Source organism: Melozone crissalis, unplaced genomic scaffold (assembly GCF_028551555.1).
Source record: "Melozone crissalis strain CALT ecotype California unplaced genomic scaffold, PUWL_Pcris_2 ptg000074l_1, whole genome shotgun sequence".
Classification (NCBI taxonomy): Eukaryota; Metazoa; Chordata; class Aves; order Passeriformes; family Passerellidae; genus Melozone; species Melozone crissalis.
This window is the reverse complement of record NW_026535851.1, coordinates 4,088,230-4,160,318: the sequence shown is the minus strand read 5'-3', so window position 1 is coordinate 4,160,318 and position 72,089 is coordinate 4,088,230. Positions and strand designations below refer to the sequence as shown.

The following is a 72,089-nucleotide window of genomic DNA, read 5'->3' as shown; positions in this document are numbered from 1 at the left end:
CACCAGCTCAACACAACTTGTAGCAACAGAAAGCTTGGCTTGAATCCCTAATCTCATTAATTCATTGGCTAATGCTACAGCAAACACCACCATTGTAAAAAGCAGTAACAAAACCAGCCGTGTCCAGGACAGTCATCCTATTGTAATAAAGAAACTTAGACTAACTAAACTGTTGGACCACACTGAGCCATGCAGAGGCACAACTGTATCAAGCAGAGTTTGGAGCAAAAGAGTACACACCATGAAGATTCTAAAAGAAATTGGGAACACCCTTGAGACTAAGAACTCTAGCTGAACTGTCCTTTCCCATCAGTGTATTCCCATTTTTACTATCAGTATTTGATTTTCACCTAGCCAGTAGAGTGCCTGTCTTCAGATACTCAGTAGATTAAAAAGAGACTGAACTTATCCTCACTGTAAGCTAGACAGTAAAATAAGATATTTGGTGCCCAAAGGCTGATTCAGATGATCTCAGCAGGTCTCTCATATGGTTCTCATCAATGGTGTAAGCTTACTCACTTCTTTAAAAAAACCCTCCACCATCTACATCACTGAAGTGTACCCCATACTCACACCTGAGTATCATAAAAAGACACTGACAGAAAGCTTACACAGTACCTGAGATATGTATAAAGTGGTATCTGTACAGCAACTCCCATTAAATCGATATAGGAAGAATGCCACCTCTTCCTGTGGGAACCAAAATATTCCAAATGGGGAAAACACAATTAAGATTTGTTGCTATTTTTCATACCTAAGAGAGAAGGAACAGATGCTTAAAGTTTGCTAATCTTTCAGTTTTTGAGAGGGTTTGTATGTCGCTCATCAAGCTGACCTAGACACATGAGAAAAAAGATGGTCAGGAAAAAGAAGAATAAAGATGTTAAAGAAAACAGTCTGCAAGAGACAGGAAGTATTGGTGTCTACAGAAGGCAATTTTTTCTAAGGCAGATTTCTAAGAGCCATCACTGTTTTTCCTTAGTGCTATAAGTTGTACCTATTTTAACTTATTTAGGTAACTGCACTACGACTGTCAAAGAGTGACACTAATACAATGGGAGTTCTTTAATGTTTTGGTCATTATGCACTTCTGTTTCACGTGAACCAAACAGACAAGAAAAGTGCTTTGAGTATAACAAGAAAATTCTTCCTTTCAAGTGAATTCAAGGTGTGTATATGTGAAGGAGATCAGGAATTGAGTCTGAGTAGAAAGACCAATTAAAGACATAATAACACTGTAAAGAAGACAGAAGGACAGGTCCCCAGTAGATACAGGAGCCAATTCTAGCTACTAATTCCAGTGCTAAGCCAAAGAACTGCTGCAAAACAAGTAGCTGACTTCATAGGTAGTAATAAAGACAGCTTTGGTCAGACATGCTATAAAGGGAAAGAATTTGCACAAGTAAGGAATCTTACCCCTAACAAGGATCGGTCTGTATTTGCTCCTTTAGAAGTCAGGAAAACTATTCTTGTTGAAACACACACTTCTGCTGAGTCAGGTGTTAAAGCACATCTAATGTTCCCCAATAAGGACATGAAAAACAAAGTGCTACATATCACAAACTGAAACTGTCCTTTATGTCCAGTCTTCAGGCTTTCCTATGCTAATATACAGCTTTGTGCTTAGTTATATATGCAACAAATGCACTTGGGATATCTTTCCACATCAAAATCATTGAACAACTGCACTGAGAAACAGGCAAATACATATGAACATAAGAAGCACTAGAGAAATCCTAGGAAAATCAGCTACCTGCAGATTCCCAGATGACATTACAATACTGAGAAAATATCAGAAGCAGTTTTGGAGCAGAAATCAAAGAAGCAAGTCTGAATTTCTGATCTGGTGTCAATGTTTTCTATGAATTAACTGACTGCCTCTCTGTAGTACAAACACAATTTGTTTATAATAAAAATTAAAAAAGAAAGCTATTCATGTCTCACGGTTACTGAGGGGGGAAGTGAGGATATAAATGATCTTTCTAGCAACTGCAACAAATTCAACGTAGTCTACAGAGGATTTTTGAAATTTTTTTTAAGATTGATATAAAGATTTTATGACCTTCTCCTTGCCTGGATGAATACACAGCCCAGTTTGCAAAAGGAGATTTTTTTTCCCTCAGATTGTTAACAAGAATCTATTTACTCTTCCATATGCTCTTATCTAGCTTTCAGCTATTAGAACAATGAAGAGTATTTGTCAAATCATTCATTTAAAAATGGCAACTTCTTATACTACCAAAATCAGAGAAAAACAACCATTAGCTAGTTCACACAAATCTGAACACCAGAAAGTCCTAAACACAGGCAAAATACTAAATTGTTTTGCATTTTTACTACCCCTGCATTCACTTTTTTTTGCTTTAATTTAAAGTGGATCTTGAGCCAGCAAAAATGATGATTCTTTCTCCACTGACTTTCTGTCAAAACCACTAACCAACCAAAACATATTTGGAAATTTCATTTCATAAAGTTTATTTTGCTATTCCAATTATATCAAGAAGACTTATATGGCATTACCTGAAAAAAAAAACCCAAAATACAGGGCAGCTGACAGGCATAATTTATATGACACATTCAATAGTAATAATGATTCTTTTACAAAACAAGTTTATCATATTTCATGTACTAGCTCATGTTTTTGGAATTTTACTGCATTTTCCCCCCATATGTCAGAGATTCTACATCACTGTTCTAAAAGATCAAATTTTCTCTCAGTCTCAACTTCTTGTTGATTCAAACATTCTGTTAGTGGTAAACAGGCTGGTAGAATAATTATAAGTTCAAAGTACCGCTGTGATAGTAGGAAAAGGTGTAAGGCTGATGTGAGAGCAATATCTTGGCAGTTTTGACTCTGAAAGTAGAGCAGATGCATGAAACGGGACCCAGAATAAATAACTGCAGTCATAACAGAGCAGAAATTCTGTAAAATCATAAGTATGTTGAAGAGGGAGAAAATACCTTGACTTACAAAAAAGCACAAGGTGAGACCTACTGAATGCACAGCATCCAAGATAAGAGAGGCTGTGAAGACAGAAAGGAATTTCCAATAAATTCTCAGCTTGAGGAACAATTTCAGCAAACAATTCACCAAATTTTTGTGAAAAAGTATTTCCCTGTCTCCCCAGAGAGTGTGTGGGCATGTGTCTAACCAAGTCTCCACATCTTCACACAGTGGACAGTAATGACTCCTGATTCCCATTTCCAGACTTGTGATACAGAATACTCCTGTGTGCTGATTAAAAGTGATGCAAATGAATAAGATGCAGTGCAAGATATCCTCGAAGATCTAGATAACATTTTTTCCAAAGAAATGGAAAGAGAAGTTCTCAAATACTGCCACAGGAGTGACTGACAAACATTTCTATAAAGTAATTCTACTACCGAATAAAACTACTTGAGAAAAGTTACAAGAAACCTACACAACAGTAGTAGCTACAGGACAAGAAATAAAAATGGTAACTCCCAACCAAGAAATAACTTGTGTCATTCACACCATATGCTTAGCTTGCACTTAAGCATCCATATTGCCAAAAAACAAAAAAAAAGGGGGGAGGGTTCTGTCTTTAGATATTATTGTTGCTGGCAGGAAGATTTGTGAAGGTATCTTCCAAAACAGCAGTACTAGAGAACTGATTGAAATGGAAAAGAACAAAAAATAAACCAATCCATAATAAATTGAGCAGGATTTATTCTCCAAAGAGAAGACTGAATCACTGCTGAGAGATTAGTTCCATTAATGAGGAGGTGAGGGAACACAGACAAGAATAAAAGCCATGGAGCAGTAAACACAGGGTTAAGACAGTTCAAATAGCTCTGACGTCCAAGGTAAAATTAATAGCTCCCAAGTCACTGTTCTTGTCAAACTGGGATAGCCAATGTCTGAATTTTCTCATAGTTACTTTCAAAGTCCAATTAAATCCCAAGGATTTTTTTTTCTCCAGGTAAAAAACACATCTTTCAGACAGGAGAGACAGAACAAGTAATCTTTCATACCTAAATCTGGTGTTTGCTGTAGTCATTCAATTGAGTGCACTTTTTTCCCGTATAGTTATTAAAAATGTCCCCTCTATATATTTTTTGTATCATCTTTAAACATGGATTTCTACTTCAGAGGTTACTTCCCTCTTGTTCCCTTTGGTAGGCTTTTATGCACTAACCACTGAAAAAGAAGACTATGAAGTAGAAAAGAATTCTGGTAAGTCAGTTCACTGTGCGAATAGTAACTAGAGCCATTAGTGTCATTCTCAGACTCACTGGCTACATGTTTATTCTTCACAACTTGCTTGCTTTTCAAAACCAAATGCTGGACTGTATTTTAAAACCAATCAATTGTCTGCTAGAAAACTCTGCTGGTGTGTCAGCCCTATCCATAACCCTGTATACATAAAGCCCTGTCTGGTTTGTTCCCAGATCTCTCTATTCAGCATGGAGCCTCCATAGGAGTTATACCCCTCAAGAACATAGCACGAAGAAAAGATACCAGGTTTAGAGCACAGGCAAGACTACAGTGAGATCAAGAACTACTAGCCAGGAGCTGGCAGGACAGAAAGGGGTAAAAGAGAAGAGGAAACAGGACTGAAATGGAGATGATTGGGGAATAGCACTATATGAGTGCACAGGTACATCATAAATAACATAAGGAAACTGCAGGAGGAGTTGACCAGCTGGAGTGGTTGAGCACTGCCAGGACATGCAGGGCAGAAGTTCCCTGAGCTCTTACTCATCAGTGCAAGATGCCATTTGTGTTGCCAAGCCCAGAGGCTTTGCAGTGCCTTGAGTCACTGTGTCAATCTGCCTCTGTCACCAGGAATCACACATGGAACTCAGGTGGGGTTGCTCCCTCATGGCACTGCAGCCCCTGTCAGCACTCTGCTGATATTGCAGCGGCAGACAGAACATCCTAACATCCCTTCACAACACACACATCCTCACACGCCACTTGGCTTCACAAATACTACTCTAATTACATTTCCTTGGAAAACAATTTGTAAGCTGGTGACACTCCCGTCTTCCTTTGAAGAAACCTATTTTGATGTATTTGAGCACTGAATTTGGCCTGTGCCCTTGCCTCAGGCTACGTTTTTCTTTAAAAAATTTCAGTAGCTACTTAACTAGGTCTGGTCCATGTCATAGCACAATCTGTCTACACTTTTCTTGTCTGCTTCACAGCTTAGTTTCTTAGAGAGCTAAACAAAAGCTGTCTTCCCTCCTATGACCTGATAGAAGTATTTACACTGCAGACTTATGCATGCTCAAGGAAGCAATGCTGGTATGTTCCTATTCTGAATTAATACAGACATTCAGCAATTTGTCCGCAAAAAGATTCTAAGAAAGAAAAACAGTAAAGAAATTACTTTATATGTCTCCTGAATAATGCACAGGAAAAAAGAATGCTATAAAGCATCTCTGTGAAATGAATTACCATAATTTTAAAGTCACTTTTCAGGAAAAACCTTTTCATTGACAAAAAGAGTATCAAGTTCTGTCTTGCCCTTGTTCTAGAATTCCCTTGCACCAAAAAATGGAACAAATGCATTACCTTGACAAAAATATATCCAGGATACACCATTTTCCAGCAATAAAGAGGCAGAATTTAGTTGCAATGCTTTTATAATTTACATGATGAAGAAATTGGAACCTCCACTAGGTTGGTAAAAGAGATAAAACTTGAAATATTTAAGTCAACATGAAGTCAAAAACAAAGTTTGCCTTTAGGCTCATCACAGCACAAGGGCTAAAGAGTTGAGGGCTTAGACAGAAACTGCACTGACAAAATTATTTTGTGCTTTCATCAGTCACTACATCAAGTCTTTCAGACAACAGAACAGAGGGTAATTGAAAAGGGAATAAAGCAGTAACCTCCCCCTCTCAATGGGCTACAAAAAAGAGCCAAAGATGACAAAATCTCACATGGAATAATTGAATATAGCAAAAATAATGAGCTGAAAATAAAAACGCACCTTATGTGAAGTGCCCCATAGTAGCATACTCCAAAGAATGAGATTAGTTCTTGTCTGCATTCTGCAATATTAAAAAGTCCTTCTGCAAGTGATGCTCATCAAAATAGAAGCCATCCTGAAGTAACACAAAGACTCCTCTTTATTATAAAAATATCATTGCTTCACCCTAAGAAATAATAAAGAAGCAGCTCTGTAGACACACGTTTCAGGATTCTGTGAGTGTGCAATCTGGCCACAAAGAAATGCATATATCTAAAGTTTACAAGATGCTTGGTACAATAACATAAACATATTGCAATTTCTTCTTTTTACACTGGAGAATAATGCAGTATTCTCCAGCAAATTTCCACTTATAACCAAATCATTACAATGAAAAAATGAAAATCCTCTTTGCACACACAGCAATGGACGGACTTCATCATCTTAGGGAACTTCTTCAACTAAAATTTTTCTATGATTCTATATAAATTTTTAATCAAAACCTCCTGATAGTTCTATTCCATTGATTCTAAAGAGATAAAAGGGGTTCTATTTTACTATTCCAAACACAATTATGTAATATAGTCTAAAATCAATAAATGCTTTGAAAAGAGACACTACCATCACACTCTCTTACCCCTGGAAGCCTCTTCTGTGTAGACACAGTTTTATGTTTGCATTAAAGTGGGCAAGGAAAACTTGACTTAAATACACCATTGCTAAATAAAGAATAAAACTACTCTGTCTCCTGGAATATGAGCACCTTTCCTTCTCAAGGGATTTTTTAAGATTTCCACTAAATTATATAATGTGGGAACTCAGCACATCCCTCTGGATGTTCAGAGTTGCTGAGAACCCTCTCGGGGGGCTCGGAGACCCTGGCATGTTGCCCAGAACACCTGGTGGCTTGATTTCAATCCTTCTAACAAAGTGCCACCTGTGTATGAGGACATGAGAGCCACACAAGTTTGAATGGTGTAAAAATGGAGCGTTCATAGGGTAAAAATGTAGATTTTAGGATTTTTGGTATAGGGGTAATGGGGACAAGATGGAGGAACCTGGGCATGTCTCGTCCTTCTTCTTTATTCTTCATGTTCTCAATTTTCTGCAGTGATGTTGGCACTTTTGGATTGGTTTAGAATAGAAGTACACTGTCTAACATAGGTGATAGGTATTGGGAATTAAAAGTAAATATGATATATGTAGTTTGTAGGGTATAAGAACAACACCACCTCGGGGGCGGTCAGAGTGCTTGTGGCTGCCTTGCTGAGCTGACCTTGGCTGGGCAGAGAGAAAATTTTGTAGATAAGAAATAATAAACAACCAGAAGACCAAAAAGCAGAGAGTCCAGAGCCATTCTTCAGAGTGCAGGCTGCCTCAGAACCATCCCACACATCTCGGGGCAGAGACTAGGAGCCAGACCCAAGAATATCAGTTGGTAACTGAGATACTTGAATTAAGATATTACCATTCTGTCTTCTTCTTAATTAATTCTGGTAAGATTTGAATTACTTTGTTTGAACAGCCATAATTTTCTTTTCATACGCTGCATTTGAAAATCATTCAGCACAGTTGCCTATGAACAATTTAAACCTAATCTCCAGTCTATTATTTTAAAGTTTGCCATTAAAAAAAAATCTTACCTCTAATCCTTATGATTCATTTACTGTCAAGTTGAGTTATATTACTCAAAAATATAATTTCTAGCTTTGATGAATTAGTGTCTAAAGGCTGAATTGGTGCATTTATATTCAAAAACAGTTCAGAAAAAATTTTCTAATCCAACAACAATAAACCTGTTGCTATTACACTATCCAAAATGTATAGCCTGCCTCTTAGCTTTATGAAGTTTTCCTCTAGTCCTGCTTTCTTACTTGCTCAATAATTCTTAGTTCTTACAGATACAAATAGAACAAAAAGCTGAAAATGAGAAGTGAACTCACTACAATTTCTTATGAGGGACTCCTTGCTGATGTTCATAAGTGGCTGCTGGGAAGTTACTGTAATACCAGTGTAGATTTCAACCAGTACACTATGTTCTATGCTGGCAAAGCAACCTGAACATCAAAATTAAAATGGGAGGTGGGGATTAAAGCCACACACAAGTACAAGAAAAATCAAAGAAAAAAGAAAAAGCTTTTTGTATTAATGTCATAGCATATGTCACAGTTGAGACAGCCACAATGCAGAGTATTCTCATACCATTTCAGAAAGCTAAAACCCATACAGAGTAACACCAGACCACTGAAGAAGGCTTCAAGTGTCAGCCCTTCTTGTTCTTCAGCCCAACCTTTTATACCCCTCCTTGTCCATGCATTGCACCTGTGTGCTCTCTGTTCCCTTTGGTGGTTGGTCAGTGCCCCTGGGCACTCCATGGCTCATTGCTGTCAATGCTGCTCACCTGCTTCTCACAGCTGCAGTCCACTGGGGATGAGACTCAGCCACAGCCCCGCTCCCAGTTACCACAAACTGTGTATACCTACATATTCAGCTAGTTATTAATAAATATTAATAATACATAGCAATACAATTCTACTTAATGGATTTGAGATGTGAGCAGGCTCTGTATTTTAAAAGTCTATAGGTCACATGCCTTCTGTTTGGATCTACATAAAGGCACTAATTCAAACCTCTATTTATAAAGACAGTTTATCTCCCAGCCTTTCCTTGTATTTACACTCAGTGAAAAGAATTATTTTCACAGATTAAATCTATTGCCAGTGAGAAGCAATGCTGCCTGTACTACTAGCAACTCTCCTGTTGCCCAGTTAGGCAGCAACAATAAATCACATAACACAGCTCTACTCATAATTACTAAGCTTTAGCAGGGAAAGTTCATAGCCAAGGTAAAATTTGGTGCAGCTGGGGGTTTCAGCTAAGCTGCTGTACTTTCTATCCGTCAAAGATCTGTCCTTACTCAGGGAAAAAGCTAGAAGAACAAACAATAGCTCATGGTAAAACTTGACATAAACCAGCAAGTAGTCCTTAAGACACAAAGCTTTATTTTAAACAGGCCTTCAAATTTCAGTACTAATGACCAGATTCTTGGCTTCTAAGGATTTGACTAACAGGGCTGCAAACATTGGAATAATCATCAGCTTTTGTGTTCCAGCACCTGCTCCTTGTAGACCAGATAAACAAAGGGTCTACCCCCCTTCACAAGTATGTTGGACAAGGGTTAAGTAGAAGAAGATGACCTTGGATATCATCACCTGCACTGCCAAAGTAAGAATTAATTACAATTGTACATCTGTTTTGAACTCAAGAAAAGTAGAGTGTTCTTAGGTCTCTAATTTAATGACTTGAACTCCAGCCCCTTTTTCATCATAATGGATGAAAATAAGAAATGGGATTCCCTTTGGCTTCATCTGGAGTGCTGCAAGCAAACCCTCCTTAGGCATTTTGTAAATCTGCAGTATGACCAGTCCTGTACTCTCCTGTAAATTAGCAGTAATTAAGCAGTTACACTGATACAAGAGGCTGACATGTGACTGAGGCTGTAACTCAGCACCTGCTATCACGAAGCCATTATTCAATAGTTACAGATTCAGGCAGAGAATATTACACCAGTGACTCACATCCTGCAGATTTATGCCTAATGACAAGGATCATACAGTTCTTTAAATAAAGACTACATTCATCATAAAATATCCACTTATTTGCTATAAGATGTAGTAATTCATTTATCAATAACAATTTAGTCCTTTTTCCTCCCCCCAGAAAAATTTGCATTCAAACACTCCATCACATCTTGAATTGGAATGGATAGTTGTTCTTCATGCACAATAAAAGAACTATGGTATTTTAAATGTATGGCTGAGCTGTCAGCCCTCTCTCCAGCCTTCCTGACAGAAAAGCACCTTGATAGACAAGCACAAAACTTTTCCTGAACACAATGTCACTCGAGCTACCTAAAAGGAAAAAATGTACGCATACAATATCAATAACCATGAGAAGGAAAGGAAATTTAACCTTTCTTGAGACAGCAGAAACAAAGAAAAAAGTTTCTTAAGCATTGCCCTCACCCCACTCCCAAAACCCAAGTTCAGGGACTTCTAACCCTAATGACAAAAGAATGCACAGTTCCCTTGCTATCTTCAAAATAGCCCAAGTGCATTCTTTCAAGTTTTCATGCTGGGAGAATGTACTTGCTAAAGCTTTTTCTTCAGGAGTAAAGAAGAAATAATGGACCAACAGATTCAGGAAGAGGCCAACAGAGAACCAGCCGGCTATAATCTATGTCCTTGCACATGATGACATGATGGTACATTTAGTTAAGGATTTAGATCAAGGCTGTCTTTATCCAAAAGAAAGGCAAAATTCCTATAGAATTCCTACTACAGAATGCCCAGACATTGTGAGGAATTGTAGCATTTATTTAATTTTAATTTTATGTTCTTCTAAATCACCTGCCTTTTATAAATGTTCTGCCTCAAATGGTCAGCATTATATTACAGCAATAATAAAGTGACTTATTGCTGACCTGTTATCTTTGAAGTTCCAGAAAGTCAAAAAGGGCTGAAAAATGGATTTTATGACATCCATTTCCCTTATGTGAGAACAGATCAGACTTCTCTGATTTATTGATTCTTTTTTCCAGCAAACTAATCATCATCTAACTTATCCATTCATATATCAGTTCATGACTGTTTCACATTACTACCCACATATGAGGAAAAAGTCTATTAAGAAATAATAAGAAAAATAATTTAAAATGTGTATCGCACAAACCACAAAACTGTTTAGCTGAAGAAAGGTGGAAATTGAGTAAGAACACAATAAATTAAGAAAAAAAAAAGGAATTATTTTAAATATGCAAAACTCAGAAAAACAGATTTAAACTCTAAATCAAAATGACAAATCTGAATTATTTCTACGTTGATGTAAACTTTAACTACAGAATCTTAGATATTTAAATGGCAACTCAATACAACACAACTTCAACCACAGCTTGTTGCTGTTGAGATTGAGCAGTTCATTTTACACAGCAGCATAAGGAACACCACACAGCTTGAGTTTACAACGGTTTTTCCAAGTGAGTAGTGACAATTTGTCAATCGTTTTGATAAGTAACTCTTCATAGGTTATATACAGTGCGTTTGAGAAAAGTTTACATTAGTAAAGTTCATATGGATTAAAAATCTAGAGTTATAGAAGCAACAGGCCTAGACTAAAACAATTTTTTTCAGTTTTCATTCATGCATTCATCTGATAAATTTTCCAAATGTTCATTACTTAGCTCAAAGAAATTCCTCCTTACTCTCATAAACTCCGTTTCACGGCTTCACTTGTGCCAACCATTACTTTGCTAGCTTTGCATATAACAGCAAAGTTCCCTGCATGATATTTTCCACAATTTTAGGTGCCTTGTTACCCAGATGGACCTTTTCAACAGCAGAATGTTAGTTTGCCCAAAGTTTTAATTACTCTGGTACTGTTAATTGAATCATTGAATCCCCAGGCATTCCACAAAGCCAGGCTCCATTTTCATCACCCTATTCTATCAATCTTTTTAATAATCTCTTCTATCTGGATTACTTTTTTCCATTTTGCCATTTCCTCTGTCGTCTTACTTTACCCTCACATCACTGTAATTTTTCACCCTATCATCAGTACTGGTAATACCACTGTCATTTATAAACATTACAGGAATAAAAATTACTCCTCACTCCTCCACTGAGACTGCTGCTTATTTTCCATTGTTAATTACCTTATGATATTAAAAAAAAAAATCTAATGAGGATGACAGTCATGATTAGGCCTCACCATATAAAGGAGTTGTCTAGAACTTTATCACAACTTAATTTGACACTTTATACCCAACTGAAATGGATAATTAGCTCATCATGCAGGGAAACATGGTCAGCTGTATTCAAGGGAAGTAAACACAAGGATAGCAAGCCTCAGCTGTCATCACAAACCATGAAACCTGACATTATACATTATGCTTTTCACTCTTCTAGTGCAGATTCCTTTTGTATACTATTACCCTTTTCCTACATTAATGAATTTCTGCATTAATTGTCTGATAGCAATATCATGCTGTTTGTGTCTTAAAACTAAAGTTCACATAGAGACACACACATCTCAAAGGAATATTAAGTTTGCTGATGACACTAAATTGGTAGGGACTGTTGACTGTCTCCAGGGAGGAGAGGCCCTGCAGAGAGACCTTGAAAAATTAGAGATGGACAATCAGCAAGTGTAGGAAGATTAAAAAGGGCAAATGTCAGATTCTGCACATGGGACAGGGCAACCCTGGTGGTGTGCATAGGCTGAGGAATGAGAGGCTGGAAAGCAGTGTCACAGAAAGGGACCTGGCAGTCCTGGCTCATGGCAAGTTTAACATGAGTCATTGTGCCCTGCCAGCCAGGAGGGACAAGCATGTCCGGGGGAGATCAGGCATAGCATCAACAGAAGGGCAAGAGAGTGGGGAATTGTCCCTCTCTGCTCTGCACTGGAGCAGCCTCACCTTAAGCACTGTGTGCAGTTTTGGGCTCCACAATCTAAAAAAAAAATATACTAAACTATTAGAGAGCCTACAAAGAAGGGCCACAAGGAGGGTGAAAGGTCTGGAGGGGAAGCCATATGAGGAACAGCTGAGGTCACTTGGCTTGTTCAGCCTGGAGGAGACTGAGGAGAAACAGAGGGGCAGACACTGATCTCTTCAGTTTGTGACCAGGGACAGGACCTGAGGGAACAGCCTGAAGCTGTGTCTGGGGAGTTTTAGGTCACATATCAGGAAAAGGTCCTTCGCCCAGAGAGTAGTTGGGCACTGGAACAGGCTCCCCAAGTAAGTAGGCACAACACAGCCTGTCAAAGTTCAAGATGCATTTGGACAATGTTCTCAAGCACATGGTGTGACTCTTGAGGTGTCCTGTGCAGAGCCAAGGGTTGGACTCAATGATGCTCATGGGTCCCTTCCAACACTGCATATTCTATGTTTCTATGGTGAGTTGCACTGGAGTCATTGTCCACTTCCTTTTCCAAAGCAATGTTCATGCTAATTTTATATGCAAAACTATGTTTTGACTTTTCTGTAAGAAAAAAAATATAGGGAAGAGAATAGCCTCTCCAGTAAGTAATATGCAATTAGCCCAAACACAGCCAATGTCTCTGCTAAAAGGTTGTAGTAATATACGTCAGATATTGCTTCATTGCATTTCATTAGAACATTGCATTTAATTAAAACATTACTTCCACTGCAGTATTTACTTATCTCAATATGTAGAAATAAACATAGGCCAAGCTGCTAGGACACATCATTGACAGAATGATTGCTTCAATCATTAGTTCACAGACCCCATAGCTTCCGGCTAGAAGTTCCTTCTCATTACACCTCTATGCTCATAACAATTCAGAAAACATTTACCCCTACACTTCCACAGGAAATATTAGTTTACACTACATGAACAAAATTTGTAGCAAGTAAGTTTATTACAACAGATTCAGACAGGAATTAGAAAATTGTCTTGCAACATTTCCCACAAAATAATATTCTGCAATGCAGAAGAGAAGGGCTCTTCACCTTTAGTTACTAGTCCATGGGGTTAAGTTGTTACCTTACCTGCTTTTTCTATTGGCCTGTCCACACAGCATAATCTACAGACAGAAAAGAAAATTTTCGTCTTCCCTCAAAGTCACACAAAGCACCTGTCAGCATTCAGCTATACAGTTAGTGTGCAGCAGCAGCCAACCAGGCTTCAGAAGCTCTTCTGGTAACCATTTGGACAGTCTTTGAGGTACTGTGATGGACATGCTGGCAATCCAGAAATTAATGCATTTGTGCTTTCTCTTTACATACAGCTTTACGTGTATTGACATCAACTACCCATTCCAGGACATGCAGGCTAAGACCACTGCAATGAACCTATCATCTGTCAGGTATTTTTTCACTCTGGCAAGCAACTGACAACACTTCATATAAATCCAGGTTTATTGTATAAAGTGCGCTGGCCGCTAAAGAAAAACCTGAACTGCAATTTAAATTTTTCTATACTTTGGAGTTGGACTCTTGACTACTCATCCTCAGTTGCTGCTTCATATCATGGTTGGTTTTCAACAGTTTTTCAGCTAGTATTTTATGAGGAACAGAGGGAGTTGGCAACACTAAGTGCTGAAGAAGCAGCAAGCCTAAGGACAGACCCTGTGCTTTGTCTGTAGGATGATATGACAGATCTTCAGCAACAGGATTTGAAAAGTGACCATCGGCCTACTACACAAAGGCAGGGATGGACAGGGCTTCATTCCAAGAAACAGGTTGTGGAAAACAATCTATCCTTTTATCTTGCCAACAAATAATCAGAGATTAAAGGGAAGGGGCAAAAAAAAGATTAATTCTTCTTTTGCTTACTTAATCTCCTTCAGTCTACTGACCAGCTTCTGTATATTCTTTATGAAGAACTTTGATCTGCTCCAGGTTAAAAGAGACTAAAGGCATATGAAGTAAATACAAATCAGATTATTTCATTCAGAACTAACCAAAGGAAGAGACAAAAAGCCTTAAAAGTTCTGACCATTACAAAAAACAGCTACAGTTTTCAATGATTTAGTGGATTTGATATCAAGGCACGCTGTGATGGACCCAGAAGCTAATGGAACTTGGAGAAAGAAAAGTTAATCCATTGTCTAGGTGGGACACAAGTCCGAGTTTTAGACTTCTTACAACTTCTTTTTTGCCTTTGAATAAGTAATTTCAGATTTTACTCAAGATTCACTGCAATATCTAAAAGCAAGAATTCAAACAGAAACTTTAAATGCTTTAGAGGACTAAAGAAAGCTGAGACTTCCCAGCCAGTATCCAAAATGACAGCATTTTATCTGCTATCTGTGAACAGAGGAGGACTGAATTTGTCTACTGTATAATTCAAATGTCAACTTAAGGTTTTTCCAGTACCACATGGTTTGGTGCAATTTGTTTAGAGTACTGTTACTCTCATCTTTTGGTTAGGTATGAGAAATTAATGACTGAGAAGTAAAAGACTCTGAATCTTATTCTGCATTCCCCAACTGTACTAAGACCCTCATCCACAATTATTATAGGGAATATATATGTCTATATCTCTGTATATTTTTAATAAAAGAAATTATTTCTTAAGGAAAAAAAGGCAACAAAGTAAGCATTTCAGGGAAGAAGAGATGTGACAGGTGCTACACATAAAATCATGAAGTTTTCCTTTCAAAGATCTAAATTCTATATTCATATATATGCAATTTGGGAAATGATGGCATTCAACAGAACACATCAATTTAGGCAATGACCTCTTTAAATAATGTTACAGATGTAAGATTGCTGCAGCTATTTGGAAGAATAGCCATTCAAAGTGTGCCTTTAGGACTTAGGAGATCTTGTTATAATTTCCTTTTAGTCAGAGGCTCTTTGTAAACAGATTCAGAAATTATTTAGTAAATCCAAATTAATGCAATAAAGACATTTAAAAGCAGCATCTCAGCTTCAGTGCTTCATTTTTTTAAGTGTTCTGTCATCTGAGCATTCTCCCATTTCACCAGCACTGGGAGGGAATAAATATATCAAAGAGTGAAAAGTGTTCATATCATTGTGAACACATTATTTTTATGTATAATAATAGGAACAGGCATTTCACGTAATTTGGAATCTTATACATGTTCCAATGCAGAGGAAATAGCAATTAGCGCCTTACTATGAAACACTGTAAACAGACAAATCACAATATGGTTCTCTATTAAAGAATTCCCAGTGCCAGATGCTGCTCCTGCCATTATTTATGCACAGCCATAACTCTAAAAACATAAGTCCATTGACTGATTTATGACTCCAACAAGTGTTTCCACAATCAAACCCAAACTATTTGATGGCAGGCAACAAGTGGATTACCACCCAGACAGGGCAAAATAATTTCTGAATAATTTCTGAGCTGAAGCACATTAATAAAATCCCCTTTAAAACATTTTCATTTTGATTTCCCAAGAGACTACAAAGTATCTATGCACCCAGGTTTTGATTTAACAGGATTTTTACTTAGAGTTGTAGTTTAGTTAATAAAGTTTTCTTTATTTCTAAGTGGGAGCCTGCTTTGCTTATTCCTGGTCACATCTCACAGCAGACACCAGGGGGAGTGTATTTTCATGGGGGCACTGGCGTTGCACCAGCGTCAAACCATGACACAGCTACATGCAATGACCTTGCTGCATTAAAAATTCCTGCCTTGCAACTAACCCTAATAAACCTTGCCTTCCAGTAAGATCAAACTGTGGTCAGCTCCAATTTCTGTCTGTTATCCAACCTCTCCTAGTGTGAACATCCCGAAACATTTAAAATTCCATCCTAGCTCACTAACCAAGTGAGGAATAGGTTATGCAAGGCCACAAAAACTGTAACTGAAAAGTAATTCAGTACTAACATTGCCAAATAATCACAAAGACTAACACAAAAGTTCTACCTTGTTTTATCTATGGACAAATACAAATAAACACACCAAATATACACTATTTTAGCTGCCTGCTGGTAAACCACAGTGAATAATAAACCACTATGCACAACATTTAACACGTACTCTGAAGCAACCGATGGCAAACTCCATCCAAGTATTTGGCATAATCTGACTGCTGTTCATCAAGCTGAACTGAGACTTAAAAATGTGAGAGAAAAGTCTGAATCCTCCTCCCATTCTTCAATGACATTCTGGGTCTTAGGGGATTCATATGTTTTGCGGTCATGTGATGGACGTGTCAAGACGAAGATATCACCTGCTACACACTTGAAGGGCTTATTGAAGAGGCGCCAGAAAAAAAACAAGTGTAGAAGGTCGGTATGCTGAAATAATGAAGTTAGGGAGGAGTATTCAACTGACCACTTGTATCTGTGAAGAGCAAGGAGGAGGGATTGAAGCAAGTTATGGCCCTGAAGTTACAATCAATAGCGCAAAGGAGCAAGTAGAGCTCAGCGGTTAGGGGGAAAGTATGCGCCTGAAGACAATAACCTAAGTTTTTAAACACTTCATTTTCTTTGCGTATTTATTAAAGTCAAGATGTGTTAGGTAGTCATTCAAACATGGAAATGAAATATGCAAGAAAACCTGAACAGCAGAGTAGGTGCACTCTGCTTTGACATGCCCCTGTCTTAGGGAACATCTTGCTGAGGAATACAGATTGCTTTTATTTAGTTCAAAACTTGATAAATCTGGTAAAGAGGTGATTCAATTCCCATTTCTTACACAAAGTAAAATTAAATTGAAAAAATCAGAGGTCAAATTTATGTATTAGTTTTATGTTCATGCTTCAAAGCATGATACAACCTGAAGCAGACAGTGCTTATCTGACATACTTTTAATGTGTCCAGGGGAGCACAGAAAAATACATTATTATATTGATTTTTCAAAATGTATTAAATACCTGCCCACTCTGAATAACTTAACTTCATGTGGCATTTTAGCTGCTGGAAAACAGTGTTCTGTTCTCTTCTCCCTTCATACTGCAATGGACTTCACAAAGACAACACAAAGGAAAACACTACTAACTTTCCATGAGTCTGGATCAAAGCTCACTAAATTTTCAGAGTCTTTTGCTACAAACTCCACAGCAATATCTTTAGAAAGCCAAGAAACACCAAGAAAGCCATTTTCCCAAGTCACTGATAGTCAATCACAACAGCACTAGAGAAACAAAGAAAACAGTAAATCAGACTCTGTGGCTGAGAAGAAACACCTGAGTTTGACATCACTTTAGCACAACTACTGATATCTCTTATTCTTTGCTTTCAGCAGCATGCAACATTTTAAAGAACCAGAACCTGAGCCAAGGATAATGACAAAATGCTGTCACACCAATACATTTTGGCAGAAGGTCTTCACACCTTTTCTTATCAACTTAGCCCACATTCTTGGCATCCTTTCTCACAGGCTTTTTTATATTACACTTCTCAACTTGTCCACTATTATTAAAAAGAATCATCTCAGCTACAAGCTCCAGTTGAAGGTCTCATTGAGATCTATTTGCTTTACACCACCATTGGACATGAATTCATTAATAGCAGAGATGAGAAAGCAACCTGTATGTGATCACCAGTTCTAATTGCATCTTGCAACACTTCCACATTCCAAGGCAAGATGACACCACTAATATGACTTAGCAACACTTTTACCTTGTGTGGAGCCCAAAATCACCCAGCTATGAGAAAGCAGCAAAGCAACGCTTTTTTTTTTTCTAAGCTACATGTATAGAGAAGAAAGTACTAATAAATTTAAAAAGCTGTAGTCTGCAGCCAAAAACAGAAGAGGAAAAAAACACCAACAAAACTGTTGTGTCTGTATGTGTTCTTTTGATAAAATGCATCTCTAAATTTGAAGATTTGATCAAATATCCTGCCAGCTTTACACAAGATTTGGCAAGTACACCACCTGAAAGCTGACAGGAGATAAAAAAAATATCAGCGTTATTTTGTATTTTACTCCTCTTCTGAGAAAACTCAGTTTGTATCTTCCTTGCTTGCAAACTACCAAAACCCATGAAGTCTCTTCAGGAGACTCTTCCTGGGAATCAAAACATTCTTTCTCAGAGTAGTAGAGTACTTTGGTGGTGGGGCAGGGAAGAAACTGGATGATAGGTGTGTTATTTTAAAGTTTTTTATTCCTACCTAAGTTCTTGCCAAAACTAGGTTTCAATTTGCTAGCAATTAGGACATTTAGGATATGTTTTCCTTCCCTTTCCTCCTCCCCAAGACACTATGTGGCTAGTTTTCTTCAAGCTTCCAAGTCCTCAGCTGAGTAGCTATGCTATGCCAAGTAAACTGTATTGGAATAAGATCCCAGTATTACCAGATGGAACGTGCCTGGGCTCGTCTGACCCTTGCTGCTGGGCCAAAGGCAGCAGCTGTGGTGTTTCACCTCAGAGACACCTTTGGCTGGCTGGATGTTGCAGCTAGGCACCGGAAAAAGTCCAGGCTTGCAGAAACTCAGTTTACCTCTGGTGGAAAGGCTTCAGGCGATGGTGAAGACAAAAAGGAGAGGATTCTGATGGAGTGTAATATCCAGAGTCAGCTAGGTTATATCCAGAGTCAGAGTTAGCTGGAGTCAGTCTTAATATCTTTGGTCTGTCACTTTCTCATTCCTGGCTGGCACATTTCCTGCTATTCATGTTTTCTTCTTCTTTTGAGACGACAGAATGTCTAATGATTTTTCGAATGGACACAAACATTCTTTGTAGGCACAAGGATGAGATCACTAGACTCTCACATTTGTGATCAAAGCACAATTTGAGGTGAAGTCCAAGAAAGTAAATTGATGTATTTACAGAACTCATTGTTTAATGATTTCAAATATGAAATAAACACTTGGTCAGTTGTGTTGAGAATGTGTAGGTCAGGTACCTAAAAATTTTATAGGTAGATTTAAAGTAAAAAGGAGCAAAGTCCCATTTGTGCAAATATGTAAACTTCATGATAGATACCAGCAAAATGAGACATGACTTTTTTATGAGAATGCATGCTTGTGACAAGGTAATCCACCTAGTAGACCAGGGGAAGCCAGTTGTGGTCTTTTTGTATTTCAGTTAAGTTTTGGTACTGTGTGGAGAGTTTTGTGCAGACGTGGCTTGAAGAAAAAGGCCATGATCATATACAGCTGGTTAAGCAGTAAAAAGCAGCTGTAAGCAGTAAGTTCTCAGCCTTTTTCCTTACGAGAAAAACAACAACACTGCGTCCTTGAGCAAATAACAAGAAAAACACGGTGAAAAACATGGTGTCCTTGAATGTAGTCAACAGCAGGATGAAAAACAAGTATTAGTCTCAACAAGAAAACCACAAGTATTTTGAGAAAGTAGCCACAAAAGGAGGGGTTGACATGTAATCTGTAACCAATGATGAGCTCAGCTTTTGCAATATGTATGAGCTTAATTAACACTACTATAGAAGTATGTAAGCTGGATCAATAAATTTGAGACCGATGATCATCAATAGGATGTGCTCGTCTCCCTTCACTTCCATCAGTACTGTCTCTCCTAGTGTCCTGCTGGACAAGATGTCCAGCACACAGCTGGATAAGCAAGAACATCATGTGTTGGGAGAGCAGCTGGTTCATGGGTCAGGCACAAGGGGTTGCAGCAAATGGGGTGACATCAGAGTGGTGCCTTGCCACTAGATGGGTTCCACGGGGCTCCACCTTAGGATCTGTGCTCTTCAACATCTTCAGAAATTATTGGGTGCAGGACTGGGAGGGATACGAAGTTCACAGATGATACAAAACTGGGAGGAGCTGTTGGCTCTGGCTGGGAGGCTCTGCAGAGAGGGCTGGGCAGTCACCAACCATATGAAGTTCAAGAGTAAGGGGAAGGTGCCACGTTATGCACCTGATGTGGGGCAACACTGAATGTACAGACAGACTGGGAATGAGAGGCTGGAGAGCAGTGCCATGGAAAGGAGCCCTGGGCAAGCTGATGGCAAGCTGAACATGAGCCAGCAGTGCCCTGGCAGCCAGGAGGGCCACCGGTGTCCTGTGGGGCATCAGGGATAGCATCACCAGCCGGGCAAGGGAGGGATTGTCCTGCTCTGCTCTGCCCTGGGGCAGCCTCGCCTCGAGTGCTGGGGGCACTTTTGGTGCTCCAGTGTAAGAAGAGCAGTACTGGAGAGTGTCCAGTGAGGGCATGGAGGGGTGAAGGGCACTGAGGGGAAGCAGGATGAGGAGTGGCTGAGGACACTTGGTCTGTTCAGCCTGGAGGAGACTGAGGGGAGACACCATTGCAGTCACAACTTCCTCCTGAGAGGAAGACGAGGGGCAGGCACTGATCTCTGCGGTGTGGTGAGCAGTGACAAGACTGAGGGAATGGCCTCAAGCTGTGTCACAGGGATTTAGGTTAAATATTAGAAAAAGGTTCCTCACCCAGAGGGTGGCTGGGCGCTGGAATAGGCTCCTCAGGGAAGTGGTCACAGCACCAAGTCTGCCAGGGTTCAGAAAGTGTTTGGAGGATGCTCTCAGGCAAACAGTGTGGTCATTGGGAATGGCCTGTGCAGGGCCAGGAGTTGAACTCGGTGATCCTTGTGGGTCTCTTCCAACTGAAGATTATTCCATGGTTCTATGTTTTATAGGATGCTTGCTGATTATAAATTCTGTTTCAGTAAATTAAAAGTTAGCATGTAAGCTTCACTTGTTTTTTAGCTGTGCCAAGATGGACATGTTATACAATTGCTTGTACTTGTATTATCAAATCCCATGATACATAATAGAAAGAATGTAAGAGCGATGAATCTTTGTTTCTCATGACATCTTAGAGTTATGGCCAAAAAAACAATTACATAATAGCTACTCACTTATCTTTTCTGATCTTCTTGGTAACAATTCAGTAAATTAGTTTTGTTTTGACTTTCTCTTCACTGCTAGACATGGAACAGAACTAATATGATTAAATCACATACAGTGTTGTAAACTGAGAAGAGTACTTTTCCGTTTCTAGGGTTTTTGTAATAAACACTAAAACCTGTGAAAGAAGAGACTTTTGTAAGAAACTCTGTAATGATTGAGTAGCTTGTTCCTCTTGCAGCCTTACCCAGTGTTTGCCTAAAGGCTAAGGCAATGTTTGCTTAAAGGCTAGGAACTATAATCTCTTACTTAAGTAGGTTTATCCTTTTGGTACATGTACATCCATTTATACTGGGCTATTAATGGCTATCTGGATTAGTGGCTAATCTGAAAATAGAAGGTGCGTGTTAGTATCAGCCATTATATTGCTGTGTTGTTAATGTGACTATTTTGTGTGCTGTAGAAGCTGAAGGTTGTGCACAGTTAGTTTGCTGTGGGAAAGTGCTAAACACCCTAGAAGGGAACCACATAGCCACTTTCCAGTGCTTTGTTTTCTGAGAGTTAGTCTGTCTAGATACCTATTTAGCAAATCCAGACTGTTTAGAAACTGTTTTGATGTAAATTAAATTCTAAAAGTATATATATAGTGCTCTGTATTTCTTCAGCTGGTAATAAGAGGTGACTCATTCTGTGTTATGGAAAAAACAGCAATCTTGCTAGGAGTGCTCAACCTAAAAAATTACTAAGCTCTGAGGTCAGAATATATCAAAGCAGATGACTTTGCTGGTGCTTAGTGTAATTTTGGAGGGACAGAACATACCTTCTGTAAACTCCTTCAAGATCTGTGATAAATAAAAGTCAAAATATTTTGTTTGTTTGCAGCTTATTTTGTGGAGTGCACTGATCTTAGATTGGGTGTTGGCAATGTAGTGCCTCTCTAAAGCAGGGAAGGCTTCCACCATGGAACTGATAAATGCGGAGGTCCCTGACTTTAAAAGCACAGACTTTTAAAAGCATCTGGCTTTATACCTAACTTCAGTTAGATAGCACTAGTTACTGACTAGTGCTCCCATAGGCCCATTTCTGCAAGCAGCAAATGCATGGTCTTTACTGGTTAACATATTTTTTTAAAACAGGTTATCAGTGTTGTTTATACCTATTGAGAGTGTTGGAGCATAAAATAGTTCAAAATGCTCGCATTTATTGCTATAGGAAAACAGTATCATCCATTTATTGCCTTTCATCTGTGAGGCACATAAATTCTCAGTGACCAAATTTGAAATAGAGTATTACAGTCTATAGTCTGTGAGGAAGATGGACTAGGGAAAAACAGTTTCATGAAGTTGAAGTTGAAGCTACATAAAGCAGTGTGGTTATCAGCTGGATATTTCTCATAACTGTGTAGTTGTTGTCTGTCTGGTCATTTAGAACTGCAGTCATTCTAATGATAAATCACAGTCCATGGAGTGTTTGATAAATGTCCATATTGAAGAAGTAAAACTTCATGTCTGTAAAAGACCAATGAGATGACACTGAATTCCAGAAGGATGAAGAGCACATACGAGACTGTCACCGGGCAGCATACTTTAGGAGTTAGGAAACAACATGAAACAACTGGACAATTCAAGTAGCCTGGGCTCTGGGAAAACACATGGGAATACTGTTTCCTTGAGTTCATGTAGATAGCTGATGTGTCATGTGCACAAACTGAAATGCACAAGTTTTGTCTGCATATAAGGAAACAGTTTTGACTGTAAGAGGAACCAGGCTCTGCCACATGTTGCCCAGAGAGGCGATAGCATCTCCCTCCTTGGAGATTTTCAGAAGATGCCTGGGTGTGGTCCTGGGCACCCAGTTCTAGGTGACCTAGGCAAAGTGATGAAGAGGATCCTCCCGATGTCAACAATTTTGTGGTTTTGTTATGGTTAAAAAGTAATGATCCAGTGCTCAAAGATGATGCTTGATCTCATGAGCCACCTTTTCCTTGCAACAGAGAAAATGTCATTAACTTTATGACAGTCTGTCAGGGTCCGTCCTAGCGGACAGATGACCTGATGGTTCGTAGGAATGATCTCAGAGTGCAAAACACCAACACGGTACAAGGGGGTTTGCAGTGATAATCAAAACAAATGCAGTTTTATTGAAATAACTACAGCAAAAAATGCGATAGAGGGATTAAGGGAGAGAAAAAGAGAGAGAAAGAGAGAGAGAGAGAGAGAGGGGATATAGCTACCAACGCAGAGACGAAGTCCTTTGGTGCAGTCCAGCCGAGGGTCCGCCTGCTACACTGGGGAGATCTCAAAGGCTCTAGCTAACTCAGAGGTTTTTATTACTGAAAATTGCGAGGGGGGGGGGGAAACAGATACAATAGGGAACAGATGTAACAGGTAGTCTATGTTCTCAGCAGTAAATGAGCTTGACAGATGTAACAGGTAGTTTATGTTCTCAGCAGTAAATGAGAGCCATTGTTTTCTTGCTCCAGTGGTCACAATCTGCAGGCAAACATCTCGCTTTGGTCAGCTTGCCTCCCCACACACCTCCCCCGGGCTGGGGGTTTCAGTCCCAGTCCTTGGAAGGAGCAGAGGGGCCTTTCAGGAGTTTCATGTCTCAGTCCTTGATGAAGAATCTTCTTACATCTCAGTCTGTCTGTCATGGTGGTTGTAAAACAGATGAGGGTCTTCTGTGGGAGACCACCTGAAACTCAGGAGAAGTCCAGCCAGGCCGAGAGGTGGGACAGCTTCCAAAGTTGCTATTGTTGCAAACGGGGCATGGTGCCCTCTTCTTAGCACACAGCAAACACTCCTGTGAAAACAATAGCTCAACACTGAGCTTTCAGGTCTCAGGGCCCGTGGTGTGTGACTTTTCTCCTTCAGAGCCAGATATAGACAGGGGGGGTCTTCTCTTCAGTGGTCTCCCAAGGACGATCGTGAGGCAGATGAGGGAAAATTAGGACAGACTCTCACACAGTCACACTGGAAAAGAGTCAAGGGATGCCAATTCCTTGAAGAAGCAACTGCTAGGATTCTCATATGCTATGTGGCCAATATGGTTACCATTTAGCAGCAGTTATTGGGATGCCGTTCTGATTTTGCTTCTCATCTCATTACTTCATGTTAACTTCTACGAAATAAGGATCATGCAGGAGTAGACATGGGTTTCTGCTTTGCTCTAGGGAGTATGAGTGATCTTCCATTTTATCAAATAGTGTAGCACCTTGGGTTTTGTTTCTGAATATTGTTTTAACTCTTACTTAGATTTTGCTGGCATGAGATCTGCAATTGGTGTTGCATCTTGTTGTGGAAGGGGCTAACAGAGGGCCTGTTAGCTAAAGGAGCGAGAAGAAGCCGAGAAGTAAGAAGAAGCTGATAAGGAGCTTTCTCCAAGGCTGTAACCAAGGAGATCGAGAGAAGAAAGATAAGAGCACTTTGCAGCTGGAGGAAGCATTTTTAGAAAGTTAGGTGAAGTCACTATAACCTTTCACCAATAGCATGGTATTGACTTATTGTGGCCAATAGTTAAGGTAGAAGAAGGGTAAACAATTGGAAAGTGTATAAAAGATCAGCCATGTTCACTAATAAAGTGTTGCCAACTGAGACTGCTTGTGGTCTCTGCTTTGTGTCGTGACCGCCTCGACTGCGACATCTTGTGATACAGGGAATAAGGTTTCTCAGTAGGGAATTCTTCATGGCTTCCATTAGCAGGGTAGAAATGTTCACTATACCTCTGAAAACAATAATTTTTATAATACACAGTGTTTGTGTGTTCCTTGTATTCTTTAGTTGTTAGCTATTGCAGATTATTTTACAAGTATTTTTACTAAGTTTCTCTAAATTTTTAATAATCTTAGCATCTTTTGATAGGGAAGATCTGCATAAATATTAAATAGCTCGATGATCAAAGGAAGGAAGAAGATGGAGTGAGCTTGCAGAAAAACTGATAGCTGTATCTCACTTGGTTAATATTAATGTAGTTGATATGCTCTTAATATTTGTCCGAATCTCAGCTGTGGTTTGTGGAATTTCTCAAAATTATATATGCTTGAGCTTTTTCTTCCTCTCCTCTCCTTTGTTTAACTCTTCATCAAAAATAGGAGATTCTGGTGTCTAGGGATTGAAAAAGAACTTTGCTTTGTTGGAACTCTTGGAACGGTTGCAGAATGGACCTGCTGGGCAGTATGGGACAACTGAAGAAGGCATTGGTCTCTCTGGAGAGGTACTGAGTTTTAAACAAAAAAAAACAAAAAACAAAACAAACAACAAAAAAGTTTCATTTGCTAGAAGTTTTCTCTAAATAGGAAAAAGATTGAAAATCAGTTCTTTGCCAAATTTCACCAATAATACTGTTCTTTTCTTCCAGTATCTAGTATTAAGGCTTCAGTTAATTGTTCATAATTAAATACTAGTTGTACTTGACTAAAGCAGAAAATAAACTGGTATTAATAAACATGCATACTATTTCACCCCCTTTTTATGCCTTTAGGGCTTTTAGAAAAGGTTACTCATTTTGATATATTAGTTTTAGTCATATAAGCACAGTTTTCTGAAACTCCTCAGGAATTCTTCCTAAAGACTTCAGCTGTTGTCAGCAGTTGCCTTTTATAGTAATTTTATTATATCATGTGGTACTTCATTACCAAAAGTAGCTGCTTTTATCATTTCAATATTAACAGCTGGTGTGCAACATATCTTGCAGTACCATTCTAGATGTAGATAACTTTCCTAAGTGCTTATTTGACTGTTGGTGTTTTGTTTTTCTGTAAGTAATTTTCTGGTCTGTAATAACTGCTTTGGAGGAAGTTCCCAGAGCCAGATTTATTTTCTCCTCCAAACCTTTACAACTTGCACTGAAGCTTGGATTTATAAAATTAATGAACACTTTAAACTTATGTTTTCAAAAAGGTTATTGAAAACTTATAATCAAGTTTCAAAGTAGTCCAAATATTTATTAGTGTATAACTTTTAAACAAAGACTGTATTGTTGACAAGTCTTCTAATTTTTCTTCCATTTTTGGGATTAAATGTTAACCACTTGAGTTTTGCCTGGTTTTCTTTGTTAGAGTAGCATTCGTGGTTATGAAGATGAAGCCCATGTTGCATCTGTGTATTGCACTGTTTGTGCCACTCACCTGTTGTTACCGGGCTTGCAAAGGTTGCAGGGTGAAGAGATAGATGAGAATCTTGACTCCATGATCAGAAGGCTGGATTTATTATTTTATGATATATATTACATTATGACTATGCTAATAGGAATAGAGAGAAAAGTTCAGAAGCTTGCTATGCTAAGAATAGAAAAGGAATGAATAAACAAAGGAGCTCTCTCTGATTCTCTCCCAGAGAGAGCTCAGTCTTTGATTGGCCCTTAATTGTACACAAGCAACATGGGCCAATCACAGGTGCACCTGTTACATTTTACAGCAGCAGATAACCATTGTTTACATTCTTTTTCTGGGGCCTCAGCTTCCCAGAAGGAAAAATCCTAAAGAAAGGATTTTTCACAAAAGATATCTGTGACAACCTGTGTGCAGACTGCTCCCAGCTTACTCATTCTACTAAGACTCTGGAGAAGCACAGGCATGTGCCTCTTGCTGATTAGCCTCATGAGAAGACGATGTGCTCCCAACACCAAGTGCATGCCATTGTGTTTGTTTGTTTAGAAGAAGGCTGTCAGGCGAGTCCTCTCATGTGTTGTGTCTGCAAAGAATATGGGAAGCATCAAGGTCATAAGGTACTGCTAGTAGTTAATTTGTAGTCATGCCAGGGGGTAGCTTGCATAATTATTTATCCAAATAAAGTACAAAAGCTTGTCAAGAAAGGAGGATAGATTCTTGATGTGTTCATCCCATTCTTTAGTTTTCCCTTTGTGTCAGACAGTTGCCATGGTAAAATAGAGGAAAAAAAAAATCTGAGAACTCAATGAGTTGCTAGTGTGAATATATATGTGTGAAGAAGGACAGTCCCTTTATCTGCTGCTTTTCTGAAGTTTTCATGACATTGGGTCATCATTTAGAAAGCTGTTTTCATAATGTAGACACTACATGCACATCACATCACTGGTGCAATCTAACTATTCTTCTTTTTTTCTAATAAATTATGATAAACAGGCAAGTTTTTGTTTACTTCTGTAATTGCTAGATGTATGAGCTAGTTTCAGCATAATCTGTAGGTCCTAACTGTTTTTTTAAATTGCAAGATGATTTTCAGTTCTTACTTGGCTATACTATATGTATGTGTAAAATATATGCCCATATACTTGCACATGTATATTAAATATGTAGTAAAATATAAAAGATTATTAAGGAAGATAATTATGATTGATGTTTAATATGTTGCTTTTAATTAATAGCATTCTGTCTTGGAACCAGAAGCAAACCAGATTCGTGCATCCATTTTAGACATGGCTCACTGTATCAGAACTTTCACAGAAGAAATCTGTTTATTCCAGAAAATTAGTTGGAATTGTTCAGCATATAGAAGGAGGAGAACAAATTGTTGAAGATGGAGTTGGAATGGTCCATACTGAACATGTATGCTTTTAAAAAAATTTTATTTCCCCCACATGCACAGATTATTGGCTTTTCTGTAATAACTGGATAAAGACTTTCTTTGAAAATTATGCGTAGGTTTTGAAGGGCAAGATTTTAGGGTCTTCTATCTAGCAAGTCAGTATTGAGGCTTAGGTCAGCAGATAGATGGGAACTTGGTGTTATCATGTTTTTAGGTTATATGGAAATGTGGAGGCAGTGGAAAAAGTTGTTTGACTCCTAGTGTACAGACTGTGTATGTTCTCAGGTAGCATAACACTACTGAGGCTTTTTTCCCTGGTCATTTTAAGTGAGGTGTTTATACATGCAAATGAGCTATGTGATTATAGGAGTAACTTCTAGAAGTGTTTTGGTGTTATTCAGGAAGTCTTATCAGCCCTAACTGGGACGTTAACTGTGATGTAGCCAGGCATATGCGAAAATAAATTAGAATCTGGAACAAAATTTAAATTTTGCTCCTGGAATCAACTGGTGTCCTTAAACTGTTGGATCACCTTTCTGCAACACTCTAGGTACCAGGAACTGCAGAGAATGCGCGCTCATGTGTCAGAGCCTATTTTTCTGATCTTCATGAAACCCTTTGTCATCAGGAAGAAATGGCTCTTAGCATTGTTGATGCTCATGTGAGAGAGAAGTTGATTTGGCTTAGGCAACAGCAAGAAGATATGACCATTCTCCTGTCACAGGTTTCAACAGCTTGCCTTCACTGTGAAAAGACTTTGCAACAAGTAGGTTGCAAGTGAGCTGTAGCATATGGCAAAATACATGGAAGTACAAATTAATTTTAGACTATAAAAAAAGAGATGTATGGTATTCTGCATTATTTTCTTATAAGATTAAATCAGTCATGGTCTAACATGAGATATAAGTATTCATTACAAGAGATGTTAGCCAAAGATAGTCCAAAATTGCAGAGTCCTCCAGTTACTGGAAACCCTGTGGCATGATTTTTCTGGAGTACTTTCTGATATTTGTGAGGTTAGTGGGAAGGCAAGACAAGACTGAAGCAAAAAAAACCCCTACAGAATGTATTGGAAAGATTTTACAGTTACACTTGTAACATTGGTAATTCTACATCTTAAATGTATGAAGAAAGTGGCTGTGTGTCAATTTCTCATTGGTCTCTTATTAATTCAGTGTAATGATAGGAAAAAGTAAATAGTATGTGTAGCAAATAGTAAACTGAATGTGAGAAGCTACTTCGTGAATGTGTTATTTGTACTTCTTTTTTCCAGATTTGTTTAGAGCTTTTGTTTGGTTGTGTAGTCAGGTTTAACTGTACAAATGTTCTGAATCCTGAGAGGGGGGATGCTAATATGTTCCTATTAAGTGTGTTGCCATATGTTGCAAAACAGTTGCTCTGTTCCATCTGTTTAAATGATATATGAAAAATATAAATGTTCTTTATATGTTACATTGATATTATTGCTTCTTATAATTTGTATTACTCCTAGGTGGCTCATAAAGAAGGTTTGTTAGTTTTTTTATAAACCTGCAGAACAACTTAACATCTATTAGTGCTAAGGAAAACTGTTAAGTATTACTGCGCCTGAGTGGGCCGCCATGGTGAGAGAGAGACGAGAATCTTGTTTCTTGATCAGAAGGCTGGATTTATTGATATATGATATATTATACATTATAACTATACTAAATAAGAATAAAGAGAGAGGTTTGCAGATGCTAGCTACAGCTAAGAATAGAAAAGAAAAGAATCTAAAACAAAGTTGTGTCCAGGGACTCAGTCCCCTAGCTTGCACTGGTGATTGGCCCTTAATTATAAATATAGAAAATGAGCCAATCAAGAAACCCCTGTTACATTCCACAGCATCTGATAATAATTGTTTACCTTGTCTTCTGAGGCCTCTGGCCTCCCAGAAAATGCAGAAATCTGAAAGAAAGGATTTCTGTGAAAAAATGTCTGCGACAGTTAAGATATTCATATTTGTGTTGCAATTTTAAATAAATCTATTTTGTAAATGTTAATTTCTTGAAGTAGTGTATTTCTATTTAAAAACCCTTCTTTCTAGCAGTGATATTTATATTATATTTGGGGTATTTTAAAGTAAATTACTAAAGGAAAGGCATGCTTTTGTTTTCTTTGTCTGTTTAGGACGACTGCAGAGAAGTGTTGGCCAAACAGGAAATTACAAGATTGCTAGAGACATTACAGAAACAGCAACAGCAGTTTACAGAACTTGCAGATCATGTACAGCTGGATGCTAGCATACCTGTCACTTTTACAAAGGTATTCTTAACCTCATGGAAGTACAGTTAACCACTTTATGAAGTCCCAAATCTAATGTAAAATAAAGCAGGAATAATTGATGTACATTATTATGCTGTATTTGTTGCAACAAGTTGAGGCAATTCAGTATCAGTTAGAGCCACATTGTCTTATCACATGATGAATGCAATCTGGTATTTGAGCAAAAAACCACGTGCTGCTGTAATAAGGGTGGGAAATGTTCTTTTGTCATTGACCGTATCAGTAACTTTGTTTGAACATGAGCTGTTTTCTTTTAAAGAAGTTGGATAGCATTTCGGAGTCCTAGGAACATCTTTCTTTGATTATTTCCTGGAGATTTCTCACCTATTTTAAATTGAATACTACTATTATAACTTTCAGTTTATAATGTCAAAAAAATATATTTCTTTCAGTTTATTAAACAGTAATTTGTTTTACAGTTGCTTGGTATTCACTCATGGCTTAGCTAATACATGATTAATCTTCTAAGTAGTTTTGGGTTTTATTGCTTCAATATAATTTCACTACCACTTTCATTAAAAGGGATTAAATTATTCAAAGTTTGATAATGTTACTTTTATTTGGTGTATTTATATGGTATTTATTATTTATAATGCTTTCCTCATAGGAAAGTAAGTAAGTTTGAAACTCAAGGAACAAGTACTTTGATGTATGGGGTTTTTTTGCTTCTGAATGGGTGAAAGAGGAAGAGGGTCTATTGTGGCTGAGACAAAAATGAGAATTTAACTGTAGCTGTTGAAACATTTACTGTAAGGAAATGAATGCTTCCATAGAGATTCTATGTCAGTTCTTGCAGACTTAGGAAATTAAATTTCTTCAAAATCATTCATTTTGTAACCTCAATATATTTGAATTTCCATGTTAATGCAGCATTTTCACGTCTGCCTGTCTCTTTCCTATTTAGCAGAGACCAAAGCTCGTAGGGCCAAGGAAACCTCTTCTGCAAACCCTCATTATTCCATGAATGAAGCAGTAATCACAATTCACAGATGAAGAATTGTGAGTCAGAGGGGCATTTTGAATGTTTGAAAGCTTTGGCTTTCAAAGCTGTTTGTCAGACTTGGAAAATTTTGGTTGTTAATTTCTGAGCATTTGGAAAGAGAATGATGGGAGCTAGCTAAGGTGTTACAGGAGGCCTAAAATAGGCTTGGGGGACCCAGAAGATTTGGTTTTATCTTGTAACAATTTGTATTTTTATGAAGTCTTCTGAAGGTTAATTTCTGAACTTCAAAGGTGCTAAAGCAAGTGTAATTTTTCAGAAAAACAGCAGCAGCCATGAAAAAATAAGGTGAAAGCAGCCTCTTACTTTTTGTTTCCTCACATCTGATAAAGCTTAATGTTCTCTTTCTTAGCAATGTGTTTTTAGATTACTGTTATGCTGATGGCCACTATTGTGACTTGCAGTGAGGTTTGTTGTACATATCTGGACCTGGCAACAGATATCAGGCAGAAATAAAATCTTCAGACAAAAAACTGTAAAACTGTTACTATATTACTGGAAAGGTCCCCCTCATGAGCTGGCATGCACTGAAGGCTGCATCCATTATAAAATGTAAAAAAGCATTTCAGACAGTACCAGATCAGAGGAACATTTAATATCAAATGAAAGTTATGGAGGTTTGAGGAGGGGAGGGAGAAGTCCTTTTCATTCTTGAAAATGAGTAAATTTTACCTATCTTTTGTTTCACTGATGACACAAGAAAACAGTCATAGTGCCATTTCCTCTTTCTAAACCAGCTAGGGAAATGCCAGATACAAAGCTCTGAAGGGAGGATTTGGAGAATTCTCCTTGCCCAGGATCGTGATCCTTATTTAAAGATAGTTTTCTGTTAAATGAGTGCAGTAGCTGTAGAACATTATATATAAGAAATGCATGTAGTCGTCATGAATATGCATATGTGCAAGCTGCACATATGTGCATGCTGCAGAGAGAGAAAACTATTAAGGAAGCAGTGCCTGAGATTGACAGATAAATTCTCATTATGATATTAAACTAACTATGGGCAACTAACCCTTACCAACATCAAGACTATCTGAGAAGGAAGTGTTCTCTCAGAGAGAAAGCACTTTAAGATACCATTAAGGAAACCTGTACAGAGAGCTTTTGTCTCATCAAATTTCTTGAAAGAGGTCAAGGATAAAAAAGTGAAGAGATCATAGTTGTGGATTTTTCTTCTGCACTGAGATTTAAGGAAACAAGTTTTACTTAAACAGGAGTCTAAGGTTACCTGTTTTTAAGTATGCCATCAAGTTTTGCACCTGCCAGAAATACAGACACAAAGGGGGTTTATTTGTCATTTTTTAAGCAACATTTTAGTTAAAGGTGCTGATACAAGTGACAATGAGAGACTTCTTTCATGTCAGTTTCTAGCTGTGATCGTGAATAGTCCGTTATTACTGACTCATATTGCAGATGCTACACACAGTTTTCTAAATAGCAACTTTGCTTGCAATGTTTTTTGAAGTGACAGAACTACTTGTGCAGAAAGTGGAAATTTGGCATCCATCACATTTTGATTCCTTCTGAGAGAATACAAACATGCTGAAAACAGCCTGTTTTCATTCCAAACCTTGGAGAAGGCAAACTGCAGCAGGATGGCTAAATTTGACAGTCTCACTCATCTCCTTCATTTCCCTGATGATTTAAGTGGTACTGCCTCTGCCCTCCAGCCATGGGAGCTGTCAGGTGACCAGTACATCTGGTGGTGCTGTGAGAGGACTGGCTCACTGTTAGCAAGCTCTGCCCATAGCCAGGGTACTGCCTTCTGCAAGAAACCTGTGAACTGAGCAGCTTTATCCAGAGCTGCTGCTTTTCCTTCTTCCTTTCAGGTGCAGAGAAGAATTGGGGAGATCCACTGCCAGAAACTCTGGATAAAATCAGAATTAAAGTTTGAGTGTGAAAAGAGTGCTGGAGACATGGCATCTTTAGACTCTTCAGACCCTTCTGCATACTTCTTTTTGTTTTTTCTTTCTCTGCACCTTGTCAAAAATCTGTCCACAAGTTCTTCTTTTCCAGAATGAGATAACCCATTCTGATAATCATGTTGTGTTGCAGTGTTGTCATTGAATTTCAGCTCTGACTCCAAATATCTAGAACTTGGACAAAAATTTATTAAAAAGCAGTTAAGTCTCAATGTTTTATTTTCCAAATCTCAAATAGTCTTTTGGTTGTGGAGCATATGCCTTTTGTAATAGTAGTACTGAACCTGCTGAGCTTATCCAAGTTCATCTCACAGATTCAAATAACGTAATTCATTTATTTCATACTGAAAAGGTAGTCTGTGGAGTTCTATGATAGGGACCATCTGGGCCCATTTAGGTTTCAAGCAGCAAGCAGACAATTTCATAGGTGAATAATGCATCAAGATCTGCTGATTGAAGAAACTTCACAGTTGGTTTAGGAAATTCACATGATCTGCAAGCTCTTAAGCACAGGGAAGTTATTTAGGACAGTTATCATCACTATGTACCTTCCTTATTTCTTATTTCTTATTTTCTTATTTCGTGTCCATCTTTGCCTAGTTTCAGAGAGCATATTTGATGAGATGAGCCTTTGATCTGGCTTTTACACTTATAGTCATGATGTTGCTGACTTTTGCATTGAGGTAATTGCACAATTATATTTAATTTTTTTTTTTTAGGAAGCAGTTTCTCAAGGTATTTTTATTCTCTTCCAGGATTGTGATAGCATAAGGTCATTGAATTGTATTGATTATTCTGAAAGTATGCTACTTCTCTGATGACAGAAGGGAGAAAACAGGTGCTTGTCATGATGACAATATATCCAGATACATAATGGATCCTCTGTGTATATCTATGTGTATATGGAAAGATAAATAGTTAGATATCTCACATCATGTGATGTAGATGTTTAAATGTCCTGCAACACTGTCAACCTGTTGGTCTTCTACCAAGAGATGATGTAGCATTTTTGCATTCAGTAGTATTTCTTCTGTGAGAAGAAATAAGAGGCTGTGTGGAGTAGGCACAGTGCTGTCTGGATTTTGCAAGAAAACAAATATACTGCTACATAGTTCTGGTGATTGAAACCCTGGTGTTTCATCAAGATAGCAGTTCTAAGTACTTCAAAATGTGTTTCAGAAATATATACTAATCTCAGCCTATGTGTTTATTTTAGAATTTATGCTTTGCCATTTGATCATGTTGTCAGTGTCATCTTCATCTCCTCAACAATAGCTTGGTGTAAACTACAAATAGGGAAGTTGATTCTCATTTCTTGTCTCCAAGCAAGACCTGGGGGATTTTGTTTGCTTTTCTCTACTATTTCAGATTACTGCTTAGTGCTAGTAATGTTGTTGTTGTTGCAAAGGATTGGAAGAGGCTTAGGGTGAAGAGGTAAAGCTATGGAACCTCCAGCAAGGAAGTAGTTCTCTAGGTGGAGGCATTAATAAAGTGGGGGAAAAAAAAGAGTTTCCTGGTCAGTGAACTCTAATTAATTGCCATAAAAAAATTCTTCACATGGTCTCAGCCAAGAATGATGAAAGAATTTGAAATTTTATCAAATACAGACATACTGTCATGAAACTGGCTTTCTAAAAGAGATGTTGTAACTCAGATCAAGTAAAAATTACAGGTTCACTACAGACATTATTGGATATTTTTATTTCTATTATTGGATATTTTTGTTTCTATTTATTTCTGTTATTGCTGGGAGTGCTTATGCATTGTACTTTTGGAGACCATCCATTTAGTCACTTTAGAAATGGTGACAGAATACATGTTTTAAACATAAGGGTTTTCTAGATTGAATTTCCAAAATTTGCTGTTGTTATTAATACATAATATTCTGTTTCTTCCAGGACAACAGGGCACATATTAGACCAAAAATGGAAATTTGGGTTGTTACTTTAGGATTAGATGGAGCTGGCAAAACAACTATTTTGTTTAAGTTAAAGCAAGATGAATTCATGCAGCCAATTCCAACCATAGGTTAGTAGCTACGACTTAAATGTAATGACTTTTCTGAATGTTTGATTTATCTACTAATTTTGGTTATTTTATGTTCATACAGAGCAGGACTGTAAAACTTATATATTTTTATTCCAGGTTTTAACGTTGAAACAGTAGAATACAGAAATTTAAAGTTTACTATATGGTATGTAGGAGGAAAGTACAAATTGAGGCCTTTGTGGAAACATTATTATCTCAATATGCAAGGTAATACTGATACAGCTCTTAAAATGTATTTTGTCTTCTCGCTTGTGTTTCAAAGCCAGACAGATTATTAATAGAAATAATTTATGACAGTAGAAAGTTGTTTATCTAATGCAAAGTACAGCTGTTAGATTCATGAGCTAATAAATTTTAATCCAGTTGGTCAGAATGTCTACTGGATGATAAAGGTACATTCTCCATAAATCCATCAGACAGTTCATGGAGCCAAACAAAATTAGAACCTCTGTTAAGTTGGTTCTAGCTGACAACAGACAAGGTACAGCGTCCCAAAGTCTACATAGTGAGAAGCAGTACTTGCCAGGTATGGAATATAAATAGCACTTGAAAATACTCAGCTTTTAGGAGCCTTTAGATAGCAGCTTAAAAAATTCTACCAAGTTCTGTAACTTCTGACTTGCTATTGCAGTGTAGTATCTGATTATAGACTAGATTATTGAGTCTGAAAGCATTGATGAAATTAAAAATTTGTGGTGTTTTTTTGTAAATCCTCCATAGGTTTTTCCCAGTTCAGACAGAAGTTCCTCTTGATTGATTCATTCACAATTATCTAAAATACTTAGGAATTACAAACGCCAGCTCATGTGCTCTGCTTTGTGCCTTATTTCAGCCTTAAATGCAAACTTTAACATTTTAAATTACTCATTTTTTCAAACTTTTAAAAGTTGTATTTTGGGATTGCTGTTGTCCTCTTAAAACATACTGTGTGAAATAGCATGGAATCATGCCTGCCTTGGAATTGCATGTTGGAAAGAAAGATAAGCAGTTACCCTGGTACATATCTGCAGTAGGTTATTTTTAGTTTTGGTGTTGGGGTTTTTCTCATCGCAAACCCCTTGATTTTAAATTCTGTCCTCTAGCTCTGCCCCCTTGACTCCCCAGTCTTTCTGGCATCTTAGTTACTCTCTAGTGGATAGTAAAATCTAATGCTGCTATGTCGGGTCCTTGGCCATCTTTTTTGGATTGTGTAGTCTGTAGTTGAAGCAAGCTGTGCTGATTTGGCTGAACCTGTGAATATTACAGTCCATTAAGGGAAACTGAGACAGCCATATGGGAGTTAATGGAGTATAAATGGATCAAGAAATGGTTTAAACTGAGATACTTAATCCTCGCATAGTAAATCTGGTTTTAGACCTAAGTAGTTAAAATATCATGGCCTTTATATTAGACTAGGGAAAAGAAATTAGAGATTCTTTCACTGTTTTAGGATGAATTCTAGACTTCTGTTTAAAATACAGAAATATTTAAGGAATTTCTCAGTCATCCTGGATTTAAAATTAAAGTTGTGTACTGAGGAACTTCACATAGAAAGCTTCTAGAAAAAGGAATGGTCTAAGTTAAAAGCTAATTTTGCAGTTTATATGTGAATGTGTGTAAAACATTTCTCTTCTTCTTTCATAGCGGTGGTGTTTGTTGTTGATAGCAGCCACAGAGATAGGGTCAGTGAAGCATACAGTGAACTTGCAAAATTATTAACAGAGAAGGAATTGCGGGATGCCTTGCTCTTGATCTTTGCTAATAAACAGGTACTTGTGATTTGGTTTTACTCTCTTTTCCTCAGCTTGTCTATCCAATTCCAACCTTCTGAACCCTCTGCTGTGGGTAGAGAGTGCTAATGTGAAAAGATAAAATGGAGATATTTTCCTTGTGTGTAATGTGTAATGCTGGTCGAGTAAGTGTTGGTGCTAAGCATGCTTAGTAGATTGATCAATCAGGGTTTTTTTTATGGTAGCAAGTAGTAAATGCTTAACTGTTTGATTTGTCTTTTGTGTTTGAAGAGTTGTTATGTGATCTGTAGCTTCAGTCTAAGCCAATGAAATGGCTTCAAATATAATACAGATGAATAATTGAGTTTTTGATTCTCTTGCAGGATGTAGCAGGTGCTCTTCCAGTGGAAGAAATCACAGAACTGTTGAGTCTCCACAAACTCTGCTGTGGCCGTAGCTGGTATATTCAGGGTTGTGATGCCCGAAGTGGTACAGGACTTTATGAAGGTTTGGACTGGCTTTCAAGGCAGCTAGTGGCTGCTGGTGTCCTGGATGTGGCTTAACTTGACATCAGCTGCAATTTGATGTTGTAGTTTATGGTTTTCTTTTATTTGCACGATTTAGGATGTTGGCACCAGGTCTGCTCCCTGAATAGGGGACTTCATTTAAGTTGGTGGTTACAAAAAAATATAACCTTTCATCCTAGATTGGATAATTGGTTCAGTAAACTTGTGTCATTATAGTGATTTTGAAAGTTGATACATCTACATTTAGTGGATAATGGAAGAGTGTTACAAGGATGCCTTGAAATTACTTTTTGAGATATTGTTAAAATTTAATTTTTCCCTGATAAAATATGCATTTGATTTCATGTAATAGATATAATGCGGTTACAGTAGTTAATTAGTATTATAAGAATTCTGAGTAGTTTAGAAACACTTTCCCATGAAGCTGTTCCACTATCCATCTCAAGTTTATTAGAATAGCCAGCTCTATTAGTTAGAGATAAGTGGTGCTACTCTTTAATATCAAAAGAATCCATTAATACAAAGGTGGCATTGAAACTTACATGCAGCTACACCATGTAAAGAAAATGTTTTCCTTATTATTTATTAACCTCCTTGTTTGTTACAGGAAGGCAGCATAACTGCACAAAGGAAATTCAGAATTGGAGAAAAGTATTGCAGAGCTAAGGGGCTTTGGTATTACTTAGCCACTCGTTTTATATCTTGGGGGCAGGGGTTAGTTGGGTTTTTCACACTGAATTATTTATGGACGTACTATGGTGATACTGAGGTGAAAGTGTTTTGTGCATACTTGGGGACATAATCTGCCTTTAGAGATTAAGTTTATTCCTGAAGAAGTCAAAATAAATTTTAAAAAAACAACTTCTTAAAGAAGTACAGTGGTGTAATGTCAGTCCAGCTATGTGCTTTTATGTAGAAGTCATGATTCCAGAATAAGGGAGTGGCCTTAAAATATTCAATAACACAATGTAAAACCAGTGAACACTAATTGTAAGTCTTTAGAAGGGTAGATGGTAAAATGTGGTATAAAACTTCCATAATTAGATTTTCAGTTTTTACTGTATCTTCTACATGAAATTGTCACCAATGCCTCTATTTTTGAAGATTACTCATTCACAAACCCATGAAATATGGGTGTAGTTCTGTTTAAATTTAGAGAAGGTTGCAATGACCCAGTGATATCTTTTTTTCTGCTGGACATGCAACTTTGTGAACAATTTTATCTGTCTGGTATGCACACCGGAATCTTCTTCCCTTTTCTCTAAGTCCATGGCCACTGCCAGTTGAAGCAGCTATGCCACGGACTCTCTTCCTGTTGGTAGAGAAGCTACAACGACTCTGAGCAGTAGATCAAAATTCTGTATCATAACTTTTCTTACTGGAGTAGAGGTGAATCAGGAGAACTAGGTAGTGCAAGTGAACAGTGTCTTTTCAGAGACATGGAGATATTTTTGCCATGCTGAAAAGTGTTTCTGTGTGAGAGCTCTGAACCTCGCCTAGTAAAGAAAGTGTATCCCATAGTCTGTGGCTTTGCTTTCATTGTATTATTAGGAATTTTATGTTGTTTTCCTGCTACATACCTTAGGTAAAGCCAAGAACGTGTAAACGAATAATTTAGTACATTTGCACTTTTCCTCTAGAGGAAGCAGTTAATGTAACTACTTCCTTATTACGACATTTGTAGTATTCTTCTTACTTAAATTTCAGGTAAATTATGTTAAATGCAGCTTCAGATTCAGCAAGTCTAATGACGTGAATAATACCTGAAGGAACACTAAGCTTTAAGGTAGTTTAATGTTTTTGAAGTGGTCTTCAATGCCTACACATGTACAGGTACTGAGACAGAGTATTTAGTCTTTATTTAGACAAGCTGATAAAATTGGAAACGTTTATAATGGAGTGAAAAGTGGGGGTTTTGCACATACCAAACTTAAAATTGTTCTTCCTTCCCAGCCTGTAACTTCTTGCACAGTACACAGTTGGTGGCTGTAATTTGAGCATCTGCTTAGCCTGTGCTGCAGAGCAACCCCTGACCTATTTAGGGCTGACTGTCCCTTCACAGCTCTTTTTGAAATATGAACAAGTTCTGCTAAGTATGGTAGATATCTTTTCCTGTAATATTTTTAACAGAAGACATGCATTCTTTAGAGGAATCTTGATTTAGTTTCATTTTAGCTGGCTTAGGCTTCAGTTACACATGCTGCTCAGTATAGTTCTAATTCAAAATGTTCAAGGTGACTAGTTGGTATTTTAAGTAACATTAAATTTGAGGGGAGAGGAAAAATTCTCACTCATGCATATTTTCAAGTACAAGTGATTGCTTGTGACACATGGAATGCTACCATGAAAGTGTTTTTAAATTGAATTTATGTAAGATGACTTGAAGTAAATGTGAAAGTGTTGCATATGTCTGTGAACTCTTCAGTGTAGAGTACACTAAGAGGTTTATTCATATTATACATTAATACAACATATAAATGGCTTTAGTTATAAATTTAAGCTTGTTTCATCAGTTTTACTGAACTTTAGTTTTTAGTGTACTGACTTATGGAATATGTAATTGGAATATTTCTTGAACTAGAACTCACTAAAGCATTGCTGACTGTTTAGAAAGACTGAATTAACTTTTCAAAGGATCTTGATGTAATTTCGAAATTGAGTAAATGCAACATCCAGTGACTGTGTTGTAGCTTTCTTTAAAGAACCTCATTTCAAAAATAGTATGTCTGTGCTAACTGAACAGTCATGTTTTATCACTGTTTCTGTATTCTATCTTCAAAATTACCGTGGACTATGAGGGTCTGGTTCTGAGTGTTGAGTAGATGTGGATCTTAGGTAAAGATTTCTTTAAAGAAAGAGCTCTTTTAGTAGAAGAAATTTGTGAACTGCTGCAATTTGCATTGCTCAGAAAATAATTTCTTTTCAATAAAATATGTAAAACCTTGAGAACTAATTTTAATAAACTTGCCTTTTTGTTTTGTTTTTTAAGGTCCTCTGAGAATAGAGGTGCACTACATTTAACTTCCTGTGGAATTTTTCTTACTGATTGTGTATCTCACTAAAGATAAACTTCCTGATAGTAGCAGCAACTTTTGTGGAAATATATTTGGTTATTATGCATCATATCTCGATTCATAAATGAAGTTACCATAACTGTAAACTCCCAAGTCTTTTATGAGTGCAGTGGTGTTAGGTGAACATAAACTGCCATGATCAATGTTGCTGTTTATAGAGTACATTTAACTAAGCAGCATAGTAACAGGACCCTGTTGAACCACATTCACTGCAGCTTGAGAAGTTGTCTCAGCTTTCAGTGTGAGCCTACTGTTTGTGAACAGAGAAAAATGCGTGAGTGATATTTGGAGGCTTGGGCAAAGTGATCACAAAAGGAGGTTTCCATTCTTGGAGAAGTAAGGATACGGGTCAGCAGCTCTGCCACCTTGGACTTTCAGAGGGCAAACTAGGGCCTCTTTAGGAAACTAATTGAGAGTCCTGTTGGAGGTAGTCCTTAAGAGCAATGGAAGAGTCCAGGAAAGCAGAAGGAAATCCTAGCAAGAGGTGCAGGAGCAGGGTCTACCCAGGTGCTGAAAGATGAGTTGGTGAGAAAGGAGGTCAGCCTGGCTCAACAGAGAGCTCCGGTTGGAACAGGCAGAGAGAAATTTTATAACCTCTGGAAGAAAGGACAGGTAACTCATCAGGACTACAAGGGTGCTATGAGGTTATGCAGGGAGAAAATCAGAAGGGCCAAAGCCCAGCTAGAACTTGACCTGAATACTGGTGAAAAAGACAACAAAAAATGTTTTTGCAAATACATCAGCAACAAAATGGCCACTTAGAATCTCCATCCTTTACTGTATGCAGAAGGAAACAGTAAAAAAGGGTAAAGCAAAAGCTTAATGCTTTCTTTGTTTCAGTTTTTAACAGTAAGCCCAGTTATCCTCAAAGTATCAAGTCCCCTGAAGTGGAAGACAGGGATGAGGAGCAAAATGAAGTACTCATAGTTCACAAAGCAATGGCTAGTAGTTGCTAGACCACTTAGCTGCAAGTCTGTGGGACCAGATGGGATCCACCAAGATTACTGAGGAAACTGGTTGGAAGAGCTTTACATAATTTTAAGGCACCAAGAGGACACCTCAAATCATTTACCAACAGTCCTGGTTGATGGGGGAGGTGACTACAAATTGGCTAATGTAATACCTATCTACAAGAAGGTTCAGAAGATGGATCTAGAGAACTACAGGTCAGCCTAACCTTGGTGCCAGAGATCATGGAGCAGCTCATTCTGGGTGCCATCAGGTGTAAAACAGCCAGGGTTTTGGGGCCCAGCCAGCACAGATTTGTGAAATGCAGGTCTTGCTTGACAAATCTGACCCCTTTCTATGGCAGTGTGACACACTTAGTGGATGAAAGAAGCCTGTGGATGTTGTCTGCTTGGACTTTACTAAAGCCCTTGACACTGTGTCCCACCGCATTCCCCTGGAGAAACCGGCTGCTCGTGGCTGCTCGTGGCCAGAGTGCAGTACTGGAACCAGCACTGTGTAATAGCTCTAGGTAATTGCTGATCTGGTCCTGGATGATACCAAGCTGGGTGGGTGTGCTGATCTGCTGGAGGGCAGGAAGGCTCTGCAGAGGGATCTGGGCAGGCTGGATCATGGCTGAGGCCAGTGGTGTGAGGTTCAACAAAGCCCAGTGCTGGGTCCTGCCCTTGGGTCACAACAACCCCAGGCAGCTCCACAGGCTGGGGCAGAGTGGCTGGAAAGGACCTGGGGGTGCTGGTGACAGCAGCTGAACATGAGCCAGGCTGTGCCCAGGTGGCCAAGAAGGCCAATGGCATCCTGGCCTGGATCAGCAATGGTGTGGCCAGCAGGGCCAGGGCAGGGATTGTCCCCCTGTGCTGGGCACTGGTGAGGCCATACCTCGAATCCTGTGCCAGGTTCTGGGCCTCCCAGTTCGGAAGGGACATCGAGGTGCTGGTGAAGGGTCTGGAGGACATGTCCTGTGAGGAGCAGCTGAGAAGCAAAGGAGGCTCAGGGGAGACCTTAGCAATCTCTACAACTGCTTAAAAGGAAGATGTAGCCAGGTGGGTGTTGGCCTCTTTTCCCAGCTAACTAATGACAGGACAAGAAGAAATGGCCTCAGCTTACCATTGAACATTAGGAAAAATTTCATCACTGAAACTGAGTCAGGTATTGGAATAGAGCACCCACTGAAGTGGTGGAGTCACCATTCCTGGAAGTGTTCAAAAAACATGTGGATATCATACCTGGGGACATGGTTTAATGGTAAAGTTGGTGATGTTGCTGGGTTAATGTTTGACTTACTGACCTTACCAGGCTTTTTCAGCCCTAATGATGCTTTGATTTTGTTCTATAACTCCATCAAAAACAGCTGATGCAAAGTTTAGTTCAGTTTAAAATAAACTAAGTATTTCAGTAGAAGCAGTAATGTTTGTAGGATGTTGGCTAAAAATTAAGCCAGAAAAAAAAGATTGACTAGGCTAAAATAAAGAGAAAGCAAACATTAAAAGAAAAAAAATCACTGGAAAAAATGAACAAATTGCAAAGGACTTTAGACATTGGCATTTTAAGAGTTGATAATTGCTCTTGGGGAGAGACGTGTACACAGCTATTTTTAAAGAATAGAGGTAGGTTACATTGTTTGCTTTTCATAGCCAACAGTACAGTAACTTAATCAAATTTTTGATACACGTACAAAGGATTGAGAAGTTTACTCAACTTAGTATTTTGGCCTTTCCCTTTGTCAAAGATTTCAGTACCATGATACAGTTTAATTAAATATGAAAGATGCAAATAAACATGAAAAAGTTACAAGCACTGGCCCGGGACATGGTGGGGGTTTTTATCTTTAATTTTGCATAGAAGAGATGCAAGAAAGACGGTAGGCTTTGTAAGAAACATGTAGATGTTTTTACTTCAAAATACAAATTTACCAGAAATGCAGAATTAGGGCACTTGAGGTACATTAAAAATAGTAGAACTGGTAATTGCTCTGTCCTGGTATTTGCCATATCTAGGAACTATGAAAAATATTTGTTCTTCCTAGGTCCCTCTCTGGGTCCCACATGCTCAGGTTTTTTCTGCTTAAGCTGGAACCTTCAATGCCTGCCTTACTTCACTGTTATATTAATGATGCTGATATCCTCATAGGGTTTGTCAGTTTTGGGATTGACTTTGACATTTGAGATTCTCTGAACAACTTCCATTCCTTTAGTCACCCGTCCAAACACACTGTGCTTGTTGTCGAGCCACGGCTGTTTGAAAGCACAGGAGAAAAAGAAAAGCATATTAAAATAGAAAGCAGCATGTAGGTTAGGTACCAAACCAAAAATAAAGTGTACATGGATGCATTTTGTGTGACCAGACTATGGAAGCAAAAACCCTGTAAACATTAGCATGCAAGGAAATACTAGAATGCAGCTTACACTGCTTTCTTAAAGTACTACAGAGGTCATGTTCTACGAGTGCAGTAGCACTGTTTAGTTCATTTTAAAGTGCATTCTCAGTTCACAGAAATGTTTCAGTCTCTCTGTTTCATGTTATTTTCACAGAGGAATTTCAAGTGTCAGTACAGAATACTACCCAATTCAATACTGAGACAGTATGCCCAATTTGAATATAGGCCCTCATACAACTTAATAAACCTCAGAACTATGGTAGTTTTTTTTTTTAATATATTACTTTGAAGTGCTATAAGAATGCAGTTTTTATAAGAGTCACTTTTAAGTTTCTATATCTTAGATTCACATATCAAAATTTTTATTGTCGTTTTTATTGGCTCTGAATCTATACACAGATCAAATGAAATTTTTAAACCTGAACACTGGCTTCCTGGTATACCTACAATCAGACACCATTAGAGAGACATCCTGGCACCATATCCAAACCCCAAACAATCTAAGCAATACCTAGATGTTACTGAGCTTGCAAGGGTTGCAGGGTGAAGAGAGAGGCGAGAATCTTGACCTCATGTTCAGAAGGCTTGATTTATTATTTTATGCTATATATTACATTATTACTACACTAATAGGAATAGAGAGAAAAGTTCTCAGAAGCTTGCTACGCTAAGAATAGAAAAGGAATCAATAATAAAGAAGCTCTCTCTCATTCTGTCCCAGAGAGAGCTCAGTCTCTGATTGGCCCTTAATTGTACACATGCAACATGGGCCAATCACAGGTGCACCTGTTGCATTCCACAGCAGCAGATAACCATTGTTTACATTCTTTTTCTGGGGCCTCAGCTTCCCAGAAGAGGGAAAAATCCCAAAGAAAGGATTTTTATGGAAAGATGTCGGTGACACCTAGATTTCCATCAAGTTTAAACCACTATTATTAACATAAGATACTCTAGTAATACATAATTGCAAACATGCCTAGGAATTTTATACCACCCTCACTCCATTTAAAGGCAAAAGGCCTCTTGATCACAAGTGATGGAAAAGTATTTCTATCTTGTAAGGGACAGTTTCAGTGAAGCCTATACACTACACATCACGTGCATCATTTATTTGTAAAGTAAGCACTAATGTGTTCCTTTTTTCATAAGAAAAAAGTTGATTTTTTACTATCTAGGTAGCCTCTCAGGCCTGAAATTGAGCTTTTAGTATTACTTACAGTTGGGACTACTGTTATAAAAAACTGGGATCCATTGGTATTTGGGCCTGCATTAGCCTTGCTGAGTGTATATGGTCTGTCATGTCGTAAAGTTGAATGAAACTTGTAGAAGTCCATCCGAAAATCCTTCATTTTTTGCCTCACAATTGTCATGAGAAAAGACTACCGAAGGGTTAAAACTGCTGAGCCAGTTGGGAAAGAAAGTCTCCTGCTTATCTAGTGTGTTCACAAGTGATGTTTGCAGAACACGCCATGCTGTACTCGAAGGGGGCATGCTGCCCTTTTCTGGACAATTGAACTGGACTTTCTTCCAAACTCCTGACCTGGCTGGACTGAGCTCTGGGGTGGCTCCCCCCCCGCTCCATGAGAAGACCCCTCTTGCCTGTCTTCAACCACCGTGACGGACCAACAGAGATGCGAATCCCCTCATCAAGGAACCAAGAACCCCTCTGGCACCCTATTGGCACCCCCATGGCACCCCCATGGCACCCCCCTGGCAACCTCCTTCCAGAGACTGGGACTGTACTCCCTCCCAACTCAGGGAGGGGGAAAAACCTAACGTACCTGTGAGCATTCGGCCATGAAAACAATGGAACTGTCTCACCTCCTCCTCCTGTTCTCTTCCCTCCATGGAAACCTAATTTCAGCCACCCTTCCCCCAACCAAGAACAGTATATATATTGGGGTTCGGTTCGACTGCCCTTTGAGTACTCCCCAAGACGTGTACCAGCGAGTTTCGGCGGCGGGACCCCGAAGACCTCACGTTTTGGTAGCTATACCCCATTCCCTGACCTTCTTTCCTCCCTTTTTTCCTTGTCTTACCCTTCTCTTCCCCGGATCCCCTAACCAAACGCATACTTAGTTGTGGTTATAATCAATAAAATTGCACCTTGTTGATTTGTTACTGCAAAACCCCTGTGCCTTTGTTGGTTATTTTTGCACCCAAAAATCATTCGTCACCCGTTCATTTCGGGCGGACCTTCACATAATTGGCGTCACGGACAGGATTCCAGTAGCCAGTGAGATTTTGCAGGTTTTGTGTAGTCTGTAACCTCTCGCAGACTGCACACGCCAAAGCCAAATCTCATGCTCGATTGAGCACACAGGCTTCGGAATTGACACAAAAGATTTTTCGGTGCAAAAGCAGGGGAAATTGTTACTGTCACTTCTGTTACTGATCTTACCGGCACGGACACTGACACTGATATTTCTCCTGATCCTGATATTGATGCTGTTACTGATATTGATATTGATATTGATACTTTTGTTGTTGTTGTTGTTATATTTGAGTTGAATCTGAAACTGTTACTGTTGTTTTTGAGCTGAATTTGAACCTGTTACTGTTTTTTACTGCTGTATTTTTTGTGTACCTGAACTGTCTAAAAAGGAAGGGGCAGACTTGAAGTAATTAAGCAGTGCCTTTTAGACAGATATTGTCCCTTCACCTACACAGGGAGCGAGGGGCGGCCCAGCGAAGGCTGAGTGGCTTTTTCCCTGTTCTAGGTTTCTGGTCCCCTCACAGAGAAAACATTTGTGTGTGTGTGTAAGTGTGTGTGTCTGGACTGTCTGGAAAGGAAGGGACAATCTGAAGCAATTAAAACAGTGCCTTCCAGACAGATTTGGTTTCTTCAGCTATCTAGGGAGACAGAGTGGAACAAAAGTCTGTATGATTGTGTAACTTGAGTTCGCAAATCAGCTCCCTGGTATAGTGCTAGTCCCTTCACACAAAATGAGTGAAAATCTCAATCCTAAAGCAAAAGCTGACTTTTACACGTTACTTGCTAAATACCATGCCAAACCGTCATCTGGCGGAGAAACTTGGGCAGAGAACAATTGGTTTAATTTGGAAAATGTCATTGATAGAATATGTTCTCTGCAACATGAATCAAAATTCAAAATGGGTAAAAATAAAAACATTCTTTGCTCAGTTCTTGGAGCATGTCTTACTGCAGCCATAGAAAACCGCTGTAAACGGAGAACTGAGGAAATGGTAATTATAGATTCCCTTCAAAATTTGGTTGAAATTTTGCACAAACAGTTAAATGAGGACAGAAATGAAATTTACATACTGCGAGCTGCTCTTAGAGAAGAACACACCAAAGCCATACACAAAATCAACTCCTCTACAGAGGAGGAAGAAAAAGTAACACCTTGCATTAAAAAGATTTATCCTAACAAAGAACTCGAGACAGCAAAACAAAACTATCCTTACAAAGAATCTGAAACAGCTAAAAATTGTGGGGAAAATTGTTGTCCTCATTTGAGACCTTTTATTAAAACCGAATATAATTACATTAATGATGAAGACATGGATCCCCACATAACAACCAAACAAACACCATTCAGCGCTACCGAATTAGCTAAATTGAAAAAGGAATTCGGTCGCCTCCCCCACGAATCAGAAACAGAATATGTGTTCCGTGTGTCCCTCACTGGCGGAGACCAGATTAAGTTAACTGAACAAGAAGCCAGTGGTTACTGGGGACACAGTGTTTTCCTAACAACAGGAGATAAGCGTGATGCCTGGTCTCTAACACAACGTGCAGCCTATTGGGCCGGGGGAATAAACCCCCTGGAAAGGGGTGATCCCTTAGCAATTGCCACTACCCCTGACCAAATCCTAGAAAGTGTACAAAAAGCTGCATGTTTGCAAATGATTCATGAGAAAAAATTAATTCCTGGTTTTGAATCCCCAATGCAATTGCCTGTGAAGCCTGAAATTATGACCCCTTTAATTCGTGGGCTTCCAGAAACATTGAAATCAACAGCAATCACTATTCAGAAAACAGTTATGGCTCTAAGCCCAATAGATAGATTAGAAAGACTTCTTAACAACTCCACTGATCAGTCTGAGTCCACTGACACTGCACCTTCACCCTATACACCAACACAGGCCCCCACAACACCATCTGACACATCTAGCAGCAATCGCAAGATTTGGACATGGGGTGAGGTAGCAGTTGATTTAATAAACTATTGTAGACAGTATGGGCCTGTAAAAACCCTGGAAGAAAAATCAGAAAAAACAAAAGGTGTCCGGTTTATGGGAACCCCTAGCACTGAAAACACAGAACCAGGAAAACAGATTTCCAACAGACAATGCTGGTGGATGCTGGGAATAAAGAAAGGGGTTCCCCGGGACATAATGGATGGTTTACCACTTGAAAAATTGCAGAAAATCATAACTAACTGGAATTTTAGAAGAACAAATACCCAGCCCAATGCCCCGATCCCCCTCCCTCACCAGAAATTAACAAATACTCCTACCAATACACAGTTCAGTACACACAATACATCACAGTCTTTCACACAGAACACAGGCAATGAGCCAAAGTTAACCCTTCCCCAGTTTCTCCCTCGGAACCTGGGCAGTGAGGCTGCATCTCAGCCTCTCCCACAGAACACAGCCAGTGAGCCAAAATTAATTCTTTCTCAGCTTCTTTCACAGAACTTGGACAGTGAAATCCTGGCTGCGTGTCTCCTGAAAAGCACCAGCAGTAAGCCGGAAGTAACTCTTTCGCAACTTCTTTCACAGAATCTAAGCAACATAACTGCCCACCCGCCCGTGCCCCAAAACACAAACACTGAATCTTCACCAACAGAGCTTTCGGGAAACTAATATCTCCACCGCTTACAGGTGAGCGAAGGGGTGGAGGTTGGGTTTACTTACGAATGCTCACAAAAAATAAATCAGGAGACATGTTAATTACAGCAATCACGGGTCCTAAAAAAGTTCTGGTAACCTAAATTGTTGATACAGGAGCCCAGATCTCCGCACTAACACATAGAGATGCCCAGAAGTGTGGAGTTCTTCCAACAAAAAGGCAATGCCACGTTCTTAATGATTTAGGAACCATAGAACCCATGAATGTTGCTTTAGTCAAAGTAACACTCCCTGGAGAAGAAAATCAATTGGTTGTCAAAATGGTAATTGGGGACATACCGAATAATCTGCTAGGGATGGATGTCCTCTCAGGAAGGCAGTGGGAAGACACTGAGGGTTTCCTGTGGTCTTTTGGCACTCCACCACTTAACATTAGACTGCTTCAGACCGCACCTGCACTGCCTTACAGTAAAACAATCAATGTGAAACAGTATCCCTTGCCTTCTGGAGCTAGAGAAGGCATCAAACCAGTTATTCAGGAATTGCGTGATCAAGGAATAATTATTAACACACACTCCCCATACAATTCACCCGTGTGGCTAGTCCGAAAGCCTAACGGGAAGTGGAGGCTTACGGTCGATTACCGTAGGCTGAATGCCAACACTGACCCTCTGACTGCAGCAGTGCCAAATTTAGCTGAACTGATAACATCAATACAAGAAAAGGATCACACAATCATGGCAACCATAGATGTCAAAGACATGTTCTTCATGATACCTATACAGCCAGAGGACATGGATCGCTTTGCATTCACATGGGAGGGACAACAGTACACATTCACCAGACTCCCTCAGGGATACAAACACTCTCCAACACTAGCACATCATGCTTTAGCAAAAGAATTAGAAAAAATACCTAAACCTGACACTGTAGTTGTGTACCAATACATTGATGACATTTTGGTAGGAGGAGAGGAAATTAAAGAGGTGGGGGATCTCCAGCAGAATATAATCTCTCATCTGGAGAGCCTTGATTTAAAGATTCCCTCAGAGAAAATACAAAAGCCTTCTCAGGAAGTAAAATTCCTGGGAATTTGGTGGCGATCTTGCAGCACATGCATCCCGCCTGACACTTTAACTTCTCTAGAGCAGATGAAAATGCCTGAAAACAAAAAAGACCTCCAGCAAGCCTTAGGACTGTTAGTATTCTGGAGGAAACACATTCCAGATTTCTCAATCATTGCTAGGCCCCTTTACAATTTACTGAGAAAAGGAATCAAAGGGGATTGGACTCCTTCTCAGGAGGAAGCATTACAATTACTGATTTTTTGAAGCCACTGCACATCAGGCATTGGGGCCCATTCACCCTAAAGACCCCTTCCAAGTGGAATGGGGATTTGCCTCCTCAGGGCTATCAATACACATCTGGCAGCGAGGTCCTGAGGGTCCAACAAGGCCTGTCAGCTTCTTTTCCCGTGGTTTTAAAGATGCTGAAAAAAGATACACTACCTGGGAAAAAGGATTGTTTGTTGTTAGCTTAGCTCTCATTGAAGTAGAGAAAATCACACGGCAGCAAGCTATCATCTTGAGAGGTCCCTTCAAGGTAATTAAAGCTGTCACAAACGGGACCCCTCCACCTGACGGCATAGCTCAAAAGTCATCAGTCAGGAAATGGTATGCTCAAATAGAGTATTACTGCAACAGCTTTTCTGTCACAGAAGGCGCTGCAAAATTCTTGGCAATACAAGACACTGAGAGCCTGGATAGTAGCCAAGACAAACCTGCTTCTGTAATAAAAATAGCACCACCATTCTCACCTGAAATAGCAGCAAACTGTTGGTTTACAGATGCTTCCTCAAAGCGGGAAGGAAAAAATTGGAAATATAAGGCGGCTGCCTTACATATTTCATCTGGTGAAAAGATTATTACAGAAGGGGAGGACAGCGCTCAGGTAGGAGAACTCATAGCCCTCTGGAGTGTTTTCCAGCGTGAGGCACAAAACACTTCTCCTGTTTACATCTATACTGATTCATATGTGGTATACAAAGGCTGCACTGAGTGGCTCCCTTTCTGGCAAAAGAATGGCTGGGAAGTTAACAGAATCCCAGTGTGGCAGAAAGATAAGTGGAAAGAAATCCTAGAAATCGCCAGTAAAGGAAACTTTCTGGTCGGTTGGGTAGCTTCTCATCAAACAGATGGGAATCAAGCAGGTGAATGGAACAACAAAGTTGATGAACTAGCAAGGCTTAGCCCCCTGAAAAAAGAAACTATTTCAGAGGATTGGAATCAACTGTTAGAATGGTTACATGTAAAAAGGCAGCACACAGGTGCCAAAGATCTGTACCAGGAAGCACACGCCCGCGGCTGGCCAGTCACCAGGGAAATGTGTAAAACATGCATATCGGCCTGCGAACAGTGCCGCAAGCGACTGGAAAGGCATCCTTTAGAGGATGACCCTCTGCATTTGAGGAAAGGTAAAGGCTTGTGGGATGCGTGGCAGGTAGATTATATTGGCCCTTTTAAGAAATCAGGAGGTAAACATTTTGTGTTAGTAGGAGTGGAAATTGTATCTGGGTTGGTACAAGCTGATGCTTTTAAAAGGGCCACAGGTGAAAATACAGTTAAAGCTTTGCAGGGGTGGTTTGGAACTTTTCCTAAGCCGCAAGAAATTCAGTCTGACAACGGGACTCACTTTACTGCCAAGGTGGTCCAGGATTGGGCCAAGGCCGAAGGCATAAAGTGGACCTTTCATACTCCTTACTACCCTCAGGCTAACGGGATCGTGGAAAGGACAAATGGCCTTTTGAAGCGGTTCCTTAAGCCCCAGAAAGCAAGCTGGGACTGTCGACTGTGGGAGGCTGTTAAAGGGGTAAATAGCAGGTGGGGAGTGAATGGCTGCCCCAAAGTCACCGCTTTTTACCCCACACCTCCAAGCATCATCCCTTCACTAGAAGGTCCCGACGATGCAAACAATCCATCACATTACCCTGGACAACCTGTCTTAGTGGACCTCCCCATGGTGGGCGAGGTACCACTTGTGCTGAAAACCCCTCTGAATAAATATGCATGGGTAGCCTCTGACGCTCTTGGAAAAGAGCACCGCATACACACACGCTGGATAATCCCCTCATTTTAAACTCCTTTCTGCCTCTCAGTGGCAGGATTTTTTGTTGTTCTTGCTTTTACAGGTGAACCCCGAGGGACATGAGAATCATCTGAAAACATTATAACCTTGCTAATACTTTTCTGCATTTTACCGCAATTTCATGGACAACCCCCTGGTGAGCAGCTGTGGCCTGAAGCCATTGTTCAGCACACCAGTGCCCTTGGAACCTATCCTAAGGGCCGTCACCCGAGCCTGGCAACCCTAGTGCAGCATGACTCCAAGGTGTACCACCCGAATGAGTGGAGGTGGGATCAGAATGAGTTGATGAGAACCCTGACGGGAACAGTTGGTGAGTCAATTGTGGTAACATGCAGAAAAGTGGAAGGAACCCTCCATGAAAAAGCCACCTCCATCATAATTGCTGGAAATTTTATGGAAGCCGGTGGAAAGAATCATCTGAACATCCCCTCAGCAAAATTGTGTCCCACAAAGAAATGGGGGTGTTCCAAAATAGAAAGTCCCCTTACCCTGTGTTGCCACCAGGAGCATGTTGGTAGTTATGTTTCTAGTACCAAAACCACCAATGTTGCAATTACAAAAGATTGTAATGATGAATCACTTGATTGCTGGTACAGTTTCTCTTTGATCAAACCCACTTATGTGACATGTCGTTGGGAGATTGACACAGCTAGTCCATTAGGACTAAGAGGCTTGGTTTACACATTCAAGACAAATACTGTATCAAAACCCACACTGAGTGCTGTAATTACACTCTCTCAGACCCTAAGTGTGAACCTTTTTTCCAACGTCACATCCCGATCGGCAGGGGCGGCAGGGAACTCCTTTGAGTGGCCCTGGTCTCATGCCTTTTTGCAATCCACCGGATCTATGGGAGATGTCACGGGTCTGAACTTGCTAACAGTAGTTACACATGAGGATATGTTGTACACCAGACAAGAATGGGAAAGACGCAAAACCTGGCAGGTTCAAGGAATAGTGGGTGAAAAAATTAGTGTTGGGTGTCGAATGGTTAATGGGTCTACTTACAGCAAAGCAAGGTCAATCAGTGTTTCCACAGATCAGGAAAACGAACAGCAGCAAATCTGCACGCACCCTAGCGTACGGGATTGTTGATACAGTTTCACATTAACCGGCACTACAGAGGTAATTTGTCTCTGGGCCAAGGATACTCAAGGCCTTTCTTTTAAATTTGTAATTAATGTTGAAACCACTGTTCCCACTGTCGCCACTGTTACCACTTCACCCATACCACCGGTCACACTCATCCCGATAATTTTCGAGATTGGACCTTATGTGATCAGGAAAACTGGCCAACAACAAATATTGTTCAATCCGGCATGGTCTCTCAAACAGGTAAAATTGCTAATGCAGAACAATGTTTCAGATATTCAACCAGCCTGTTCTCCATTCCTGCAAACCTCTTTTGAAGGCTGGACCACTTGGCTTCGGAAACAAAGCTCCTTTAAGAGAACACCAAGGGATGTGACCGGTGTTGTGGGTACAGGATTGGGAATTCTGAATAGCATTGATTCTGAAGTACTAATGAACAAATTGGCTGCTACAACTAGGGACCTGACCGGATTGCAGCAACCACTGAGGTCATCTCTGTCAGCCTTAGGGACGCACCAGTGGCTGCTGTCAAACATTTTGCCAAATTGGGAAAGAGTGAATGTGGATGATCACAAATTGGTAATTGATGCACTTAGTGCTACACAGAACAATGTTTCCTTAGCCCTCAGCTGTATCCAGGCACAATTGTGGATGCAATCAGTCTCTGCTGCAATTATAAGAGAGGGCGAGGAAGGCACCTTCCCCACAGAAATTCGGAAAATAATCTGGGACAGTGCCACTGAATTTGAAAGAGAATTCCAATCCTGGTGGAACCTGGTGAACTTTACCTATGATCCCATTTCAAACACAGCCACTGCTTTTGTTTTAACCATACGCAATGCCTCTGTACATTTGGTTTTCCCTGTTATTGCATTAGGATTAAACCATGACGGAGCTGTTCTCTGTCCTACTGAACATAGGGGATGGGCCCGTCAGGTTGATGACAAATGGCAAACTGTTAACCCGGAAACTTGTATTGTCCGAGAACAGCAAGGGTTTATCTGTGAAAGCAATGCAATTGTAGCTCAGGATATCTGTTTGGACACAGAGCACAACATCTGTCATTTCAAGATTCGTCCGCATGAGGATACCCAGACAGTTCTTATATACATAGGCAATGGCTGTGGATGCTTTAGAACGACATGTGATTCTGTCTTTGTAGAAGATGTTGTGGTAGATACAAAAAATCATTCAAACTTTTGTGCTTGTAACTTTACTAAGATAGTAGGATGTGATTTCTCTTATGAAGCTCCAGTTACTTCTCACCACCTACTGCAATCCAACTACACACTGATCCAGAAGCTGATGCCCACTCCTATCAGAATGAACCTCACCCTCGTGAGACAACTGCTGCTCCATCAAGACCTGGTTGACATCCTCGAGAAAATCAAGGAGAGCGGACAGAAGACTCTGGTGACTGTTCATCACAACGTGAGACAAATACACCGGGTTATGGAGAGGGTAAAGCAGGATGCTGAGCATAGGTGGTGGGATACTCTCTTTGGGTGGTCACCTACTGCCACAGGTGTTCTGAACAGTGTGTGCCATCCAATTGTTGTTCTTTTGATCCTAGTTACGCTTGGCTTTATCTTGTCAGCAGCCCTATTCATTTTGAATTGGAGAATGATGAAAAAGCTTAAGAGACTGTCAACTGTAGTCAATGCACACCGCTTAGCTGATGTACTCTATACAATGGATATCCCCAAAACACTTGATACGAAACAGTTATGAATCAAGCATATGTGCTTTAGAACAACTTCTTAAATATCAAGTATGATTTACAGAAAGTTACTTTAATTTTTAGAAAATAATTTTAAAAAGACAACGATTATATTATGATTTGTTTGTTGTTTTTGATTATTTGTGATTTGTCTTAATCATTTTGAAATTGTTAAACAAATGATATTGCTTTAATTGATTAATATTTTTTTTAATTGTTAAAATTAATCATAGTTTTTGAAATTGTTATAACAAATAACCACGTGTGAAATTGTTATGATGATCAATATTAATTATGTTTATGTTTATTGGTTCCCCTTTTTCCCCTCTTTCTTTTCCTTCTCTTCCCCTCTTATCCCCTCTCTCCTGTCATCCCTACTTTTCCAGGGTTATGCTACCGACGTGCAACGAGTTTCGAAGACACTCTAGAGCTCTGCTGATGAAGATTCCTCAAGACAATCGTGAGTCACGGGGTCATGTAGAAGTCCATCCGAAAATCCTTCATTTTTTGCCTCACAATTGTCATGAGAAAAGACTACCGAAGGGTTAAAACTGCTGAGCCAGTTGGGAAAGAAAGTCTCCTGCTTATCTAGTGTGTTCACAAGTGATGTTTGCAGAACATGCCATGCTGTACTCGAAGGGGGCATGCTGCCCTTTTCTGGACAATTGAACTGGACTTTCTTCCAAACTCCTGACCTGGCTGGACTGAGCTCTGGGGTGGCTCCCCCCCCGCTCCATGAGAAGACCCCTCTTGCCTGTCTTCAACCACCGTGACGGACCAACAGAGATGCGAATCCCCTCATCAAGGAACCAAGAACCCCTCTGGCACCCTATTGGCACCCCCATGGCACCCCCATGGCAACCTCCTTCCAGAGACTGGGACTGTACTCCCTCCCAACTCAGGGAGGGGGAAAAACCTAACGTACCTGTGAGCATTCAGCCATGAAAACAATGGAACTGTCTCACCCCCTCCTCCTGTTCTCTCCCCTCCATGGAAACCTAATTTCAGCCACCCTTCCCCCAACCAAGAACAGTATATATATTGGGGTTCGGTTCGACTGCCCTTTGAGTACTCCCCAAGACGTGTACCAGCGAGTTTCGGCTGCGGGACCCCGAAGACCTCACGTTTTGGTAGCTATACCCCATTCCCTGACCTTCTTTCCTCCCTTTTTTCCTTGTCTTACCCTTCTCTTCCCCGGATCCCCTAACCAAACGCATACTTAGTTGTGGTTATAATCAATAAAATTGCACCTTGTTGATTTGTTACTGCAAAACCCCTGTGCCTTTGTTGGTTATTTTTGCACCCAAAAATCATTCGTCACCCGTTCATTTCGGGCGGACCTTCACAAAACTCATCTTCAAATTCTCCTCCCCAAATACTTTCACCTCCCATTCCTGTACCAGTTGGGTCACCAGTCTGAATCATGAAACCCTGCACAAAAATTATAAGTTATCACATTACTGCATAGAATACTTAACCATATGTGTTATATGCTAGGTGACATTTTTTCAAACTTACTTTAAACATATCCACAAAATGTGTTAAAATGTTGTGTGTAAGGGAGAAAGCATTTAAGGCTTTTTAAGTGTCTAACAAGTACTTGAGAAAAAGCAAGGTTACTCACTATACCTGCCAATGAAGGACAGAAACCTGTCTTTCTCTACCTTTTGCAAATTCTTAGGCTCTGTCACTTGATTCTGGTGCGACAGAAACAAAAAGCCTTACAAGAAAGGTCTTCTGACATGAAGCAAAGTTTTAGTTCAAGCAGGATAGCAGGACTCATCTTTCAATTTTCAGTTTTCTGCTACCTTATCAGTTGCAGAACAGCTACTACAACTTTAGTAAGTGCTAAAGCTGTTTAGAACATCAGAGCTGTTCAGAATTATAAGGAACTCTAAATGTACTCCAACAATCCTGTGTGCAAAAGGAAAATGGAATTGTTAACAGAGGACTGACCAGCAGAGTACATTATGTAAATTAACAAAAAATTAACATGTTACAAGTTACCTTGATGATACGGTGAATTATGTGTCCATTGTAGTAACCATTCCTGCCGTGCACACAGAAGTTTTCCACTGTTTTGGGGCACCTAAAATCATGCAACAGAAAACACAATAATATTTGTCTGGTGACAGGGCCATAAAGATTTCAGCTGGGACTAAGACCCCCTTGTGCTGTGCAATGTTTCAGGACTCTGTAGGAAGGGATTTAGCCAACTAAGGAAAAAACAAATCTCCAACTCGTCAAACCTAAGCTTAAAAAGAGCTGAAAGCAAAAAGCTTGAGAATTACAAAGCTGTGTGATTACACAGAAAGGCAGCAGCCGTGTTGATAGCACAGGGATGTTTTAGCTGTTACTGAGCAGGGCTTATGCACTGTTGAGGCCTTTTCTGCTCCTAATCCCACTCTGCCAGTGAGGAGGCTGGGGCTGTAGGAGTTGAGAGGGGACCTAGCTGAGACAGCTGAACCCAGCTGACCACAGGGATGCTCCATTGCACATATGGCATTATGTTCAGCACATAAAAGCTGAGGGAAAAAGCAGGGGACATGCAGGGTAATGGTGATTTGCCTTCTCAAGTACCCACTCCATGTGAGGGAGACCTGTTTTCTTGGAGATAGTAGAACATCTGCCTGTCCAGGTTTCCTATTTTGCTTTGCTTGGGTGCATGCCTTTTGCTTTCCTGATTAAACTCTCTGTACCTCAACTCACAAGTGTTTTCACTCTTACTCTTCCAGTGCTCTCCCATTCCACCAAGGGAGATATGAGCAAGTGGTTCTGGGGGGCTTAGTTGCTGGCTGGGGTTAAACCATGAGAGCCAGAAACCAAATCTGTCTCCTGAAGGCCTAGTTCAAGGCACCACTGACTATAGGTTCCCGAGTTTTCTATCTGCACTCCCAATACGGAGAAAATGGCCAAGTTGAGTCCACAGCTGTAGAGTTACTCTAGTCTAACTGTGAAAAGGAGAATTAGCTTGGGTTTTAGTGACACTCCAAGCTATCTTGTGAAAAAGAGCACCAATGTCATAACTAATGGAACAGACTAGATTATAGTCTCAGTTCTTGCTGAGCAGTACAGAGTCATTCACAACTTTATTTCACAATGAAATGACCGAAGAATTCAAAGATGTACAGAGCCATATCCTATATGCTCTTCTTTAAAGTTTTAATCACACTAAAGAGATTTTAATTTAAAGCTCAGCTGGGAGAAAATACTACAGTAAGAAAGGACAAACCTAACAATGGACAAACCAACCCTAGTAATGCTCTACTTAAAACTGCATACAGAACATTGCAGTGAAGCACCTTGCAATACTGTGCATGCATGACACATTAACATGACAATTTAAAAAAAGAATTAATGTAGCTTGACCTGTCACTTGCTGGCAAAAGCTCTACAATTACTACAACCTATATGCTATAATTATGAATTCCAGAAACTAGAGCCAGATGCAAGGAAATACTGGTAAAGACTGCAGTAAAAGTCTAGTAGCCCTAGAGGGTAGAATTGAGGTTGACCTCCTGTGCTTAAGATCAAAGATGAATTTATTTTTGGAGAAGCATGGAGTACATCAACATAATTAAGGTTTCTATGTATAGCAATATATTATATAAATTTCCTGTTAAATAACAGAATACTTGCAATTTTTGCATCAAGAAGGAGAGAGAAGGACATACTGATTTTAGCAATTGTCATGCAAAAAGCTTTTCAATTCTTTGCCTGGTTTTGGATATACACAACACTAGTATTATATGCTGGTATACATATTATATAGCTTTTAAAGGAGCTGCACTAGCAAAGTGTAGTACACTGGCCACATTCAGAAGTTGCAACTACTATTCTTCTGGCTCGCACAGACCTGCTGCCAAATCTGCTGCTGCAGCCAACATCATCTTTCTTTTTCAAGATCTATGCAAACAGCACTGCCTTACAATACAGAGCTTACACAGAAGAGTATCATTATCTGTTCAAGAACAAAAGTTAAGAAAGGAAAACCCTCCCTGAATCAATAACTAAATAAACTCAAATACAATTCCAAAAACTTCTGTGCCCCAGACTATTTTTACCCTACTTTATTTTTGTTTGTTAAGAGTCACATTCCTCCCTTAGCATATTAAGAAACTGTCAGGAAACAAAAATAGTAGAAAAAGGGAAAGAAAATAATTATTTCTAGCATGAGATAAGTCTTGGACACTGCAACCACAAGGGACAGAAGAAAGCAACAAAACCAAAAAACCCAGAAAAAACGGCAACGACATACTCAACAGGAAAAAGCTTGATGTGAATATCTCCCATGCTTGTGTGGATGATGGCACTGTCTGACGCTCTTTTGGGACCTTCTGCCTGAGTGGCTGCCATGACCTCTTCTTTAGAAGGTTTCTCATTAAATACATCTCTGTCAGAATCTGCACTCTTTGTGTCTTCTGGTTCACGTTTAGTAAACTGAAGCACAAAAGAAAAGAAGGTTAACTGCTTTTTTCTTTTTTCCTCTTAAAATACACAGTGCCCTGCACCCAACACATCAGTGTCATTATTCAACCTGCTGAACACCCAATTCAATTTGAAATGTACAAAGACAATTCATAGACAGTCTATCCTTGGACTGCTGTGTTATGTTACCAGCATTTCCACAGTCACAAATTCCAGTAAAACTACATGCAAATCCAAATAACTTTTAATAATCTGTTATCTTTAAACTTTTCCCTTTACAACAAGAGTCTGCACTAGTTCAGCATCTTTTCTTTAAAATGAGGTGGAGAATACCAGGCTGTTTTGCTATACTAAAACGAAATTGGCAGGCTTTATGCCAAAAGGATTAGCTGTGCTTTGCAGTTGTGCTACAAAGTTAAAATAAATCCTCCTATTCCAATACTGCATTAATGTAAAACTACAGAGACCTAGCAAATTTAAGGCATAACAGACAGTCCAAACTCTAATCTCTATGGCTATGACCTCTCAAATGAGCTACTAACCACTCTGACATTGTTTGTTTGGTTCCATCTCACCTAAAAACCCAACTGTGAACAGGAAGATGACTCCTTTCTTGGTTGCTTATATGTCCTTAGTGTTACCAAGTCTTGATTCTCATCTGAAATTTTTTTCTATTATATTTTTTTATGCATACAGTTGCTTATTGTTTCTTTATAAAATCTGGTTAGTTTTTTAAGTGGTCTTACTTAGCTTCTTTTTCAACAAGAACAAAAGGAGATCATCTTCTTGGGGGAATAAAAATTTATGAAAAAATCACAGCTGTTTCTATTTAACGTACAGATAGTTCAAGATAAAAATTCTAAATATACTTGCAACATAAAGAGATTCCTTTGTAAAAGATGCATTTACAACTACAAAATGCACTAGAAAGGTGCAAAGAGAAAAACAAAAAATAATGTAGAGTAATCAATACAAGAATGGAGCTATTTAAATAGAAACCCCACACACCATGTAAAACCTGTTTTTTTTAAAAGCTGTGCAGATTACTATTAGATCTGTCTGAATATTCTGGAGAACAGGATTTTCAGATGCCTTCATCTCTATAGTGATCGCTGCACGATGTTTCTTTGCTACTCATTGGAACAAAGCCAGTTGCATCATTCTGATGTTCTCTTGTTTTCCCAAGATACGAATACACCTGAAATACAAGATGTAAAGAGGTGTAATGTTCAGCTGCTCACAGTCAGAAAATATCTTCTTTCTGAATGTTAGATTCAGAGCAAAATTTCAAAATCCTCTCAAAATAATTATTTACTAATAATTTTTATGATGTTTCTCTATTTAAATTTGGTACCTTAATTTACCAGTCAGCCTCCTTATGCAATAAAAATCCTAACTAAATGACCCACCTTTACTTTACATTTACATTATCCCATCCAGTTAGACAGAGATTAATTAATTACACATTTTTAATACATGTGCTTGCTATCTGTCTAAGCTGTAATTTCCAATGACTCCTTACAAAGAATGGGAGCCTTACAGTGTAATGTAAAGCTCTCAAATACAAAGAGATTAGACACCTCCACAGTAATATCAAGTTTTAAATACACTACATTTGACTGAATGAAGATTTTAAAACAGAAGTTTATCTCTCTGTGTGTCACTGGAACTCACCTGTTAGTCTCTACCTTAATGCCCAACATAGTTCCATAGAGAACAAAGTGTCCAGTTTCATCAAAAATTATATTAATTAATCTTACTGCATCCACTTTCTCCAGCTCACGCTTAACTGCCATATGCTGCCCAAACTCCATGTCAGGCAGTTGTTGTCTCATCTGCTGAAGTTCAGTAAACATCTACAAAAAAAACCCCAGCACTACTATAATAACATATTTTAAACTTTTTTTCCAGTAAAACACTGATTCACACGATTAGAAAATACTGAATTCAAGTGAGATTACTCCATTCAAATTTAACTGAAGGATTTAGATAAATACAAGGAATACTCTATTTTAATGATACAACAGGCATGTTTGTAGGACTAGGTTTAAGCACGTGAAAATGTGCAGTTGTCTATCAAATTCCTTAGAAGATGACAAATTTAATTCATTATCATGGTGTCACTTGCAATGGGCTTTGTCCACCATCTTCCACAATTGCTTTCTAGTTAGGTGAAATCTAGCAGCATGAAAACAGAAATAAAAAACAACAACTCTGTTTCACTATGTAGGTAACGTAACATAACATAACCAGTAAGAATTCATTTTGGAGCAAAGCAATCTAAGGGACAAGCAAGAGAACACCTCTTGGTGAGAGAAGGCCTTTTTTGCAAGAAAAATACGGGAAGGAAGCTTGCCTTTAGAAATAAATTATAGCTTAGGTGAATGTGCTGGCAAACAAATGCAAGTAAGTAGAGAAAACATTTCAAGAAGGAGAAACAAGACAAAACTCACACTCATAGATTCATCAAAGACTCTCATGAGCTTTCCCGTCAGAAAACGAAAAATTCTAACTTTTCTGTCAGACCCAAGAGTGGCCATTTTCTTGCCATCAGGTGAAAAACTTATACTGGATGGGTAAGCCTTGCATTTAGCAAATTCATATAGATCGGTATCCGTTTTATACTCCCAGTTCACATTCTTGGGAAATTTATATTCATGAGGAGTACCGGTCCAGTACTCGATCATTCCGGACTTGTCCGAAGACACAACTGCTTTGTAGACAGGGTTCAGGCATATCTGAGTAAGAGGGGACATATGGAGTTTATCGAAAACGTGAAGTGGCTGGTTATTTCCTCGTCCATCATATATGAATATTTTCCCTGTACTTTTCTCAGATGTTGCAACAGAAGATATAGCATCTCCAGGGCAATATACCCATTCACACTGGCCAGGGTGGTAGCTGCAACAAAGAGTAGAAAGGAAAAAAATTAAAAATAAAGTAGGAATTGTTTTAATCAGGTAAGAGTCAAATTATTCTGTAAACTTGAAATCAAACATCAGAAGCAAATTTTAAACTTTATTTACTAGTTCTGCTAATACATATCTTGCTAATATTGAGCACATTATAGGCAAGTTTTACCAAGAAATACCATTCAGCAGAAGACTACCAATTTCTGTTCCTTCCATATTGTTTTGTAAAGAGGCTGTGATAGTCCAAGTAGAAAGTGGGTAAAAAGGATTAATTTGGACAGAAATTCAGATTAAAAGCCCAAGTGGCATTAATATACAGTACTCAACTTATGTAAGTCAATACCATTCCTCCTCCATCTTTAAAGTGAGTAATGACTCAGTAGTATTGAAGACAACTGCACCTCTGCCATACACTTTTGCAAAAGTTCAAATAGATCTTGCCAGAAAAAAAACCACAAACCCACAAAATCTCCAAGAAGTGATACAAACAAAATTAAGACAATCCCCCTATATTCAATAAAGGTTGTGAGTGCATTTAAGAAGGAATTCATTTGCTACTTGCAAAAATCTGCAAATAAAATAAGTCAGAGATACAGTCAATAATATAAGTTACATCTGTTTTAAAGTCTGTAAGCAAAGTTTCTGAAAACTAGAACTCAAACTAAATTGCAAACATCAAAAAAATTATACAATCTCCAGAGGAAACACGTTTCGTATCCTTTTACAAATTGAACTAATGGATGCTGATGGACTGATGATATTCTGACATTATGACAAGACACCAGTAATTTGGATTTTCAATTTCTGTCTGTAAAGAGAAACAAATACTTTGTCTGAAATTCATTAGGAAGAACAGGATCAAATAAATATGAAGTCTCTGCAGAAATAGGCAACGTTTTCCAGATGACAGATGGAAGCATAAAGCAGAGAGCTAAAGATTTGCAGAGAGCCATGGTCTACAGATTAGTTATAGAACTTGAAAGCTCTGAAGATCAGGCGTGCTTTTTTGAATATAATTTTATTTTTTCTATAATTTTACCAATTTTGTAATAACAGTACAGGGCTACGTCAAAAATGACAGCAAAACCGAAAAGCTTAAGCTTAACTGGAATTTTTCCAGAATAGACAGAGACAATCAATTCCTACAGGTGAAGTACATTATCTGGATGATGACATTAAAACTGCAACAAACAAAGCAGATAGCATATGCTTTTATTACATGTTCTTTGTAAAGGCTTCATTCCCTGACTTTATACTTCTATTCAGTTTCAAAACTAACCAATACATCATGGTGTGGGGTTCGTTTTTCTCCGGTATTGTTATAATTCCAGTAACATCCATTCCTGTTTCTTCCAGATCCTTTAGGTACATACTGTGTAACTATATGACTAAAGAAAAAAACAATATTGCTTCTAGCAGAAAAAGGAAATTGTATCCCTATGACAACAAATGAGACAATACAGGCAGGCCAAATCCCTTCCCTAATGGAACTACTAACAGACTGTAATTTTTAAACTCAGTGCCAAACAACAGAAAGAAATTATTACTAGCTAAATATTTGAAGAAACCCCACATCTTTGTGCATAATATGTAACACTGAGGAAGCTCCTTTTCTACTCCTTTCTTCCAGTGCTACAGTTGTAATTTTTTCTATTCAGTCAGGCAGTCTCTAGCCATTGGATTAATTTCAGATGCAGGTTTACTCAACTTCATATGACTGAGGCATGGGGGAAAGGGAAGAACTCAAGAACCCCAAATTACTGACTTATCTCTTCGCAAAACAACCCCCACTGATAATCTCAAACGAACACTTCTGAGAAATAAGTAACTTACCCAAGTTTCAGCATGTTGATCATGTCAAAGTTGACTACATCAAACACCTTCATCGCTTTGTCATCTCCAACAGAACAGAACAATGCCCCCTCTGAACTAACAGCATGTCGTGGTTTGACCGGAAATGGGACATCTGGGATATGTTGTTTTGCTGTGGTTACCAATGGGTGGTCGGATTTTAAGATGAGCACCTGGTTTGACCAGTGGGGCATTTGGATCCGCCTCTTGAGACTACAAACCCAAGGAGTTAAAAGCAGGGCTCTTGTCCTTCAGAGGGCTCTTGGGATTTCCGGCGGGAAGGAATGTGGTCTCTCCCCCGGCCCAGTTGCTGGCTGGGCTGGGGGAGGGGAAAGCCACGTGGTCCATCTACGGTAGGCCCGGATTCGGTGGAAGGGTGGCTGAGCATTGAGCGACCTGTTTATCCCCCCACCCCCCCCCCCCCTTTGGAGACAGAGAGAATGCAGCCCGTGCTTGTACTGTTACCTTGAAACTTGATATCATGTGCTGGCAGCACGGCTGGAGGAGAAGGGCGGGGGGCAGTGGGCAGTCCGGCCGCCTGGGAGAGCTTTTAACCCTTGTGGATAGTGAAAGCTTCACAGAACATTACCTTTCCTAGAAAAGGGATAAGAGTGGAAGATGAAGGAAGAAATAGGCCAGTAAAGGGGTCTGGCAAAGAGAAAGAGAGATGTTGAAGGAATGGAGGAAGATGGAGTGGCAATCTTTGCTGGACTCTTTTTTTGTTGTATATCCATGGACTGTTTCCTGGTGATACAGAGGCTGCATTGCAGGGGGAAGCGGAGGCTCGGAGTCAAGAGAGTTTGGTTTTGAGACCCCTCGGCCCCAGGGGGTATAGAAGAAATGGGGGGGGACAAAGGTCCCAGAGATGAGACTGTGCTCTGCTTGGAACGAGACGAGGCATCCTTAAAAGGCCCTGAAGGCAGGCCCCTGCCCCATCCCATGCCTGGTGGTGAGAGCACCTTGGCATGGAAAGGAGATGTCACGAGATAGCAAGACTCCGGGCGGTTTCTGATTGTGACAAGAAGTCCGTGGCACAAGGAAGGACTCCGTCTACTCTTCATGAGCTGAAGATTTGATTTTTTCTAAAGGGTGGTGCCAGAGCGAGTGTGGATAATTTTGGGAAATGTAAATGTATTGGAGGAGGAGGGGGAAGTGGTTCTGTGCAGTTTTCATTTTCCTTGTGTTTTCTTTTCCTTTTCCTTTGTGGTTTAGTTTTTGTAGTTTAGTTAATAAAGTTTTTTTTCCTTTTTTCCTTAAGCAGGAGCCTGCTTTGCTAATTTCCGGGTACCACCTCACAGCAGATGCCAGGGAGAGGGAATTTTCATGGGGGCACTGGCATTGTGCTAGTGTCTAAACCATGACACCAGGGTAAAAACAGAGAGACAGCAATCTTTTTTGGTCTGTTCCAATCGTATAATCTCGGATCACAATTTTCATCTAATTCAGTGTAGGACCATTTTTGTCGTTTTGATTCACTTTCTTTTTTCCAATTATGTAACAGGGTGATGTTTGGAGTAAGGGTAGAAAGTTTTCCCATAGTACAGGGACCTCCCTGGAGTTGGGAGGGGATCCCTGCCCATACTCTGTCACCACAGATGAGAAACATTCCCTTGGGTAACACTTTGGGATGGAGTGAGAAAGAGTAAAAATCTGTTTTGAATTAGGTGAAGTGTCTAGGAGAAGTGAAAAGTCTGTGAAGCCAAAGCTGAAGGGAAAACTGCAGAGCAGAGATAGAGAGGAGACAAAAAAAAAAAAAACCTGAAGCAACCACAAAGTTGATCTGCCCCCGACCTAGGAATTCTTTTGATAAAGAAGAACTAGCGATAAATGTCACACGGAATGAATATGTATGAATCTATTGTGAAAATGTATGCATATGTATTTAGAAGGAGAGATAAAAAGAGACCTGAAATCCTCAGAAGTACGCATGCCTTTTGAAGAGTGTGTCCAGCGCAGCCGTAAATAAACATACCACATACCGAGCTTTACAACTTTTATAAAGTTGTGAAGTTTCTTCTTTTCTCCGCAAAGCATTCTGGCGAGCCAGCCAGGAGGAAGAGAGATACCTTTCGTCTCCGTCTCTGTCCCCGCAGGGGCAGGGGGGAACCGATGGACTCCTAGGCGTGCCCCAAGATTTTCCTAGAAGAGGCTCCGCTCGTCTCAGCTTGCCTCCTGCGAGGACAGACAAAGACCTGCTGGCCTGCGGAGGAGAATACAGTATGTACTGAGGGGCCCCCGAGATAAAGGAGAGCAAGAGAGTAATTCACTCAGAGACGTCTAGGTTCAGCTGATAGAGCAGCTGTATTAGAGACAGGGTTCATCGTTCATGATAAGGCAGACCGCTAGTGACTCTAAGAGTGAGTTGGATGAACCCGTGTATGTGTATATCGGGTTCATTGTTCTGATAGGGCAGAACTGCTGAACCCACGTGTGTTTTGTCTGTGTGTGTGTGTGTGTGTGTGTGTCTGTAGTGTCCAGACACTGTGTTGCTGTATAGTTAATGCATTGTGTAGTCAGTGCACTGTGTTTGTAATCGTGCAAGTATATAAGTGTATGGTGTATAAAAGAGAGTAAATCTATAGTGCTCTACAGTGCGGGGGGGCGGCGGGGGGGGGGGGGGGGGGGGGGGGAGTTTCCTACCTGCGACTGGAGGGGCTGAGTAAGCACCAGCTGGGGCAAGCTGTGAGAGCGGAGAGCGCCCAACAGAGAAAATAGAGTAAGCAGTAGAAAAGCATAAGTGAAGACGTTTATTGAGTAAAAGTAGTAAATTGTAGTGTAGATTGTGCACACTTTCACTGTAGCTAGACGAACCCAAGGAGTTCCTCGGCCCCAGTAGTTTAGACTTGACCCTTGAGAGTTTGTGAATCCTGTGAATTATTAGATAGATAGAAGAAACGAACGAGTTTATTTAGAGAGGCTCTACCAGACTTCAGCTAGTACTCTAGTAAGTCTAGACTTGAGAACAGCTTGCCGTAGAAGATTTAGAGTTCCCTGTAATAAACAGAATAGCCTGCCTTTGCAGGAAATTTCAAGTAGCCTTTAGTGCATCAAGAACCTGGCACACTGTTTAAATATTATTGCAGTGCAGAGTTTGTTAAAAACGCTAGTGCTACTGTTCTAATAAGTGTCAAGGCACGTGCCCCGAGTGTAGATTAGAAGTTTCTGATCAAGCTGATTCAGAAAATAAGATCTTAAAGCTTGTGTGTAGAAAATCACATCTGATTCCTGCCACCTGGAGTGTGTGGGAAGAAGACTGAGAAACTACTGTAAAAGTCTGTGAAAAGAAGTTTAAGTAGAAGCAAGAAAGAAATAATGAGAACTAACCAGAGCAAAGAAGTTCCTCGGGCTAGCTCCTTAAAGTGCATCCTAGCCCACTAGAAAGAAGTCACCAGCAGGGGGGGCTCTGAGAATAAAAAAGATCTAATCCAATATTGCACATGCTATTGGCCCTTATACAAGTTAGAAGACAGAGCAAAGTGGCGACCCACTGTAACCCTAGATTATAATACCTTACTGCAGTTAATGTTGTTCTTAAGACGAGAAAGTAAATAAGATTAAGTTCCGTATGCTAATATGTTTTTTGCTTTAAGAAATCACCAAGAATAGCAAAGGGACTGTGAGATTAAATCACCCTCAGACCCACTAGTCTTAGCCCTTGAAAAAGATAACAAAGCAAAGAGACGGCAAATTAAACGCTGTTGTTCAGCATGCAGTATAAGACAACAGTGTACGAGATCAGATAAAGCCTATCATTCTGAAGAGCAAGAACGAGATACATTTGAGTGAATGAAAGCTCCTCCTCGAAGGAAGGAAGTTGAGACTGAAACTGAAGAGAACTTCCCCAAAAATAGAAATTAGCAGAGTATCAAGAGTAGATAGCAACAGGGGTAGAAAGAGCTATTCCAAAAACCATAAACTAGTCTGCCTTATATTCCCTTAAGCAGACGCCTTCTGAGACTCCATCTGAATTTCTAGAGTGTTTAAGAAATACTATGCGTCGTCATACATCATTAGATCCAGAGTCTGAGATAGAGATAAATCAACTAGTTAATTCATTTTTAGAGCAGTCTGCTAGAGATATCAAGCGTAAACTTCAGAAAATTCAAGGACCGGATGGGAGGAATCTTGAAGTCTTGCTAGAAGAAGCCTAAAAGGTATTTAGTAACCAAGAAGAAAGATATAAACAAAGAATGAAAAAGTTAGTGGCAGTAGTACAAGAAAAAAGGCAGAGAAAATACAACCAGAGACCACCGAGACAAAGACCACCTCAGCTGAGCAAGAACCAGTGCGCAATCTGAAAAAGAATTGGTCACTAGAAAGACCAATGCCCAGAACAGAGAAGGAGTGACCAACAAATAGCTGCACACGTACAAAACAACTGAAGAGGACTGGGGGATTCTGCCCCAGCAGATCCACTGGTTATAACAATGAAGCCAGAAGAAGAAAAGAAAAGAGTAGAATTCTTAGTTGATACGAGAGTTACATATTCAGTTTTAAATAAAGCTTTAGTACCTGTAAAAAATGATTATGTTGTAGTGCAGAGGGAAACCGGCCAGTCTGAAAGGGCATATTTTTGTAAACCTTTGAAGTATAAATTGAGAAAACAATAAAGTATTCATAAATTCTTGTACATGTCCAATTCACCAAAAGCACTTTTAGGCAGAGATTTATTAGAGCAATTACAAGCAATCATTGCATTCAAAAATAGAGAAATTACTCTAGAAGTGAATGATCAAAAGTACATTGAAGTATTAAGTTTAACCCTAACAGCTATTAGAATTAAAGAAAAAATTGATGAAGAAATACTAAGTCAAGTATTTCCCGGGGTGTGGGCCTCTGATGTACCAAGGAGGGCGAAAAATGCCCCCCCCATAGTAATTAAGCTCAAAGAGAGAACGCAACCAGTGAAAATCAAGCAGTACCCCCTAAAGAAAGAAGATAGAGAAAGAATCAACCCAATAATTAAAAATTTTCTGCAGTTAGAGTTACTGAAAGAATGCCAATCTAATTTCAATACTCCCATTTTACCTGTTCAGAAATCTGATAAGTCACACCAGATAGTACAAGATTTGAGAGCTGTCAATAAAATAACAGAAGATTTGTATCCAGTAGTAGCCAATCCATACACTTTATTAACTTATCTAACACCTGAGCTAACCTAGTTTACTGTTTTAGATCTAAAAGATGCCTTCTTTTGCCTCCCCATCCACGAAGTCAGCCAGAAAATTTTTGCATTCTAATAAAAAAGCCCTAAAAGTGAGCGCAAAACCCAGCTCACATAGACCAGATTACCTCAGAGCTAGAAAAATTCCTCCACTCTGTTCAGAGAGCAACTTGCAAAAGATCTGGAGTCCCGAAAAGCTCCACAAGAAAAAAGAAGGCTTTTGCAGTATGTAGATGATCTTCTAGTGGCCACTCATGTTGCCCGATTGATAAATGACACAAAACTCGGATAAGTTTTGTGGGTGCTTTATTACGGGCCCGGGGGAACTGGGGGACTCACGTCCCAAAAACCCAAGCCCCCGATTTCACATATGGGTGCTTCCCTCTTATACATGCGATTCACAACAAAGTCTCCAAGAAACAGTTCCCTTGTGATACATTCCTTAGGCAAGATCATAAATCTTCTGCTTATCTTATTCTAAGAGCATTGTATGCTGCCTTCAGACAGGTTAGCATTCTTACTCTCCTGCACTAGTTTAATTATTTACTAAATTCCTAAGACTACCTGCTAGGTTACACACAAACCCAACACACACACTATCAACGGCTACAAAACTGCAAAACTGCTTTTAACTAACCAATTCACACACAACTCATAACTAAACTATAATTACACATTTTGCTAAATTTCATTTCTTTTCCAACACTCAGACGAAAGAAGCATGTGTAGCCTAGACAGTAAGCCTTTTGAATTTCCTAAGACTCCAAAGATACAGAGTATCAAAGAAAAAAGCACAGGTAGTGAAACAGAGAGTAATCTACCTGAAGTACAAAGTGAGTGCTAAGCAACAGACTTTAAAGCAGGCTCGCAAGGAGGCCATATGCCAAACCCCAAAACCCCAGACAATAAAAGAACTCCAAACCTTCTTAAGCATAGCAAAATAGTGCCAGCTGTAAGTTTGTAATTATAGACTGCTTGTCAGACCCCTCTATGCTCTTATTGCCGATGGAAGCAGAAATCTCCAGTAGACAAAAGAAGCCACACGAACCTTTCACCAGCTAAAGAATGCTCTCATGTCAACTCCAGCTTTAAGACTTCCAGATGTAAGTAAACCATTCTTCCTATTTTCCCATGAAAGACAGAAAATTGCCCTGAGAATACTAGCTCGAGACTTGAGTCCATACCAAAGAGCAGTTGCTTACTTCTCTAAGCAACTAGATACAACAGCCAAAAGCTAGCCAAGTTGCCTCAGAGCTGTAGCAGCAGTTGTGCTAAATATTCAAGAGGCACGCAAGTTTACCCTAAGACAAAAAATGACTGCGCTAATGTCCCACAAAGTGTCCGCAGTACTAGAAGTAAAAAGTAGCCACTAGCTTTCACCAGAGAAGTTTCTAAAATACCAAGCCATCATAGTAGAGCAAAATGATGTTGAGATAGTGGTGACTAATATTGTCAACCCAGCTTCCTTTCTCAGTAGAAATCAAAGAAAAGCAGTACACCATGATTGCCTAGAGACCATTGAAGCTACCTACTCCAGCCACCCAGACTTGAAGGACACTCCTCTAGACGATGCAGAGACCTAGTTCACTGACAAGAACAGCTACATTGCCAATAAGAAGCAACATGCTGAGTATGCAGTGACCACCTACAGAGAAGTAATCAAATATAGACCCTTAGCAACAGAGACCTCTGCGCAGAAGGCTGAGACAATTGCCCTGACCCGTGCCTTAGAAATGGCAAAAGAAAAGAGAATAAACATCTACACAGACTCGAGGTATGCATTCGGAGTCATACATGCACATGGGGCCATCTGGAAAGAGAGGGGACTGCTGACCTCACAGAGAAAGAACATCAAACATGCACAAGAGATAATCCAGCTACTAAAAGCAGTTCAGCTACCTGAAAAAGTAGCAATTATGCACATTAAAGCACACCAAAGATTGAGCTCAAAATTGAAAGAAAAAAATGAGCTAGCAGATAGAGAGGCAAAAGAAGCAGCAAAAAGTGAGGTAACTACTGAAAGAGTCCTTATTCCAGATAAACAAATTTCCCTTAAAAGTAAGCCAGAATATAATAAGAGAGATAAGAAATTAATTGAAGATCTAAAAGAGACGTATAACCAAGAAGAGTAGGCTACCATTAAAAAGAAACTGGTAATCCCTTCCCATTTATTGTAGTCACTAGTAAAAGAAGAACACCAGAAAACGCACTGAAAAATAGATGCCCTATACACATATCTGATTGAAAGAATTGTTGCTAAGAATTTATATGCCACTATTACTCAAGTGGCCCGACAGTGTGATCTTTGCCTCCAGACTAACCCCAAAAATACCCCCAGACCGAAACTCAGTCAGATCGGGAGAGGCCATGAGCCTAGACAGCAGTAGCAAATTGACTTTTCAGAACTCCCAAGGAAAGGGGGGTATCAGTATTTGCTCGTATTGACAGCTACATTTTCGGAGTAGCCAAAAGCATTCCCCACCAGAACTGTCAAAGCTAGAGAAGTGACCAGAGTATTATTAAAAGAAATAATACCACGCTTCAGAGTTCTAGCCACAATATCCTCAGATAGAAGATCACATTTCATTCCCAAAATAGTGCAACAGATTAGTAGCCACCTAAGCATAGACTGAGAACTTTACACCCCATACCGCCCCCAATCAAGCGGCCAAGTAGAGAAAATGAATCATTTGATTAAGCAGCAAATCATAAGACTGGAGCAAGAAGTTAATCTACCCTGACCCCAAGCTCTTCCACTAGCACTATTGCGAATTCGAACTAAACCTCGAGCTAAAGAAAAGTTGAGCCCTTTTGAAATACTCTATAGAAGACCATGTAGAATACAAAAGAGAATGTCCACCCACATTAGAGAAGTAACACTAGCCACCCACATAGTAGCCTTAAGCAAACAGCTCAGAGAAATTGAGAAACATGTGGCTAGAACTCGGAGCCGGGAGTTGGATGGACCAGTACATAACATACAACCTAAAAATTATGTATGTTAGGTCTCTTATAAAAAAGACCTTAGAACCACAGTGAGAGAGACCGTTCCAAGTGCTTCTCACCACCTTCACTGCAATCAGAATCAAAGAGCAGAATGCCTAAATTCATCACTCTCAAGTGAAGAAGGCCCAGAAGCCCCTTGAAGAGTGACACCAAGAGACAATGAACTGAGACTAAAACTTACTCGAGCAAAATGAGTATATTGTGGTCGGGAGTAGTTCATACTTTAGTTTACAGAATTGTTTTGTATGTAATTATAACTGAAGTTTTAGAACTAGAGAGTACCTCTATCCAAAGCAATGCTAAATAGCCTTA

At 39.4% G+C, this 72,089-nt stretch overlaps 1 protein-coding gene and 1 pseudogene across 1 annotated transcript; one reads left to right on the top strand and one right to left on the bottom strand.

Annotated features, from left to right (window-relative positions):
- Positions 1–25,186: 25,186 nt before the first annotated feature.
- LOC128946096 (E3 ubiquitin-protein ligase TRIM23-like) lies at positions 25,187–38,643 on the top strand (annotated as a pseudogene).
- A 4,486-nt stretch (positions 38,644–43,129) lies between these two features.
- LOC128946108 (peptidylprolyl isomerase domain and WD repeat-containing protein 1-like) lies at positions 43,130–63,687 on the bottom strand. Its single transcript, XM_054290013.1, is given in 10 exon segments — positions 43,130–43,496; positions 44,857–44,958; position 55,600; positions 55,768–55,847; positions 56,424–56,505; positions 58,675–58,856; positions 59,853–60,042; positions 60,519–60,700; positions 61,298–61,745; positions 63,590–63,687. Coding segments are annotated over 10 exon segments (1,464 nt in total). The 5' UTR covers positions 63,643–63,687; the 3' UTR covers positions 43,130–43,352.
- Positions 63,688–72,089: the final 8,402 nt, after the last annotated feature.